Below are 72,089 nucleotides of genomic sequence, written 5' to 3'. Positions count from 1 at the left end.
ACCAAGGAGTAATTTCCCCAAAACAGTTCGGAGAATGGTGCTTTGAGCAAGGAGAAAGAAAATCACAGCCAAATGAGCAAGAACACGGGTTTGAGTTGCGGAACAATTTTTCTGGAGGTGGAAGAAGAGGCTGGGAGCTGGAATGAGTGGAGGGGGTCCCTGTGGGCCCCACAAGCTTGCCCTCCGCCACGAGGCGTGGCGGTGGCAGGGCTTGTGGCCCACTGGTCTGGGCCCCAGGCCAGCTCTCAGGCCCAGTAATTTTCAAAAATTCCAGAAAAAATCATACTAAATTTTCAGGACCATCGGAGAACTTTTATTTTCGAGGTATTTTTCTCCGGGATGCTAAAACAGAAAATAGGAAAAACTAAACTAAACCTATCATTTTCTTCTAAGCAAAAGAAAATGAAAGCTTAAAACAGAGGTATGTGACTCTTTGTTTCATCCATTTCATGGTCATCGAAAGAAATCCGTCAATGGGGTTGATCAAGTCCTCATGACAAAACCTAATCGCAAGAGAGAACGGAGAATTGTCGAATAGCCACTAAGTCACCTCAATGGGGATATGTATCTCCCCAACAAGCAAATCATACTTCATCTTGACACGAGGAATAGGGCATTCAAAGCTCCCAATAAGAATCGATGAAGTCTTTTCGATAGCATTGATGCAATGTACTTGATATCATTTCTTCGGAAAGTGCACCGTGTGCTCATTATCGTTGACATGGAAAGTGACATTGCCTTTGTTGCAATCTATAACAGCCCCTGCCGTGTTTAAAAAGGGTCTTCCGAGGATGACAGCCATGGCATCATCCTCGGGAATATCCAAGATAACAAAGTCTGTTAAGATAGTGGTGTTAGCAACCACAACAGGCACATCCTCGCAAATGCCGATAGGGAAAGCAGTTGATTTGTCGGCCATTTGTAGAGAAATTTCAGTGGGTGTCAGCTTATCCAATTCAAGTCTATGATAAAGAGAGAGCGGCATAACACTAACACCGGCTCCAAGGTCACATAAGGCAGTTCTTACGTAGTTTCCTTTAATGGAACAAGGTATAGTGGGCACTCCGGGATCACCAAGTTTCTTAGGAGTTCCACCTTTGAAAGTGTAATTGGCAAGCATGGTGGAGATCTCAAGATCTGGTATCTTTTGTTTATTATTCACGATATCTTTCATGTACTTGGCATACGGAGACATCTTGAGCATATCAGTTAACCGCATCTGCAGAAAGATGGGTCTTATCATCTCAATGAAGCGCTCAAAATCCTCATCATCCTTTTTCTTGGATGGCTTAAGAGGAAAGGGCATAGATCTATGAACCCATGGCTCCCTTTCTTTACCATGCTTCCTAGCAGTAAAGTCGTTCTTATCGTATCTCTTAGGTTGTGGGTTATCAGGATTGACCGTAGGTTCAATCTCCACATCCTCATCATTGCTAGGTTGAGCATTATTATGAACATCACTGTCCATATTGTCACCAGGTTCATGTTCATCACCAGATTGTGTTTCTACATCAGACGCAGAAATATCGTTAGGTTCTTCACGTGTGACCGTATTCGGTGAACTCGCATGTAGGTTTCTATCATCCTTCTTCTTCTCCTCAGGATGACTGGGTGTATCAGCATTGATTCCTTGGGAATCTTGATCATTTCTCTTAGGATGACCTTCAAGATACAAAGGTTCCTCAGTCATTTTGCCTCCTCTAGTAATGACTCTGGCAGAGTTGTCATTTAATTCATTGAGCAGGTCATTCTGAGCTTTAAGTACTTGTTCTACCTGAGTAGTAATCATAGAGGCATGTTTACTCAGAAGCTTCAGATCATTGACATTTCTGTCTACACAAGCACTTAAATGGCTAAGCATACGAGCACTTTGTTCCAAATGTCTGCTAACATAATCATTGAAACTTTGTTGTTTGGCAACAAAGTTGTCAAATTCATCAAAGCATAGGCTAGCAGGTTTGTCAAAAGGAATATCACTCTCATCAAACCTACGCAGAGAATTCGCTTCTACTACTTGTATCGGGTTATTGAGACCATGGATCTCTTCGACAGGTGGTAGATTTTTGACATCTTCAGATCTAATGCCTTTCTATGCATTGATTTCTTGGCTTCTTGCATATCTTCGGGACTGAGGAATAGAATACCTCTTTTCTTTGGAGTTGGCTTAGGAGGTGGTTCGGGAATAGTCCAAGCATTATAGTTGATCAAGATGTTATTCAGTAGGGTCTCAGCTTGTTCTACAGTTCGTTCCCTAAAAACACAACCGACACAACTATCTAGGTGGTTTCTAGAGGCATCGGTAAGTCCATTATAGAGGATATCAAGTATCTCGTTCTTCTTAAGAGGGTGGTCAGGCAAAGCATTATGTAGCTGGACGAGCCTCCCCCAAGCTTGTGGGAGACTCTCTTCTTGGAGTTGAGCAAAGTTGTATATTTCCTGCAAGGCAGCTTGCTTCTTATGGGCAGGGAAATATTTCTCACAGAAGTAATAGACCATATCCTGGGGACTACTCACACATCCAGGAGCAAGAGAGGTGAACCAGGCTTTAGCGTCATCCTTTAGAGAGAAAGGAAACAGCTTAAGGATATAGTAGTGGTGGATCTTCTCCTCATTACTGAAAAGGGTGGCTATATCGTGTAGTTTGGCAAGATGGGCTACGACCGTCTCAGACTCATAACCGTGAAAAGGATCAGATTCGACTAGAGAGATTATCTCAGGATCGACAAAGAATTCATAATCCTTATCGGTGATAAAGATAGGTGAAGTGGCAAACTTCGGGTCGTATTTCATCCTAGCTTGCATAGATTTTTCCTTCCACTTGAGAAGTAATTTCTCAGCGTCATAGGCATCCTTACACGCAAGAAAATCCTCAGCTATCTCTCCCTCCATAACGTAACCCTCAGTTATATCAGGCAATTCATATCTAGGAGAGCTAGATCTAACAGGAGCAAAAGCAGGTTCTATCTCAATAGTATCGGCAGTTTCAGAAGCATCACGAGCATTGGCAGTAACTCTAGCAATATGAGCATCAAGGAATACCCCTAGTGGAACATCAGGCAAAGTAGTATCTCTAGCAGTATCAAGCATGGTATCATCAGGCATAGCATCTCTAGCAGTATCAAGCATAGTATCATCAGGCATAGCATCTCTAGCAGTATCAAGCATATTATCTCTGGCAGTAGCAGGCATAGCATCAGGCATAGTATCAAGCATAGCATCATCAAGCACAGTATCAAGCATAGCATCTCTAGCAGTAGCATCATAAGCATCATCAAGCACAGGCGACATATCAAGATTTCTAGCAGGAGGTGATGTCGCAAACTTACTCATAACTGAAGGCGAATCTAGTGTAGAGCTAGATGGCAAATCCTTACCTCCCCTCGTAGTTGAGGGCAAAACTTTGGTTTTCGGATCCTTCAGATTCTTCATAGTGATGAGCAGATATAAATCCCAAGTAAATCAGAGAATATAGCAATACCTTCCCAGCAACGGTGCCAGAAAAATGCTCACTCGCACTCTCTGGCAATAGCTAGACGAATGCTGATTTTGTGACAACAAACCTTCCTAGTTGACATCACTATTTCTAGCAACTTGAGAGCAAGCAAACCACACATAAACATGCATTTCTATTGCAACCAAAATTACCAGGGGCTAGACTAAACACCAAAGAATAACTCCCTAGTTAACAACTCCCTCAAACGAAGCACGAAATAAATACTACGAAATAGACAAGAGGGCAACATAGCAAAATATTGCGCGAACTAACTTGCTCAAAAGCTAAAACTAATTGCACAGAAAAATCTTATACCCCGAAAACATATAAAACAAGTGGGGTTGCACAACAAAAATATTGCCACACGTAAATGCGAGATAACAACCTATACACGGAAAAATAAACTAGCGGCAAACCCTACACGCAAAAATACCAACGTCTACTCTAAAATACATGGCAAGAGGGTTTCTAGAACATGAACATTTCTACTACGGCATACGAGCAATCCGGACACGCATGAGAAATTATTACGGGACGTAACCTATAGAAACATCATGTTAATATATGCATTTGGCACGCTAAACCATGTCAAACAATTATGCAAGTTGTGAAATCGTATTCTACGCGCAAAACTACCCCAAAACCATATGCTACACACCTCGTTCCGACACACGGTTTAAAAGTTACGGGAATTTTATTATACGTCTAATTACTGGAATTTATATAATTCCGAAAAAAATAACCTAAACAGCTACGGGCCGAACAGTGGCGCAAAACAAAAAGGTGCACTGGGGGCGAGGGATGGATCACCTTGGGGAAAAGCCTATTGGGCCGGCGTGGCCGGGAGGAGGCCGAAGGTTCCTCGGGGGTTGACCGAGCTGGGGCACTGCGGGGGCGCCTGGCCTGGGCCGGCTCGGGGCCCAACCGAGGCGGTAGGTGGCGCTGGCCATGGGGCTTCGTCCCCCTCGATCAGGAAGGTGCTGGCGGCGGCTCCAGTTGGGGCGATGGCGCATGGCGGCGCGCGGGCTGGCGAGCAGGCGGGGCGGCGCGGGAGGACGTGATCTGACGCGGGCGACGGAGGACGAAGAGGTCGCGCGAGGCCGGCGGGGTTGCTCGGGGCTGGGATCCAAGGCGGCGGCGGCTGAGGGACTGGCACTCTCTGGCAATAGCTAGACGAATGCTGATTCTGTGACAACAAACCTTCCCCGGCAACGGCGCCAGAAAAATGCTGACTGGCACTCTCTGGCAATAGCTAGACGAATGTTGATTCTGTGACAACAAACCTTCCCCTGCAACGGCACCAGAAGAATGCTGCTAGCACTCCCCGGCAGCGAAGCTAGAAGAATGTTGTTGATGGCCCACCAGCGCGTGGGTTCACAGCAGTTTTCGAGGGTAGAGTATTCGACCCAAATTTGTTGATCACCAAACAGGAGGTGAGAGAATACTCTCAAGTATTAGCATCTGAATGTGTCAGATTCAACCACACCTGAAAGATTTGTATCTGCAAGCAAAGTAGTAACAACAAAGTAACGAGTAACGGCAGCGGCAAGGAACAGCAGTAGTGACAGCAGTAGCAAGTAGCAACAGTAGCAAGCGACAGTAGTAGCAACAGTAGCAGCAGAGCAAGACTAGTAACAGCAGCAATTGGACAAACTCGTAGGCAATGGGTCGGTGATTTCTTTGGATGATATTCATCATGCAACAGTTATAACACGGAGAGATATGTGGCTAGCTCCCGTTCGTCAATGTGATGTAGGCATGCATTCCGTGTGTCATCATACGTGCTTAGGGAAAAGAACTTGCAAGACATCTATTGTCCATCCATCCCATGGCAGCGGGGTCCAAAAGGAAACTATGGGATATTAAGGTTCTCCTTTTAATAAAGAACCGGACCAACGCATTAGCACTTGGTGAACACATGAACTCCTCAAACTATGGTCATCACCGGGAGTGGTTCCGGTTATTGTCACTCGGGGTTGCCGGATCATAACACATAGTAGGTAACTACAACTTGCAAGATCGGATCTAAAACACGCATATATTGGAGACAACATATAATTTCAGATCTGAAATCATGGCACTCGGGCCCTAGTGAGAAGCATTAAGCATGGCAAAGTAGTAGCAACATCAATCTCAGAACATAGTGGATACTAGGGATCAATCCCCATCAAAACTAACTCGATTACATGATAGATCTCATCCTACTCATCACCGTCCAGTGAGCCTACGAATAGATTACTCACGAATGATGTAGAGCTTCATGGAATTGGAGAGGGAAGAAGGTTGATGATGACGATGGCGACGATTTCCCCTCTCCGGAGCCCAAAACGGACTCCAGATCTGCCCTCTAGATGAAGAACAGGTTGTGGCGGCGCCTCCTTATCGCAAACGCGACGAAATCTTCTCTTTTTATTTTTTCTAGGACGAAAGTGAACTTATAGAGCTGAGATTGGGGGCGGCAGAGCCACGTGGGCCCCACAAGCTTGCCCACCGCCACCAGGGGGTGGCGGTGGTAGGGCTTGTGGCCCACTGGCCCACCCCCTCAAGTGGATCTTTGCGTAGGTATTTTTCATATTTTCCAAAAATGTTCCCCGTAAATTGTCAGGACGTTCTGAGAACTTTGATTTCTGCACAAAAATAACACCAAGGCAATTCTGCTGAAAACAGCGTCAGTCCAGGTTAGTTCCATTCAAATCATGCAAATTAGAGTCCAAAACAAGGGCAAAAGAGTTTGGAAAAGTAGATACGATGGAGACGTATCACTGAGCTGCTCCCGAGCATAGCTGCTGCGCTCCGGCGAGGAGCTGGGGACGGGGCGGTGCAGCCGGGCTGGGGCACCGGCCGTCGGTGGGGCTGGAGACCGGGAGGAGGCCGGCGGTGCAGGCTGGTCGCGGGGAGGAGCGGCGAGGCACGGGAGGCACTGGGAGGAGGCCTCGGGCACGAGCTCGGGAGGCAGATCGGGGGCGGCGGCGTCTCGGGCCCGAGCGGGCCTACGATGGGCTCGGCAGGCCCACGGTGGCTGGCAGAGAAGAGAGAGGGGGGGCTAGGGTTTCGGGCGCGGATCCCGAGGTAGAGGGTGGAGGCTATGTAAAATATGCACGGGGACTATATATAGACAAATGGGGGTAGGTTTAGCGAAATTACGCCCCGATTTCAACCGCGCGGTCGGATTCGACTAATTCTGAACGCGTGACGGATGAGTGGCTGTGTAGAGTAGATATCTAGAGACGAGAGGGAAAACGGGCGGCGCGGCAACGAGTTTTAAAACACCGACAACCGTCCGACGGTAGACCGAATACGGTGCCGCTACGGTCGACCGTTCGGGTACCAGACGGTCTCCAATCGCGACGAAATTCGACAGGCGGCCTAGCTATATCTAATTACGACCGCATGCCAAGTTTCACCCTGGTCAGAGAAAGTTTTCAACACACTTTTAAAACAAGGTTTCGACGATGCCGCGGGCGCGTGCGTGTGCGGTCGGGCTCAGAACGGACAACGACGAGAACCGGCAACTCACAACGGATGCAAGTTTTGAAAACTGGCGGCAACGGAGATGTCGATGCAATGCTGATGATGCGAATGATGCGATGATGATGATGCGACAAATAAAAATAACCACACGCCGAAACGGAATAAAGGGGGAATCTTCTGGGGCGTCGGTCAACGTGTCAACTTCTGGCGCTGTTGTCTGTGGGATAGCAGTTAACACTGGGGCCATTGCCATAGCCAGGGAGCCTAGGTTTCACCGGAAGACCAAGCGCATCAAACGCCACTATAACTCCATCCAAGACCATGTCCAGAGTGGAGTGATAGATATTTGTAAAGTACACACGGATCTGAATATTGCAGACCCGTTGACTAAACCTCTTCCTCGAGCAAAACTTGATCAACACCATAATGCTATGGGTGTTCGATACATCACAATGTAACTAGATTATTGACTCTAGTGCAAGTGGGAGACTGTTGGAAATATGCCCTAGAGGCAATAATAAAATGGTTATTATCTTATTTCCTTGTTCATGATAATCGTCTATTGTTCATGCTATAATTGTATTAACAGGAAACAGTAATACATGTGTGAATAAATAGATCACAATGTGTCCCTAGCAAGCCTCTAGTTGGCTAGCTCATTGATCAATAGATGATCATGGTTTCCTGATCATGGACATTAGATGTCATTAATAACGGGATCACATCATTGGGAGAATAATGTGATGGACAAGACCCAATCCTAAGCATAGCACTAGATCGTATTGTTCGTATGCTAAAGTTTTTCTAATGTCAAGTGTCTTTTCCTTCGACCGTGAGATTGTGCAACTCCCGGATACCGTAGGAGTGCTTTGGGTGTATCAAACGTCACAACGTAATTGGGTGACTATAAAGGTGCACTACGGGTACCTCTGAAAGTGTGTGTTGGGTTGGTACGAATTGAGATCGGGATTTGTCACTCCGTGTGACGGAGAGGTATTTCTGGGCCCACTCGGTAGAACATCATCATGAGCTCAATGTGACTAAGGAGTTAGTCACATGATGACGTGCTATGGAACGAGTAAAGAGACTTACCGGTAACGAGATTGAACAAGGTATAGGTATACCGACGATCGAATCTCGGGCAAGTTTTATACCGACAGACAAAGGGAATTGTATACGGGATTGATTGAATCCTTGACATCGTGGCTCATCCGATGAGATCATGGTGGAACGTGTGGGGCCACCATGGGTATCTAGATCCCACTGATGGTTATTGGCTGCAGAGCGTCTCGGTCATGTCTGCATGCTTCCCGAACCCGTAGGGTCTACACACTTAAGGTTCGATGCCGCTAGGATTATAGGGAAATGTTATACTAGGTTACCGAAAGTTGTTCGGAGTCCCGGATGAGATCCCGGACGTCACGAGGAGCTCCGAAATGGTCCGGAGATAAAGATTGATATATAGGATGGATGATTTTGGACACCGGAAATGTTTCGGGCATCACGGGTAGCGTACGGGACCACCGGAAATGGTCCCGGGGGTCCACCGGGAGGGGCCACCAGGCCCAAGAGGTAGCATGGGCCAAAAGAGGGATGGCAACCAGCCCAAAGTGGGCTGGTGCGCCTCCCAGAAGAGGCCCAAGGCCCAGGAGGGAGAGAAGGGGGAAACCCTGGCGCTGGTGGGCCTAAGGCCCACCTAAGGGGTGCGCCACCCCCTCCCCCTGCCCTAGCCGCCACACCTCCCATCTGGGGGGGCTGCCGCACCACCTAGGGGGGAAACCCTAGGGGTGGCACCCCCCTCCCCTCCTCCTATAAATAGAGAGGGGTTTGGGGCTATTTCGCACACGGTTTCTTCTCCTCTCGGCGCAGCCCTGCTCCCCTCCTTCCTCCTCCTCCCATGGTGCTTGGCGAAGCCCTACCGGGAGACCTCGTCTCTCCATCGACACCACACCGTAGTGCTGCCGGAGAGCTTTCCCAACCTCTCCCTCCTCCTTGCTGGATCAAGGTGCAGGAGACATCATCGGGCTGCACGTGTGTTGAACGCGGAGGTGCCGCGGTTCGGCACTAGATCGGAACCACACCGCGATCTAAATCGCCGCGAGTATGACTCCATCAACCGCGTTCTAGCAACGCTTCCGCTTAGCGATCTTCAAAGGTATGAAGATGCACTCACCCCTCTCTCGTTGCTGGTCTCTCCATAGGAAGATCTGAATATGCGTAGGAAAAATTTTGAATTTATGCTACGTTAACCAACACCATGATGAAGACCACGCCTCTGACATTGCTCACCGTTGTCATTGTTGCGAAAGAAGCCCCCCTACGCGTCGAGTCGTAGGAAGCACCAGAGGGATCAAAGTCTTCAAGACGGCACCCCAAAGAGGGGAACGACATTGAAGATGATGCCATCACGTGACCCTACAGCAGGATCTGGGCTTTCACCCGAAGAAATTGATCCAGGAGAAAAGGTTGTGAAATTCCCGACGATGCCTCCAAGAAGGATCAACGACGCCCACGGATGCCGTCATCGTCGGCTGGCCAGCATCAGCCAGGCTTTCACTCGGGGCAGACACTCCTAAGTAGCAGGCCGAGGTCGACCCGTGCCTCCACTAGGCCGCACACACCCCGCACAATAAGCATGACAACGCTCTACAAGGCCACCAGCTAGCCTCCTCTACGACGAGCCAGTAGAGACCAGAACAGGTCTTGCACCCCGCATCCAACTGCGGCAAGAGCCTCCCTGCTCCACCAAACGGCATCCGGGCACCACCAACCGCCTAGCCGTCACGCTACGCCCATCACAGCGACCGTCTTCGCCCTGCCATCGCCGTTCATGCCCGCGAGCCGGCCACAAGCACCATGTGTCGCCCTCCGCCAGACCCGCATAGCCCTCCGCTTGCCGCACTTCCCCAAGCCGGATCCGTCGCCGACCGCAGCATCCAGCCACCAGCTTGCCAGATCCAGCCCACCAACGCCAAGTGTGCTCGCTGCACGAGCGAGCCACCTGTGCTCGCTCTGTCACACACCTCCCCTCTGCCTCACGCTCTGGCAACTGCATCAGATCTACACAACCCCGCGTCGTCCGCTCCCGCCCGTGCCGGATCCACGCAGAACCGTAGTGCTGCGCAGCCCAGCAGCAGAACAGGCGGAACCTCCCCGTGGACTGTTGCTGGCGCACCAAGCCGTCGACCGCCGACGAGCATCTTTCGCACCCACCCCGCGGCCAGCCTCATCCGAGCAGCCGAGATTTGGGTGGAATGCCCCCACAGCCCGAGCCACCTCCACCAGAGCGCCATCACGGCCAACCGTGCGCCAACTCCGACACCAACGAGCTACAGCCCTGCCGCCATTGACCCACGCCATCGTGCAGGCCCTATCCTCTGCGTGAGAATAGCATCCCGCCATGCCAACCCCTGGCTCGGGACCGATGAAAATGGCCCCGCCACCGCTGACGTCGTGCGGGCTTTGCCCGACAACGCCATCTGAAGATGGCGAGGGAAGGGGGAGGGGAGACTGGCGGCGGTGGCTAGGGTTTCCTCTCGGGCACGACACGGGAGCGAGGGAGGAAAAATTGAAAAAAATGACCCCTACGCTGAAAGAAGTCACAATGTGAACCCGCGGCGAAAAAATTTCACTGAGCTGACCCTTTCGTGTGGCGCCCGACACCTAGGCGCCACACTACACTATGTGACGCCTAAGACATTGGCGCCACACTACACTATGTGACGCCTAAGACATTGGCGCCACACGCCCGGCCACCTGGCACAGCTAGCCCCACCCCCAGGCAGTGCGACGCCTAAGCCTTAGGCGTTGCACACTCTGCAGTGTGGCGCCGAGCGCTTAGGCGCCACACTGTGACTTATGCAGCCACGGGCCAGCCCCATCCCCCACCCTCTCCTCATTCCCCTCCCATTCGTTTTTCAAACCGGCGGCTAGCTCTTCTCCTCATCTCAATCCCCTCTTCTAAATGCTTCGGATCTGGTGATTTCTTCCATGGATTTATCCCCCAAACTTGTCTACGAGGTAATCTCTTTCGTTTCCCATCTATCTATCCAAATAGTATTGCATATTTTTCAGATTTGGGTTAGTTAGGTTGAGAGCCATATTTTGATTGGATTTGAAATGTAGATGAGGAGTTAGTCCTATTTTATTAATCCTAGATGAGTAGTTGTGTTCTATGACTATTCCTATGAGTAGATGGCGTGGATTTTATGAGGATATGAGTAATATGAGAATTGTTTTTTAAGATGAGTAGATTCATATGAGTATTTTTGTTAGTAATATGTAGATGAGTACATTAGTAGATGAGTGGATGAGTAGATGAGTGGATTAGTAGATGAGTAGATTCATATGAGTATTTTTTTTAAGATGAGTAGATTCATAAGTTTATTTTTTTGTGATATGTAGGATGGTGTGGCTTTTGAATGATGCCTATGACGTTGAACACCGGGCCTATTTGATGTCGGAGAAGGAAATGGTAAGTAGATCATATGTTAAAAAATCATGTATTTATTTAATAAGATGAAACTGTAATAATATCACTCCTATCTGTTTGCAGGAGCTTATGCCCTTGAAGATTCGGACTCATGGGGCATCGATTGTAATGCAGTACGATGAGCGGTACACACCATATATCGAGATGACATGACTCCTTCCATTCATTCAGCTTGTGAGTCGGTCAACGCCCAACCTGAATGTTGCGGCAATCACTGCACTTATTGATCGGTGGAGGCCGGAGACCCATAGTTTTCACCTCCGGATCGGAGAGATGACAGTGACTCTTCAAGATGTTTCCATGATCACTGCACTTCCGATCGAGGGGAAGCCTCTTTGTATGAGCACTGATTCTGAGGGATGGCGGCACCAAATGGATGCCCTTATTGGTATGTCACCTCCAGAGCTGGAGGAAGAAGATGGAGGGAAGAAAGATAGAGTCTCGGCTGGCGCTTCTTTCACTTGGATTGCCGCCAACTTTGCTCATTGTCCTGAGGACGCAAATGACGAGGTGATCCAGACTTATGCTCGTGTGTACATGTGGTATGTGATCTCTGGGACTATATTCGTTGACGGCACTAGCAAGAATGCTCCATGGATGTGGCTGAAGGCATTGACTATTTTCGACAACAAGTTCAGTTGGGGCTCGGCCGCACTGGCCTACTTGTACCGGCAGGTACTAAATTGTTAATAGTAAGTTCGGTTTTATACTTTTCTGCTAAACTGATCCATGTTTGTTGTTACTCGTAGTTGGACGATGCTTGTCGCAGGTCCACAAAGGAAGGTGGAGTTGGTGGTTGTATGCTCCTACTTTCGGTATGTAGCTAGGAACGCCTTCCTGTTGGACGCCTTAAAGCCGCAATGTGGAAGACCTAGGATGACCACGGCAACCCTGTACGGCTTCCTGCCTGGGCTTACAAGTGGGACGTGGCATCGAAGGTGGCGGGCGATGTGAATCTATTGTACAAGCAATACACCAACGAGATGGATTCGCTTACCACCGAGCAGGTAAACATCTCAGAGTTGACTCCCATCTTTTGTTGTGAGGAAAATGAATTGTGCCTTTTATGTTGTGTTGTAGGTGGAATGGCAGCCATATGGTGTCGGGCCAAGCTTTGGTGATGCGCACACGTTCCAGCTCAAGCCAATATGCCTCCAGGAAAACATCTTTGGCTAATGCGTTGTTCACTTAAATGCAATTGGGCGGTTGAGTTTCATCTCCCGCATCGTGTGATGCATCAATTTAGGTTGTTTCAGCCACACCCGCCGGAGTGGGTGGACACCGACACACAGCTTCACAGGTAACAAAGCATGCACAATAAAGAACTATATTTTAGTTTAGTGTTGAGCGAGCTAATAATGAGTTTTGTAAAAAGCAGGTTGGATAGGAGGAGGCAGCGAAAGATCAAGGATTGGCACAAGCATCATAAGAACTATGTCATCATGTTCGAGCAAAGTGTGCAGGCAGCTACGAGTTAGTGGCGGCAATAGCTCCCAAATGCCCAAAATGCACGGCCAAATACGCGGACCCTCTTTCCATTGTGAATCCTTGTTTTCTCCCCATACGGCTCGACCACATGAACCATGCCCGGGTTAGTGGCGGCAATAGCTCCCAACAACCTAGGTAGTCGGTTGTATGCTTGCTCCCAATCACCATACAACATCTTGAATGCGGCTCGCTTCACTTTCCATGCCTTCCCGTATTTCACCTTGTAGTGAAAGAGGGCTTTCACAAGCTCTTGTACGCCTTTTATGCTCATTGTAGGAAGAGAGGAGATGGAGTTGGAAAGCCTATAAGCAATGAACTCGGAGGTGAGTTGTCTATGGTTTTGTGACGAAAGCTTGCCATCAACCCTCTTGCCTCGACACGTGTGAGGCATACAACTGACAATGTTCCATCCTGGCCCTCCTTTCCATGGTCACGGACAATCCAAGGACACCATGAATCCTCACATGCAACCGTGTAACGCAGCTTCATGTTTGAATGAACAACTTTGTGTGGCCTATAATGCGTAACAGAATGTTCATCCAACCACATCTTCAGTTCAAGGAATATTTGGAACTTTGGCCCCAGCAAAATAATATTCTTCCCATGTTTGTCCCGGTGAGAAGGTGGCTTAACTCCAAACAATATGTTGTGACGCCCTCAGTTTAATCGTACGCTAATCATACACGCAAATGCGTATGATCAAACTCAAGGACTCACGGGAAGATATCACAACACAACTCTAGACACAAATAAAACAACATCAGCTTCATATTACAAGTCAGGGGCCTCAAGGGCTAGAATACGAAAGCTCGAAAAACACACGAGTCAGCGGAAGCAACAATATCTAGTACAGACATAAAACATGGGGTGCCTTAGAGAAGGCTAGCACAAAAGTTACAACGATCGAACGAGGCGAGGCCTCCTGCCTGGGAACCTCCTAACTACTCCTGGTCATCAGCGGCCTCCACGTAGTAGTAGGCACCGTCGGGTAGCAGTCGTCGTCGGCAGGGACCTCCATCTCTTGGGCTCCATCATCTGGTCGCAGCAACGGATCAAGGAGACAAAGGGGGAGCAAAGCAGCGGTGAGTACTCATCCAAAGTACTCGCAAGTCTTACATCAGAACTATTCTAAGTATGCATCAGTATCAAATAAGGGAGGTTGTTATATGTGGACTGACTGCAGCAATGCGAGAATAGAGAGAGAAGGCCTAGTCCTTTCGAATACTAGCATCTTCAGGGTCTTGCAGCAATAGACGAGAGTAGAACAAGGGTAACACAAATAATAGTCATATTGTTGCAGCAGTATTAAAGTGAGGTCAGGCCCAGAGATCCTCCCTCGACTCCCTCCGAGGAAGCAATCCCAAGGCAACTAATTCCAGTTAAGTAACAATTGTAGTTGTATAAGATCAGGGCACAACTCCAAGTCGTCTTGTAACCGTGGACACGGCTATTCGAATAGTTAATTTTCATCCCTGCAGGGGTGCACCACATGTCCCGTCACGCTCGATAACACTCTGGCCGGACACACTTTTCTGGGTCCTGCCTGGCCTCGGAATATCGACACGTCGCAGCCCCACCTAAGACTCAACAAAGAGGCCAGCCCGCTGGTCTAAATCCTAAGCACAAAGAGTTTGTGGGCCCAGTTCCCCTTCGCGCTCCTGCATGATGTGTGGGCGGCCGATGTCAGTCCTAGCATCCCTTAATCACAAGCGCGATGCATCTCGGGACCACTCGGGCGCGCGTCGCTGTGTTGCTGACATCTGAAAAGCTTCGGCTGATACCGCGACGCCGAGTACCCATAATTCTTCTCGCGTAGCCGGTTAGTGCGAAAAGGTCTCCAACCAACCCAGATCAAATACCCAAATCCATTAACATTTTAATTAGGCCATCAACACAATCTCGCGGGAATCCACCCGACTAACATCTAATCACCAATGATCCCAGAAACATGGTCGAGTAACTGTGTTGTTGTAACATCAGGGGGAATCCGAGGTATCACCATCGTTGGATTCCGAATGATGTATCCGTCAAGGTGGGCTTAGAGGAATCACCCTCGAGGGTCCCACACTTGAGGGGTTGCACGATAGAGGCATCGTCGAGAATGGTGAAAGAGGAATCACCCTCGATAACCACGACCGACTAGCTATACTACAGAGATATCATCAGGAGTACTTAGCGAGGTGTCACCCTCAGTACACGATAGTATCTGTGTAGCGTCGTACAACTAAGGGGGGTGTATGTGTTGTGTCGGGTCTGGCTCATCGATCAGGGATCGAGATTTGAAAGCAAGCGGGGCAACTGGACTACGGGGTCAGAGGGGATGACTGTTCCACCTATACTAAGCATATTTAAAGTACAGTGCTGAAAGTAGCAATTCATCAAAAATAGGCTATGCATCGGATATAGGAGCTATCTACAAAAGTAGCAAAATACTAATGCAAGTAGTAGGGACAAAGACATATGCGATATAGGAATGATCAAGGGGGGTTTGCTTGCCTTGCTGCTATGTGGCAAAGGACTGATCGGCAGGGTCATAGATGTACCCGACAGCAGCGTCAGTCTCGGGGTCTACCGGTAAGAAGAGGGGGAAGAAACAATAAATAATAGCAACAGTGCAACATGATGCATGACATGGCAATATGCAGGCTAGGCATGAGCTAACGCAGGAAACATCCGTCATAGACGGGTCGGAAGAATATCTGACGATATTTTCTAGGTCTCGGGCTACTACCGATCGGATGGAAAACGATGGAAAAGTTCCATGTTTGCTATGCTAGGGACGCATGACAGACGAATGGACCATGTATCCGGGTTCGTCTCGTTCTGCTGATCAACTTTCATGTTGAAAATATTTTGATCTGACTTACGGATTATTTTATATTAATTTTTTAAGTTTCATTAATTATTTAGGAACTAAAACAGATTTAATTAAAATGATTAAAAGCAATTATGACATCAGCATGATGTCATGCTAACATCAGCAGTTCACTGGTCAACTGACCACTCGGTCCTACGTGTCATTGAGACAATTTATTAATTAAAGTTAAATATTAATTAATCAGATTAATTTAGTGGGGGACCCACATTAAATACTCTAATTATTCTAATTACCCAATTAATTTAATAATATATCTATTTATTTATTTAATAAAAACATAATTTTATTTTTATATTTTAGTTTTCACTTTTCTTAAAAGAGGGTGTGGGGCCTCCTTGTCATAAACAGCGGGGTGGTTTGGCCCCACCGGTAAGTGGCTTAGGCCACATACACATTTTACCTACATACACATATTCATACAATTAACATATTCCTCCATATACCTACATACATAAATACATACATACGTGCATCTCATACATACAAAATACATATGCCATACATCATTTTATCTTTATTTCTTTTTCTCATCTCATCTCCTAACTCTTTGTGTTAACAACTGAGACTCTCAAACTCCCAACCAGAGAGAGACAGGGACATCTCCAACATCACCTACTCGAACCTAACGGCGTCAGAACGGAGCGCCGTTTGCCGGAATGGAACCGGGACGGCGCGGGGGAGGAGACGGTGGGAGGAGCCCGAAAAGGGGCTCACAGACGTTGACGAGAGGGCCCGGTGAAGCCGGAGTTCTCGGGAGGCGGAGAAGGCGGCATGGAGGTGGACGAGGCGGTGGCAGTGGTGCAGTTTCGGTGAGGATGGTGCCGGCGAGGGTCGCCGGAGGGCCACGGCCGGCCGAGGTGAGGCAGGGCCGCCAGATCCGGCCCGGAGGAGGGCCGGCGCCCGATTGGGGCCGCCGGGAGAGCCCCAGCCGGCGTGGGGCTACAAAGGGGTAAGGTGAAGGGTCGCTGGAGGGGATGGGGCTTGGCAGGTGTGGGGGCCGACGGGAGATGGGGGGTTGAGCTCGATGGGGTGGGAGGCTGACGGGAGTGAGGGTAGGCCGACGGGATCGGGGGGAAGATCTGGGGCGAGGGAGAGACCGAGAGAAACTCTCGTGGGTTGGTGGGGGTCTCGGTGGGGGTGGTGGTCTCGTGGGGTGGGAGGGAGTTGTCGGTGGGGGTTCCTGGGGATGGGGGCCTCGTGGTAGTTGACCGAGAGAGAGAGGGAGGGTGGGGCCGCCACGGTAGGTGGGAGGGGGGCCGCGTTGGGTGGTGGGTGCGGGAGAGGGAGAGGCCGAGGGGAGATGGCCTCGCGGTAGGTGGCGAACTCGCGAGCGGGAGTGGGGGGGTGGCGGCGGCCAGGGGAATTGGGGCTAGGGTTTGCCTGCCTTCTGGGGTTTTATACCCGTGGTGGGTGGGCCGGGTAGGGATGGCCTCGCTGGGCCATTTTTGGCCTAGTTGGGCCACGGGTCTTTTCCCTTTTTAAAAAAAATACTTTCTCTTTATTTATTATTATTATTATTTTATTATTTAATTTTATTTACTTTCTTTCATTTATTTATTTTTCATAAAGCTCCTGTTTTAAACATATAGAGATTTCCAATAATTCCAAAAGTGCCCGATTCACTTTTATACTTCGTTAGCCTTTATCTTTAAGTTTCGAATTTTGATTCGGTTCCGACTAACACGATATCATTGATACAATCCACGGTAGCGTGGCATCATTAGCGCAGGATCACTGTCGCTTAATTACATGCATTACTATAGCAAAGCCGAGGATGTCATGCCACGTCAACAAAAGTCGTTCCCCGGCACTGGTGCCTGAGATCCTTCTGTCGTCTCTTGAGCTTGCGTTGGTTTTTCCCTTGAAGAGGGAAGGGTGATGCAGAACAGGAGCAGTAAGTATTTCCCTCCGTTTGAGAACCAAGGTATCGATCCAGTAGGAGGATCTCGTCAAGTCCAGAGTACATGTGCAAACACAAATGAGCTTGCACCCAACGCTTCAAAGGGGTTGTCAATCCCTTCAAGATTGTTTGCAAAGTGAGATCTGAAGGCAGAAAGTGCAACGAAGTAAAAAGTGTAAGGTTGAAAATATGGTGTGGAGTAGACCCCGCGGACATAGTGTTCACTAGAGGCTTCTCTCAAAATAGCACATATCACGGTGGGTAAACAAATTACTGTAGAGCAATTGATAGAACCACGCAAAGTCATGACGATATCTAAAGCAATGATCGTACATATAGGCATCACGTCTGAGACAAGTAGACCGATACTTTGTGCATCTACTACTATTACTCCACACATCGACATCTATCCAGCATGCATCTAGTGTATTGAGTTCATGACGAACAGAGTAACACCTTAAGCAAGATGACATGATGTAGAGGGATAATCTCAAACCAAAGATGAAAACCCCATTTTTTACCCTTGATGGCAACAACATGATGTGTGCCTCACTACCCCTTCTGTCACTGGGTGAGGTCACCGCACGGTATGAACCCAAAATCAAGCACTTCTCCCATTGCAAGAATCATAGATCTAGTTGGCCAAACAAAACCCAGAACTCGAAGAGAATTACAAGGATATGAAATCATGCATAAGAGAGATCAGAAGAAACTCAAATAAGATTCATAGATAATCTGATCATAAATCCACAATTCATCGGATCTCGACAAACACATCATAAAAGAAGATTACATCGGATAGATCTCCATGAAGATCATGGAGAACTTTGTATTGAAGATCCAAGAGAGAGAAGAAGCCATCTAGTTACTAGCTATGGACCCGTAGGTCTATGGTGAACTACTCACGCATCATCGGAGAGGTCATGGTGTTGATGAAGAAGCCCTCCGTATCCGAATCCCCCCTCCGGCAGGGCACCAGAACGTGCCCCAGATGGGATCTTGCGGAGACAAAAGCTTGCGGCGGTGGAAAAGTACTTTCGATGATCTCCTGATTTTTTGTGGAATTTTTGGGGATATATAGACGCAAAACCTAGGGCAAAGGGTGTCCAGGGGGGCCACAAGCCTGAGGGTCGCGGCCTCCCCCCCTGGCCGCGGGGTGGGGGCTTGTGGGGCCCCTGGGGCCCCCTGCCTTGGCTTTCAAGTCTCCTGATCTTCTTCCGTTACGGAAAAAATATTTTCGGGGATTTTATTCCGTTTGGATTCCATTTCAAAATCTCCTCTCAAAGGGGTCAAAAACATGGAAAAAACAGGAACTGGCACTTGGCACTGAGTTAATAAGTTAGTCCCAAAAATATATAAAAGGCATGCAAAACATCCAAAGTTTGACAAGATAATAGATGAAACCATAAAAAATTATAGATACGTTGGAGACGTATCATGTCACAATTCTCCCCTGCTAACAAGAATTGTCATCCCGAGAATTAAGAGGTGGAAGGAAAGAGCTCGGGGTATTCATCACGAAGATGATCCTCGCGTTCCCAAGTGGCTTCATCTTCAGAATGATTTGACCAGTGCACTTTAAGGAACTTGGTGGCTTTGCGATGAGTTTTACGCTCATATTGGTCGAGAATGCGGACCGGATGCTCTTTATAAGAGAGGTCTTGTTGCAGCTCCAGCATATCATGATCCACTGCTCGAATAGGATCCTTGAAGCAGCGACGGAGCTGAGAAACATGGAAGACATCGTGAACCTGAGAAAGGTTCGCCGGCAGTTCCAATTGATAAGCTACTCTTCCAGGCCTTTCGAGAACAGTGAAAGGACCAATATAGCGAGGAGCTAACTTGCCCTTGATTCCAAAACGATGTGCACCTCTCATTGGTGTGACACGAACATAAGCCTTTTTGCCAGGTTGATAGACCATATCTTGATGATGACGGTCATACTGACTCTTCTGACGAGACTGACCAGCCTTCAGATTCTCATGAATAATGCGGACTTGATCTTCGGCATGTTGAATAATATTCGGACCGAAGAGTGATTGTTCCCCAGTTTCTAACCAATTGAGAGGAGTTCGACACCTTCGTCCATACAATACTTCGAAAGGGGCCATCTTCAAACTAGCTTGATAGCTATTGTTGTAAGAGAACTCGGCATACGGGAGAGATTCCTCCCATTTCCTACTGAAAGAAGTGACACAAGCTCGAAGCATGTCCTCGAGAATTTGGTTGACTCTTTCAACTTGTCCCTGGGATTGAGGATGAAATGCAGTGCTGAAGGACATATGAGCCCCCATAGCCTTCTGAAAACTTTCCCAGAATTTTGAAGTGAACAAGCTACCACGGTCCGAGCTGGTTACCAATGGAATACCGTGAAGTGAAACAACTCTTGACATATAAAGATCTGCCAGCTGACTAGCATTAATTGTTTCTTTGACGGCCAGGAAATGTGCAACTTTGGACAGTCGATCAATGACGACAAGAATAGCATCATTACCTTTATGAGATTTGGGAAAACCAGTGACAAATTCCATTTCAACATGGTCCCATTTCCACTCAGGAATAGAGATAGGTTGCAGAGTTCCAGCAGGCTTTTGATGTTCTGCTTTGATACGCCGGCATATATCACATTCTGCCACATAGCATGCAATGTCTTGTTTCATATTGGGAAACCAAAATCTTTGTTGGATGTCTTGGTACATCTTGGTACTACCCGGGTGAATAGACAATGGTGTGTCGTGAGCTTCTTTCATCACCTTTCCGGTCATCCTGAGATTTTCCTTCTTATTTGGGACGAATAGGCGACCCTTGAAGTATAAGGCGCCATCTTCAGCAACAGTGAAAAAGGAGGGTTTACCCTTCACAATATAGCTCTTAATCCTGTCGACATCATCGTCAAAGCCTTGCAGATTCTTTATGGAGCCCACAAGATCTCGTTCAACAACTAGGTTACTGAGAGAACCCTGATTAACAACACGAAGGTTCATCTTTTGACACTCTTCAGGAGGGGGAACAAGGTAACCCTGAGGGACAATATGGAGGTTCATCTTGCGGAATTCCTCTTGCAGACGATTGTGAACCTTATGAACCTGGAGGTGGTTGCAGTATGACTTGCGACTCAAGGCATCAGCCATTATGTTAGCCTTGCCAGGGGTATATGATATACTACAGTCAAAATTTGCTATACGCTCCATCCATCTTTGTTGACGTAGATTCAGCTCAGGCTGAGTGAACAAGTACTTCAGACTTTGATGGTTGGTGTAGATTTCACAGCGATTACCGACAAGGTATTGTCGCCATTCTTTTAGTGCATGAATAACTACGGCAAGCTCGAGATCATGAACTGGGTAGTTCTCTTCATGAGCACGCAGTTGACGTGAAGCATAAGCAATCACCTTGCGATCCTGCATCAGGACACAACCTATTCCTTGACGAGAAGCGTCACAATATATGACGAAATCCCTTTTCGTATCCGGAGGAACAAGTACTAGAGCAGATGTCAGTTTTTCCTTGAGCGCATGGAAACTTTCCTGACATTTGTCAGTCCACTCATACTTAACACCTTTGTGAAACAGGTTGGTTAAGGGCTTCGCAATCTTAGAGAAGTTCTCAACGAATCGACGGCAATAGCTGGCGAGTCCGAGAAAACTTCTGACTTGCTTGACATTCTTCGGGGAGTCCAGTCAAGAATAGCTTGAATTCGTTCGGGGTTGACTGCAATACCATCCTTGGAAATCACAAGACCAAGGTAAGTCACTTCATCTAGCCAGAATTCACATTTGGAATACTTCGCATAGAGTTTATGCTCCCGAAGCTTATCCAGTACAAGACAAAGATGTTTGGAATGTTCCTCTTTATTCTTCGAAAATACCAGAATATCATCCAGATATACCACGACGAACTTGTCGAGGTAGTACATGAATATATAGTTCATCAATTGAGAGAAGGTTGCTTGTGCATTGGCTAAGCCGAAGGACATGACGGTGTACTCGTATGATCCATAACGAGTAACAAAGGCGGTCTTCGGAATATCCTCTTTGCGAACACGGATCTGGTGGTATCCCAACCTCAAGTCGAGCTTAGAGAGGACGGTGGAACTAGCAAGTTGATCATACAAATCATTTATCCGAGGGAGAGGATATTTATTTTGAATAGTGGCCTGGTTGATAGGACGATAGTCTTGAACCAATCGATTTGTCCCATCCTTCTTCTTAACAAAGAGAGAAGGTGCTCCCCAAGCAGAGGAACTCGGACGAATGAAACCCAAACGAAGCGACTTGTCAATTTCTTGCTTAAGTTCAAGAAGTTCATATGGCGGCATTTTATAAGGACGCTTGGCAATAGAAGTGGTACCGGGTACAAAGTCAATGACAAACTCGACAGCTCGAGCAGGGGGAATCCCCGGAAGTTCTTCTGGAAAGACATCTTGGAATTCTTGGACCACTGGAATGTTTTCAATCCCTTCAAGAGGCGACGCATTTAATGCATTCAAAGCATATAGTTGTGCCTCAGCATTTCGGACGAGATGAGCATGGTAGCTTATTAATTCATCTGAAGGGTGTAGGAGGTGGACGGTCTTGGTGGCACAAACGACCGATGTCGTATGAGCTTTCAACCAGTCCATCCCCAGTATGAGATCAATGTTGGAAGAACTCAATAACATGGGAGTGGCAAGGAATTCCAATCCTTCAATTTCAATGGAGACATTGGGACAGACCATGGAGGGTCGGCATTGGCCCGAGGGGGTGCTTACCACTATTGGGACATCCATCTCTTCGTACTTAATGCCATGCATGAATGCAAAATTTTCTGACATAAAGGAATGTGATGCTCCTGTATCAAACAATACAGAAGCAGGTACTGAGTTAATGAGAAGTGTACCCATCACGGTAGCAGGCTGGTCTTGAGCTTGACCCATATCAATGTTGTTGGCCTGACCACGAACATAAGCATGCTTAGCGTTGAAGTTGTGGTTCTGGTTGTTGCCACTGCCAGTTGAGGGAAGCGTCAGCTGATTCGAATTCTGCCTGCAGTCTCTAGCACGGTGACCTGGACGGCCACACTTGAAGCACAGCCCGTCCTCAGGACGGGGAGGAGGAACTCGAGGTGGTGGAGCTGAAAGCCTCGACTGCCTAGGTGGTGGAGTAGGCAGGCGAGGTGCAGTATAGGACGGCCTCGGAGCAGGAGCAGGTGCATGGTACATGTTGTTGGGAATCCAGATCTTCCGCTTCTGTGCAGATGAGCCCGAAGATGAGGCCATGTCACGGTTGCACTTGCTGTTATCCTTGTATTCCTGCAGACCAGTCTCAACCTGAATAGCCTTGTTCACCAGGGTGGCGAAATCAGCATAGTCCTGAACGAGGAATGTCAGCTTGATATCAGGGTGGAGGCCTTCACGGAACTTCTCCTGTCTGCGTGCATCAGTTGCAATGTCTTCTTCAGCATAGCGAGATAAGTCCAGAAATTCCCGTTGATAAGCATCCACAGTCTTGTTGCCCTGGACCAAGTTGCGGAACTCACGCTTCTTCCGGTCCATGATTCCCTGAGGAATGTAGCGAGCACGGAAAGCAGCCTTGAACTCTAGCCCAAGTGATGACAGTTCCATCGGGCTGAGAGCGCCTGTGGCTGTCCCACCATTGAGCAGCGGGACCCTTCAGGAAGTAGGCGGCAAAGTAGACATAGCTCGCGCGGGGCACATTGGCAGACTCCAGCTCGTAAGCAATGTCACGGAGCCAGTCATCAGCATCAAGAGGCTGAGTTGAGCTGCGGTAGATCGCAGGGTTGAGGCGGCAGAAGTCTTGCAGTGTCACGCCTTGCTGTTGGTTCATGTTCGGCCTTTGGACCTGATCCATGAGCCCTTGCATAAACTGGCAGTTCAGTTCAAACTGTTGGATCATCCCCTCCATATACTCAGGAGGCGGGGGTGGTGCATCGCTGGCAGGGCCACGCGGGCGGCCAGATGGTCTAACCATCCTGTTAAATATTTAATAGGGGTAGTTTAGCTTAAAGTAATTGCAAAGGCATCGCATGCATTCATGAAGTAATCAAGCATGATGAAAGGGAAATGCGATATATACTTCATAGTAGTTGAGTTCGACATACAGACCCATACATAAGTTCGATTACAGACTAACGATTACAAATTTGAAATTTGGCGATAGCCTGGACGCATTAGACGATACCCTTGACTCACTAGGCGGCACGCAGGCACGCAGTGGAAGAGTACTACAACGAGATATAGCGATAAGTCTACATCAACGTCGGAGAGGACGAACGAATCCTGGTAGCTGGCGGTGATAGAAGGTAGGAACAGGACCCTGTGTCCCGTTGTGACTTTGGTGAGGGTACCGCATCCACTCGAGGAGCTGAGGTCCAAGTGCAGGGGTTCTACCCCCAACATCAGTCCACTCGAGACCTAATGGTAGCTCTGTCTTGCTCGGCTCGCAGATGTGCATAGGGGGAACCCTCGGGCAGTGTGATGGTTGCAGTTGTGTCAACGCATCGTAAAGACGAGCGCACGTAGCATACAACTCCACAGTTAGAGCTCAAAAAGCACGATCCAGTGCCTCGGTGTACTGCACCAGAACCCGCGCGTCGTAGCAACGCATCACGTAGGGGGCGCAGACAACGGCGTAGGATCAGTCACTGCGCTCCCGAACGATAGCAGTGTAGGCAGTGAGATCAGACCCAGTCTCTTCCCCAGCAGGAGCATGCGGGATGTATCTGAAAGGGCTCTCCTCCAGGTGAGGGTACGCTCCACGGAGACGGGTGATAGCGATGTAGGCCGCATAATGGACGGCCATCTCGACCGACACTCCAATACCACAGAAGACGTGGCGCTCGAGGATCTCGCCGCCCATCTGGTTGAAGATGCAAACCTCAGCCTAGTACTGGTACTGGTTGTACTCGCGGAAGTGCTCGTACACAGTGTACTCGGGGTACCAGCGATATCCCAGCCTGGTCAGGAGGTCGATCAAAATGGTCGGGAACCTAGTCGTCTCAGTGGCCTGTGTCAGGCGCACGTGCTGTCTTGCGGGACGTATCTAAAAATAAGATTGACGGATGTCAAATGACAGTGTGTGTAATATATATTCCGGAGAAAAGGAGTAGATAGTCCAGCGCTCCGGTTCGATGTGATTACGAGAACCTAATGTTAGAGTTAGTAAAATCTTTGACCCGAAAGAGAAGAGAGAGTAGAGCCCAGAGTATAGGAAAGGAGTAAAAGATACTAATACCACCCAATTGAGATCTGGGCCCGTAAGCCACAACATGAGTGTTAGTAAAGTTTTTCAAACACTAGACTCAACTTCGGCCAAGGAGTTGGAAAGGGGGGTACCTACAGGCAGTCGGCTCTGATACCAACTTGTGACGCCCTCGGTTTAATCATACGCTAATCATACAGGCAAATGCGTACGACCAAACTCAAGGACTCACGGGAAGATATCACAACACAACTCTAGACACAAATAAAACAACATCAGCTTCATATTACAAGCCAGGGGCCTCAAGGGCTAGAATACGAAAGCTCGAAAAACACACGAGTCAGCGGAAGCAACAATATCTGAGTACAGACATAAAACATGGGGTGCCTTAGAGAAGGCTAGCACAAAAGATACAACGATCGAACTAGGCGAGGCCTCCTGCCTGGGAACCTCCTAACTACTCCTGGTCATCAGCGGCCTCCACGTAGTAGTAGGCACCGTCAGGGTAGCTGTCGTCGTCAGCGGGGACCTCCATCTCCTCGGCTCCATCATCTGGTCGCAGCAATGGATCAAGGGGACAAAGGGGGAGCAAAGCAGCGGTGAGTACTCATCCAAAGTACTCGCAAGTCTTACATCATAACTATTCTAAGTATGCATCAGTATCAAAGAAGGGAGGTGGTTATATGTGGACTGACTGCAGCAATGCGAGAATAGAGAAAGAAGGCCTAGTCCTATCGGAGACTAGCATCTTCAGGGTCTTGCAGCAATAGACAAGAGTAGAACAGGGGTAACACAAATAATAGTCATATTGTTGCAGCAGTATTAAAGTGAGGTCACGTCCAGAGATCCTCCCTCGACTCCCTGCGAGGAAGCAATCCCGAGGCAACTAATTCCAGTTAAGTAACAATTGTAGTTGTATAAGATCAGGGCACAACTCCAAGTCGTCCTGTAACCGTGGACACGGCTATTCGAATAGTTAATTTTCATCCCTGCAGGGGTGCACCACATGTCCCGTCATGCTCGATACCACTTTGGCCGGACACACTTTTCTGGGTCCTATCCGACCTTGGAATATCGACACGTCGCAGCCCCACCTAAGACTCAACAAAGAGGCCAGCCCGTCGGTCTAAATCCTAAGCACAAAGAGTTCGTGGGCCCAGTTCCCCTTCACGCTCCTGCATGATGCGTGGGCGGTTGACGTGAGTCCTAGCATCCCTTAATCACAAGTGCGATGCATCTCAGCACCACTTGGACGCGCGCCGCTACATTGCTGACATCTGAAAAACTTCGGCTGATACCGCGACGCCGAGTACCCATAATTCTTCCAGCGTAGCCGGTTAGTGCGAAAAGGTCTCCAACGAACCCAGATCAAATACCCAAATCCATTAACATTTTAATTAGGCCATCAACACAATCTCGCGGGAATCCACCCGACTAACATCTAATCACCAATGATCCCAGTAACATGGTCGAGTAACTGTGTGGTTGTAACATCGGGGGGTATCCGAGGTATCACCCTCGTTGGATTCCAAACGATGTATCCATCAAGGTGGGCTTAGAGGAATCACCCTCGGTGGTCCCACACTTGAGGGGTTGCATGACGGAGGCATCGTCGGAAATGGTGAAAGAGGAATCACCCTCGATAACCATGATTGACTAGCTATACTACACAGATATCATCAGGAGTACTTAGCGAGGTGTCACCCTCGGTATCCGATAGTATCTCTGTAGCGCCGTACAACTAAGGGGGGTGTATGTGCTGTGTCGGGTCTGGCTCGTCGATCAGGGATCGAGATTTGAAAGCAAGCGGGGCAACTGGACTACGGGGTCAGAGGGGATCACTGCTCCACCTATACTAAGCAGATTTAAAGTATAGTGCTGAAAGTAGCAGTTCATCAAAAATAGGCTATGCATCAGATATAGGAGCTAACTACAACAGTAGCAAAATACTAATGCAAGCAGTAGGGACAAAGACATAGGCGATATAGGAATGATCAAGGGGGGTTTGCTTGCCTTGTTGCTCTGCGGCAAAGGACTGATCGGCAGGGTCATAGATGTACGCGGCAGCAGCGTCAGTCTCGGGGTTTACCGGTAAGAAGAGGGGGAAGAAACAATAAATAATAGCAACAGTGCAACATGATGCATGACATGGCAATATGCAGGCTAGGCATGAGCTAACGCAGGAAACATCCGTCATAGACGGGTCATAAGAATATCTGACGATATTTTCCGGGTCTCGGGCTACTACCTGTCGGATGGAGAACGATGGAAAAGTTCCATGCTTGCTACGCTGGGGACGCGTGACAGACGAATGGACCGTGTATCCGGGTTCGTCGCGTTCTGCTGATCAATTTTCATGTTGAAAATATTTTGATCTGACTTACGGATTATTTTATATTAATTTTTAAAGTTTTATTAATTATTTAGGAATTAAAACAGCTTTAATTAAAATGATTAAAAGCAATTATGACATCAGCATGATGTCATGCTAACATCAGCAGTTGTCTGGTCAACTGACCAGTGGGTCCTACGTGTCATTGAGACAATTTATTAATTAAAGTTAAATATTAATTAATTAGATTAATTTAGTGGGGGACCCACGTTAAATACTCTAATTATTCTAATTACCCAATTAATTAAATAACTAATTAATTAAATTATTTATTTATTTATTTATTTAATAAAAACATATTTTTATTTTTATATTTTCACTTTTCACTTTTCTTAAAAGAGGGTGTGGGGCCTCCTTGTCATAGACAGCGGGGTGGTTTGGCCCCAGAGGTAAGTGGCTTAGGCCACATACACATTTTACCTACATACACATATTCATACAATTAACGTATTCCTCCATATACCTACATACATAAATACATACATATGTGCATCTCATACATACAAAATACATACGCAATACATCATTTTATCTTTATTTCTTTTTCTCATCTCATCTCCTAACTCTCTTTGTTAACAACACAGGCTCTAAAACTCCCAACCACATAGAGAGAGAGGGACATCTCCAACATCACCTACTCGAACCTAACGGCGTCGAACGGAGCGTCGTTTGCCAGAATGGAACCGGGACGGTGCGAGGGAGGAGACGGTGGGAGGAGCCCGAAAAGGGGCTCACCGACGTTGACGAGAGGGCCCGGTTTAGCCAGAGTTCTCGGGAGGCGGAAAAGGCGACGTGGAGGCAGACGAGGCGGTGGCAGTGGCGCGGTTCCGGTGAGGATGGTGCCAACGAGGGTCGCCGGAGGGCCACGGCAGGCGGAGGTGAGGCAGGGCAGCCGAATCCGGCCCGGAGGAGGGCCGGCGCCCGGAGGAGGGCCGGCGCCCGGATGGGGCCTTCGGGGGAGCTCCGGTCGGCACGGGGCTACAGAGCGGCGAGGTGAAGGGTCGCCGGCGGGGATGGGGCTTGGCCGGTGTGGGGGGCGACGGGAGATGGGGGTGATCTCGATGGGGTGGGAGGCCGACGGGAGTGAGAGTAGGCTGACGGGATCGGGGGGAAGATCTGGGGCGAGGGAGAGACCGAGAGAAACTCTCGTGGGTTGGTGGGGGTCTCGGTGGGGTGGTGGTGTCGTGGGGTGGGAGGGAGTTGTCGGTGGGGGTTCCTGTGGATGGGGGTCTCGTGGTGGTTGACCGAGAGAGAGAGGGAGGGTGGGGCCGCCGCGGTAGGTGGGAGGGGGGGCGCGTCGGGTGGTGAGTGCGGTGGAGGAAGAGGCCGAGGGGAGATGGCCTCGCGGTAGGTGGCGAGCTGGCGAGCGGGAGTGGGGGGTGGCGGCGGCCAGGGGAATTGGGGCTAGGGTTTGCCTGCCGTGTGGGGTTTTATACCCGAGGTGGGTGGGTCGGGTAGGGATGGCTTGGCTCGGCCATTTTTGGCCCAGTTGGGCCAGGGGTCTTTTTCCCTTTTTTTAAATACTTTCTTTTATTATTATTATTATTATATTATTATTTAAATGTATTTACTTTCTTTCATTTATTTATTTTTCATAAAGCTCGTGTTTTAAGCATATAGAGATTTCCAATAATTCCAAAAGTGCCTGATTCACTTTTATACTTCGTTAGGTATTCTTTGTAACTCCCTAGACATTTTTATTTCAATAACCGAAATATTTTCTCGTTCGCCTTTATCTTTAAGTTTCAAATTTTGATTCGGTTTCAACTAACACGAGATCATCGATATAATCCACGGTGACGTGGCATCTTTGCACGGGATCACTATCGCTTAATTACATGCATTATTGTAGCAAAAGACGAGGATGTCACATATGCCTTCGCCTCCGTCAACCACGGCTTCATCCGCAAGGCTAAGATCCTCAAACAATGGTGTCCGGTGATCCCGCCCTAATACCTTCGTGAAAGCTTCATCCTCCTTTGTCGTGAACCCTTCCTCATCAACTTATTCATCGGGACCCTCATCGTCCGACTCGGATGCATAGCCACGTGAGTACAGAATAGAATGGTCCATTGTCTATTGCAAATTATATTTGTCCAAATCACCAAGGCTTTTGTCATGAAGAACACTACCATCATTCTCATCATCATTGTGCTCATCATTATCCTCTAGCAATGGTTCATGTTGGATACAAGATTGTTGTGCTGAAAGAGGTTCAATGTTGGCCTATTCGTTGATGCGTGGAGGACTAGCTTCAACAATCGGAGAGGCAACCCGGTTCAAATCCAACTGCAAGTTAGGAACATTTGTTTTGATGGCAAATAACTCTAGAGTCGTGTCTAGTGATTCGGCCACCGTATCCTTGTATGCAAGCCAAGGTTGCTCGGAGTTGAGACGCATGGTCTTCCAACGAATGTGCATTCCGAATCCCACATTATGCCTACCATCAAACTCAACTACATCACTAGGGTCCATCCAATTCAAATCCTTTCGGACTTGTTCCAACAATTCAGCATAGATAGGACAGAAATCGAACACCATGTCAAGCTCATCCGGGTCCGGATCAATATTGCCTTTTAAAAAGGCATCCTTGTCCACGTGATGAACATAAACACATGTTCTTCCCATCCCTAAACAACACAAATACAATATTTTCTATAAGCAATCATCCAAATACTACAATATCTCCTTAATAAAAATAAAGCCTATTCCTAAATAACCCTAACCCTAACCTAACCCTAACACAACCATAATGCAAACATCCAAACAACCCTAATCCTAACCCTAGCCTAACCCTAAAACAACCATAATGCAAACATCCAAACAACCCTAATCCTAACCCCATCATACCCCTTATCCTAGCATACAAACAAATACAACAATATCATATACATCCTACATTTCATGAAAAACTAGGGTTTCCTCAAATTTGCAACAAAGTGACCAAAAAAGATTTTTGTTTGGATGATTACCTTAGGGGAGGGATTGGACAACAAATGCCCGGTCCAAACCTTCAGATCTGCTGATTTGAAGAGGGATTTGAGGAAGGGGAAGACTAGAACACAAGCTGTGAAGTGAAGTGAAGGGAGGGGAATGAGGAGGGAGTGGGGAGGGGGCTGGCCCGTGGCTGGATAAGTCGGCGCCACACTTTAGAGGGTGCGACGCCTAAGGCTTAGACGTCGCACTGCCTGCGCATGGGGCCAGCTGCGCCAGCATGGCCAGGCGTGTGGCGCTGACGTCTTAGACGTCATGCAGTGTAGTGTGGCGCCTAGGTGTCGGACGCCACATGAAAGAGTGAGTCGGGTAAAAAAAATTGTTCTGGTTCACTTCGTGAGTTTTTTCGTTCGAGAGGTCATTTTTGTCAATTTTGCCAGCAAGGGAGAGAAAAAATTCGTAACAACGACTAACACTAATTGCTCTAAACCAATGAATGTTTTTGTTAAACAATACAGTAAGATGCAACGCAATTTGCACAAGAAAACAACGAGGCAACCAATACGTTACACACGTTGGACGAGAACAGTTCTCCCAATCCATCTAAAATAACATTTTCCGCCATTATCTTAGCAAAGTGTCCCCAGCGATCTTCTCATCTTTGGTCAAACGTAGCCATCCAACAGCCAGCCCCCCCGCCCCCCCCTTCCCAAAAAACAAAGGCAAAAACAAAAACCCCGGGCCCCAGCCACAACCCATGGCCCACCGTCAGCCAAAGGGCCGCAGCCAACGACCCGGCCCGTTACCCGCCGCGTGACCTCACCTCCCCCGGTGTAAACCCGACCGTTAGGTCCGTTACCGCATTGGTTCAAAAACCGCCAACCGGACGCCGCCACGTGGACGACGCGCCCTGGCCGGTCACCGCTCGCGGGTGAGCGGACCGCGCCCCGGCTGCTGCTTTGCGTGCGCTAGTGGGGGAGCGGTGCGCGTCGAGGGAGCCGACAACGCCCCGAGAACGAGAACTCCTGTGCTGCCCATCTCCCCCTCTCTCTCTCCACTGAGCCCTCCTGTGCTGCCCCCGCTGACCTGCGGCCACCGACGGCGTGTGGAGGCTGAGGGCGGGTTTCCGTCGCGACCGCCTTGCCGCGGGCTCCCCGGCCGCGACTCGGCAGGCTTCGCGCGAGCTGGTGCTGATTTGAGGGAGATTCGGGGCCGGAGCCAGCGCGACCTCGGGGGATGGGGTGGCTTTCCTGCTGCAAGCGGTCCAACGGGTGAGTGGCAACGGGATGATTTAGCTTAGGATTATTTCCCTGCCGTTTTGGGGAAGTTGGGTACAAGGGTGGGGTTTCTGCCTTTTGGGGGAACTCGTACTACAAGATTGTTCCAGTTTTTATCTGCTGTTGGCTTGTGTGGGAGGTTGAACGTTGAATTGGAGCCATTAGCATACGAATTCTCCCTTTATCAGGTTATTATGTGCTGTTGATTAGCTTGAGTAGCAATTGATTTTGATTCTGAGGAAATACTGAGGTTGGGGTTCATAAATCTGTGAGCTTCATTTCTGATTTGCTCAGAAATCAAATTAGTACACAAATATTACTGTTGTTATTATCGTGAATATTGCTGTTAAATTGCAGCGGTCAGCTAACGAGCTGTAGATAGAATGGAGTGCAGATTTTTATGCATAAGTAGTTTGTTCAGAAAAAAGATGCTGTGAAAGAAATTTTTCAAACTTGTGGGGGAATACTTGGATAGAGTGATAACATTGCGGCCTTACATAGTGTACCCAACAAGTACTTGAATCTGCTGAAGAAGTTCTAATAATCTGGTGTGCTCCTAGGGCCCAACCCGGCAGGAAGAAGAAGAAGAAGGACACGGCATGGCGGATCTTCTCACTCAAGGAGCTTCAGTTGGCGACCAACAATTTCAACTACGATAACAAGCTTGGTGAAGGTGGATTCGGCAGTGTCTACTGGGGCCAGCTCTGGGACGGATCACAGGTGCAGTCCCGCTCTTAAAAAATTAGAAATGCAATATGCTGCAACTTGTGTTATGCTATGTGCACACTCATTTGTTTTATCTGTCGTTTCTAGCGCCTTTTCTTATTACTGCTACAAACAGGACAATGAAGTGGAGTCCTGCGGTTGTTGGTGCTTCTGGTTTAGCTGAATTTAGTTTCGTCTCGTGATTTATTTCTGGTTTGTAGTGGCATTGAAAATTTAAAGTGGTTGTAGTTTTCAAAGCTCGTGAATATTCTTTGAGAATGAACGGCAACCCAAACTGGACCCACCCTCTCTGAACGTGCAAAGAACAAACTTTCTGGTCTAGTGGAAAACTGACTTTCTCTCGCCTTCAACTATTGGTTTACTTTTCAAGTCAAAGAAAACTGTTGCTTTACTTTTTTATGCATTCACTTTACCAAGGATGTAGCCAGAGAAGGTTTCATGATCACAGGCTAGATAGGACCAGAATTGTGAAGTGTGAAAGGTCTCATGATCACAAGCTAGATAGGACCATAATTGTGAAGTGTGAATACAGCTGAGGAGGTATAGAAAATTACAAAGCATATGTGGCCTGGATAGATGCAATCATACTGTCTTCACAAAGCCAGACAATCACTATACGTTTGTTCTGAGTATCTGCTTGTACTAGGAGTAGAAATGTACTCCCTCCGTTCCTAAATATAAGCCTTTTAAGATATTTCACTAGGAGTCTACATACAGAGCAAAATGAGTGAATCTACACTCTAAAGTATGTCTATATACATTCGTATGTAGTCCACTAGTGAAACCTCTTTAAAGACTTATATTTAGGAACGGAGGGAGTAAATGACATCTTGATAGACTTATAAGGATATATTTAAATGAAGGATGAGGCAAGAGGTTGACTAGGGAAGAACTTAATAAGTAAAGAATTAAGGGAAGTTCGATCAAAATGCCACGTCTTAGTTTTCCTCTTGATAAAAGATGCCCCATCATGTGTCACTGACAGGTGGCCCTGGACCCCAAATGTCAGTGACGCATGCTATGATCACTGAACTGGATAGAGTTAGGCCATATTTCTACCTGCTAGTTTGTTGTGCAGTGGCATAAGTGCATAACTGAAAACTCCTAGAAGCCTACAACTTGGTAGCTTGTATTTTCTAGAATCCTATGAGCATATTAAAGGGAGTTGAAACGGAATAGCTATATAGAAGTTTATCTTCAGAAGTTGTTTATAAATGACACAGTTAAAACTGCCCAACTTAATCTCCTTTGCAGATAATTTTCTGCACTTATTTGGATGTTGTAACGAATGAGCATTTTGTTGTGAGATAGTGAGCTATCTGATCCTTGTTGGCTAGCTTTTTAGTATGTTTGTTATTGACATTATTATTAATGTTACATTTCATGAGAAGTTTGTGGTTGTTTCATTTTGCTGGAAGCTTTAAGTTGTTACATTTCAATGGAAGTGTCATGTGGTGACTATCAGAGTATGCACCTTGCATTAATTCCATGTAAAGTCAAGAAATTGCATTTCAATTCCTCCCATCCTAGTTAACACCTCAACTGCTCATTCCATGTAACAGATTGCTGTGAAAAGGCTCAAGAGTTGGAGCAACAAGGCTGAAAAGGAGTTTGCTGTCGAGGTCGAGGTTTTGGCACGAGTGCGGCATAAGAGCCTCTTGAGCTTACGTGGGTATTGCGCTGAAGGCCAGGAGCGTTTGATTGTCTACGACTATATGCAGAATCTGAGCTTGCACTCTCACCTGCACGGACAGCATGCAGCTGAATGTCATCTTGGTTGGGAGCGAAGAATGAATATCGCCATTGATTCAGCTGAGGGCATCGCGTAAGCCTCTCAACATCAATTTATAATATTCAATCATAATGAAACAGCCTAATAAACACTTATACATCTCTGCGTCCTGCAGTTATCTTCATCACCATGCGATCCCACATATCATCCATAGAGATGTCAAGGCAAGCAATGTCCTCTTGGACGGTAATTTCCAAGCACGGGTCGCCGATTTCGGGTTTGCGAAACTCATACCAGATGGTGCGACCCATGTCACCACAAAGGTGAAAGGCACACTCGGCTACCTCGCACCGGAGTATGCAATGCTTGGCAAGGCCAAAGAAAGCTGCGACGTCTACAGCTTCGGAGTGCTGCTGCTAGAGCTTGCCAGCGGAAAGAAGCCAGTCGAGAAGATAAACCCTACGACAAAGCTAACCATCACCGAGTGGGCGCTCCCACTCGCTCGCGAGCAGAAGTTCAAGGAGATGGCTGACCCAAAGCTCGGAGATAGCTTTGCCGAAGCCGAGGTGAAGCGGATGGTGCTCGTCGGGCTTGCTTGCACTCAGACCAAGCCAGAACAGAGGCCGGTGATGTCTGAGGTTGTGGAGATGCTCAAGGGGGAATCTGCCGAGAAGTTCTCCGTCTTGGAGAATGACGATCTGTTCAAGCCTCAACAGACGACCAGCTCCATCCAGGGCACCTCTGGCCCCTGCAGCTCGGACGCTATCACCGAAGAGAAGGAATCGAAGGAGGATACGATCGAGGAGGCGACTGATTCGAGCGAGACGGTGCCCTCAGCTAGGTAGCTAGTGTGATGATGCACAAATGTGTGTGTATCCCTTCCTGGGAAGTGTGGTTTGTGTCTGTGTGTGCGTATGGTTGTTTCTTGTTGTTGGCAGGTTGCTTGGGCCATTTACCAGTCCAGAGATGTAGTCGTTTGGGTTACATGTATGGTTGATTTCTTCTGGCAATGGTTGCTATATGGCTTGTAAGATTCTTATTGGACTGGTTGCGACAATAACAAGTTGTCCCATGTATTCCTGTACTAGCTCAATTTAACTCATAATTTCTCTGGTGTGCAAAACCTACGGCTAGCGGCTTATGCCTGTGCAAAAGATATTTTCAATCGGCAGATTTTATCATGATTTCGTCAGTTAATGGGAAACAGAAATTGTCCAAGCACACAAAGAGAACATAATTTCGTTAAAAATGACACCATCTTTACGTTATATTCTTGACAAGTACTCCCTCCGTCCCAAAATAACTGTCTCAAGCTTAGTACAACTTTATACTAGAGCTAGTACAAAGTTAAGACACTTATTTTAGGACGGAGGGAGTATAAGAGTTTGTCACATGCTACGGATAGAATATCTGAATAGGCACGTTTAATACAAACAACAGAAACATTTTAGTAGTATATATCAAATTTACCATATCATTAATTTTGCACTGCTGCATTACATTTTTCTGCTTTTAGTACTATCAAATTTGTTCAGAGATTTTGTCCATAGCATATCAGACCCTTGTAGTATTTATCAAGAATAATATAACATAGAAGTTCAGCATATATATATATATAGTACTCCCTCTGTTACAGTTTAGAAGGCATGCACGTGTACCTAGATCGTCAATTTAATTTATATAAAATATATTATTTAATATAAAAATTATATCATTAGAAAATAGAACATCTAAAGTTTTTAATGATATATTTTTTTGCTATATATGCTTCTCATTAAGTTGATCAAATTAACGATCTAGGTACATGTGTCGGACTTGTAAACTGAGACGGAGGGAGTATTATATTCACTACAAGTAATTAATTTCACACTAGTGCTTTAAATATCAAGAAGAATAACGAGCTTAGCAGAAAACATAAAATCTCATTTCCAAAGGAATATGAATTGGCAAACACAGAAAGCACATGCTTCACAGTAATGCCGGACCATGGAGAAGTGTTAACATTATGCGCATTCAGCTCACACATCACAGGTGTCTAACGAGGATGAACATTATACATCATCACCCCCATACGACACTGCAAATCACAAGCATATATGTTTGTTCAACACATAAAAACAATTGATATCTCAACCTGTCAACCATAATAGTCTTCCAAACGAGCCTCGACACAGAATTCAGAAACTGCCTCAGCCTACCACTCAAGCCGTGAAATTAGGTTTATTAAAGAGACGCATGGCACTACGATTCTTCAAAACTGCATTGGATCTTGGCACCTGGTTTTTCCTGTGATTCAGAAATTCGAGGGCTTTTTTTATGTGCTCCGTTGATCGAACATCTTTCAGCAGAATTGTTTCAGGTCTGATAAAATATTAGGAACCATTAGAGCAACAGTTTAAAAGAAAATCATACGAGATGACAGGACCGTGAAAATTACCCAGTAATTGTAGTTTTCAATCTTTTCTTCTTCTTCTGGACCTTTTGGCTTACATTTTCTTCCTCAGAATCCGATGTGAAGGTTTGCCTGAAAGAAATATGAAGACAGGGTAAGCAATAATGTCCAAAAAGTTTAAAAAGGATTTAAATGTCTGGCAGTTTAAAGGCGGTAAAAACATACTTCTCACGTGCTGCAAGCATTTCAATTACGCTCTTGGGGAGTGTCCCGGGCATAGCACGTGTCTCCTCATCCACTTCTGTATCTTTATCTTCTACTTTCAGAGGTTTCTTTTTTTTCGGGTTTGAGGATGTTTTGCGTTGGGCCCAGCGTTTCCTCCGGTCTTTCTCCTCCTGGGTTGCTCTACAGGATTACACGTTGTGAGGTCAAAGAGGGTACCATCAGCAGGAAAAGTGACATCAAGTTTGTGACTAACATAAGTCAATAGTGTATAAAGTCAGTTCGGATGGATGTTCCCGAAAAAACAGAACCAAAATGCTTTTGGCAACAGATTTCAAGAAATGGGGGTAAGCCTATTTGCAACTACAGATTTGCCACTGAAAATGCACTACTCATATGTTAAAGTCAGTTAGAGGGTCCAAGAAGAGATCATGGCAAATGTGTAAACCCAAAATGCAATATTGACATTTGTTCAGTACGCAGGACTAGAAATTGAAGACTTAAAGTATGCACAGAAGGCTCGACATTTAGGCTACTCACAGTGGGAAGTATCATGTGATACTAGTATATGATACTACCTTCATAATGCATAGTATCATAGAGTAGTATCATATATGCTTTTATTTTATTTCCATGCAAGACACAAAGTAGCATAGCATTTAACATGATACAGTATCAACCTATGTTACTCTAACCTTCTCTTTCTTCTTTAATTCTCTGCCACATCAACATGTTTGCTATTACATGTTACCAGCTAAGATACCACCACTATTCACTTTGACGACTGCTTGCTATGGCTCCCCCCTCTCCGCCCCGCTCCCCTCCCTGCTCCCCAACCGCCTAGCCTAGCCAAGCCCACCGCCGCCGACGCCCTCCGCCGGTGACCCTCCTGCCTACCCCTCCCTCCGCGGCCCTCGCCCTCCCCGGAGTCATGGCCCCCGCTGACGCTGGCTGTGGCACGAGCCGCCACCACCGCGAGGATCGCTGGAGAGACTCGGACAGCTCCTCGTCGGACTCGCGCTCCTACCGTGACGTGGTGCGCACTCCTCCGCCTCCACCGCCGGCGCGCCAGCCTCCGGCCACCCCCGCGCGCCCTGCGTCGACCCGCCTGGGGCCCTGCTCGGAGGTCCACCGCGTGGCTGATGCGGCCGTGGACGCGGCAGACGCCGGCGGTGCCTGGGAGCTGCCGAGGAGCAAGCGCCACCGCCGCTCCCGCCGCGCGGACGCCCCCGCGCCGCGCCTCCGTCGCAGCCCCACGCCGGAGGAGGCCGCCGGCCTCTGCTTCCGTTGCCTCGACCCCAACCACACCGTCCGCAAGTGCACGAACCAGGTCCGGTGCCGACGCTGCCTCCTCAACGGCCACGAGTCTAGAAAATGCACGCCGGAGCGTCGGGCCAGGGACCGCGCTCTGCTGCCGGCGACCACTCCGCCCCAGCAGCGCGAAACCCCGCCGCGGCCCAGCCAGCCCCCGTGCGCCACGGCGCCCGCCGTCGGCCCTGTGGTGCAGCCGCGTGTCTTCATCCCGCGCTCCGTCGAGATCGAGGAGGCGGAGGCGGTGCTGCAGCGCGGGATGGTGGCCACCATCACTGGGTCCAGGCCGCCAGTTACAGCCGACGAGGTCGCGGACACGCTCTTCGCCAACCTCGAGCTGCACCCCGGCGACTTCTCAGTCCACATCCACCACCCGGAAGACTTCCTCATCATCTGCGCCTCCCAGGCCACCAAGGACCGCATCTACGACGACCACCACATAGAAGGCCCCTCCTCCACGCTGTCCCTCCGCCCCTCGAGCAAGCTCGCCCACGCCGGCTGCGAGAGCCTGGATCACCGCGTGGAGCTCAAGCTCCGCGGCATCCCTGCGCACGCCTGGAACCTGGACACCGTGGAGCGCATCCTTGGCGACTCCTGTTGGATCGAGCGCCTCCATCCAGGGACGCGTTCCCGGACGGACCTCGCCACCTTCCGGCTCTCCGGGCACGCCCGCGACCCGGCGTCCATCCGCCGCCATGCCACCCTCGAGATCGTGGAGACCATCCCAGCACGCGTCCCCTCCCAGGCGCCCGCGGTGCGCACTCTCACGTACCGGATCTCCATCCGGGTGGTGCAGGCCGAGCTCGACAGGCCGGCGCCCCCGCCGGACGACCATGCTGGCGGCCGCGGTGGCGCCGGTGGGGCACCCCCTCCTGGGCGCACCGATGGCCGCGGCCCGGATCGTTGCCGCGGGCGCAAGCGTCGCCGCCCTCGACGCCCTGACCTGGTCGGCCGCAGGGGGCTCGCGTCGGGCCGACGGGGTCGCCATGGAGACTGACTGGCGCACCGTCGTTTCCCGCTCTCGTACGGCGCCGCCGCCACTCCAAACCGGGCCCGCCACCAACGCGAGGAGGATGTCACCATGGCCTGGCCAAGCCGGGGCCCACCGTCCTCGTCGTCGAGCCAAAAGAGGAAAGTGGGTCTGGCAAAAGAAAGCCCGACAGCCTGATCCTGCAGATGCGGACCCCCCCACGGTCCAAGCTGCGACCGAACCACCTCTGGCCGGGACAGCTGGTGCCTCCCAGTCCACAAGCCGCCCCACCACGCCAGCTTCGGGGCCCGCAACTCCTGTGCACCGTTTGTCGCCTCCCTCGCACGACCAGGAGTTGACCTGCGCCTCGCCAGGAACGCCTGTCTCGTGGACCCGCTCGCCACCAGATCCCACGATTGGCAGCTGCGACATGGTCCCGGATTCGCAACCAGACAACGGAGGGCCCACTGGCTTGCAGCCCCTGCCGCCCACGGTCCCCAAAGACGATACTTTGTCGGGACAAAGCGATACTTTGGCGGCGTCATCCGCTGCACCCGAGGAAGATCCCACGTCGGGGCCATGCGACGCTATGGCGGCGTCACCCACTGGCGCAATGCAAAGTCCCGCGGCCCCGCCTGCCAGCGCTACTGGCCAGCCAGCCCGCGACCACGCCCCCGCGGATTCAAATCGTGCCAGCAACGGGCCGGGCCCCGAGGCGAGCCCACAGCAAATGCCCTCGGTTGGGTTGGGCCGTGACGCCACCGCCGAGCCTTGCTCGGCCCCCTCCCTGCGGAAACGGCCCGCCCCACCCCTGACCGTTTTGCCTCGCCACCGATCACGATGAGGAGATCGCGCCGGAGACCAGAGTCGCACCCAGCTCCCTGGACGCTGGGAGACTTCCTCACGGCGACCACCGGACAGCTTCGGGTCGCCCTGCCTACACCCGGGAAACGCCCGCGCCGCCAATCCCCCAACTTTGCGCCGCGGCCGTTCTGCAACGACGAAGAAGGCGGCCTCGGCACCCCCCACCGCGGAGCGGCGTGCTCGCGTGCAGGTCCTGCGCACCCTGGGGATCGTCGGTGCCGACCAGGCCATCACGGCCGAAGCTATGAAGGCCTACGACGGGGTCTTCGCGACCGAAATCTCGGCTGAGGTGATCGCGGCCATTGCCAAGCTGGTCGACCGCGAGCCACCGGCGAGCCTGGCCGCGAGTCCACGTACGCCTGTACCTGCTGGCTGCCTCGTGGAGGTCTAGCCTGTAGTTGTTTCCCATCGTCGAACATGTTAGTTTATGGCTTACAACCTAAAGTTCGTGATTTGGAACGTCCGTGGCCTCAACGCGCGCGCGCGACGCCTAGCGATCCGCTCCCTTATCGCTACGTCCGACGCCTCGGTCGTCTGCCTACAAGAGACCAAGATGGAACTTATTAGTTCCTCCGTCGTCCTAGAGGTGCTCAGGCCGGAGTTCGACGGCTACTTATACCTGCCCGCGGAAGATACACGAAGAGGAATCCTCCTGGCGTGGAAGAGCCTGGTCGTGACCATCTCCGACCCAATGCTCACCACCAACATCCTTACCGCCAGGGTCGCTGCGCCTGAGTGTACTCCGTGGTGGATCTCCATGGTCTATGGCCCCCAGGATGACAACGACAAGATCGCGTTCCTCCATGAGATCCGGGAGGTGCGTCGTGACTGCCCGGGCCCGTGGATGATCTGCGGTGACTTCAACCTGATCCTGCACGACGAGGACAAGAATAACGGGCTCTTAGATAGGCGGATGATGGGCCGTTTCCGGCGCTGCGTCAACGACCTCGCTCTGAAAGAGGTGTACCTCCACGGCCGCCGCTACACATGGTCTAACGCTCAATCCCCGCCCACACTGGTCCACCTCAACCGCGTGCTCTGCACGTTGGACTGGGAGGATGCCGTCGGCATAGGCCACCTGCACTGCCTCGCATCTGTGGTTTCCGACCATAGCCCCCTCTTGCTGGACTGCTCCCCCACGCCTCTCACCCATCGTCGTTTCCGTTTCGAGGAGTTCTGGCTGCGTCTCGACGGATTCCAGCAGACTGTGGCGCACGCTTGGGCGTCAGTGGACGATGCTGATCCTTTCCGGCGCCTCCTGCTGCGCCTGCAGGCCACCGCGAAGGCGCTCACCAGCTGGTCTGCGCGGTCGGTGGGCAGCGTAAAGCACAAGCTCGCGCTATGCAGGGTGCTCATTCTCAGCTTCGACAAGGCCCAAGAGGAGCGTACGCTATCGCCGCTGGAAGTGTGGCTGCACAAAGACCTGAAGCTGGCCTACCTGGGCTTCGCCTCGCTGGAGCGGACCATCGCACGGCAGCGGGCGCGCATCGCCTCGCTGCGAGATGGGGACCCCAACACAATGTTCTTTCACCAGCAGTGCTCCTACCGCCGGCAAAAGAACACGATCTTCAGCCTTGCCACTGCAGACCGGCTCCTCACCGAGCAGAGCGAGATGTCCGAGGCCGCGTTCACACACTTTGACGCCCTCATCGGCACCGCCACCGCCCGCGAGTGCACGCTAAACCTGGAGCACATGATCGACCCTGCCGATGATCTCCGACGCTCCATTCACGGAGGAGGAGATATGGGACACCATCAAGCGCTTGCCCGCGCGCAAAGCACCGGGGCCAGACGGCTTCACCGCGGAATTTCTCCGCGCCTGCTGGGGCTGCATCAAGCACGACATCGTCGCCGTATTCCATCAGCTCTTCCAGCTACGGAGCAGAGGATTCCACCGCCTCAACCAGGCCATGCTCGCGCTCTTGCCAAAGCGCCCAGATGCCCAGGCCATTGGCGACTATAGACCCATCAGCCTCACCCACCTGGTCGCCAAGATATTCGCCAAAACGCTGTCCCTACACTTGGCACCAAAGTTGGACAGGTTGGTCAGCAGGAATCAGAACGCCTTCATCGCCGGCCGCTCCCTTCACGACAACTTTGTCCTCGTCCGGCAGTCGACGCGTCTCCTACACCGATTGCGCGCGCCCCGGGTCAGCAGGAATCAGAACGCCTTCATCGCCGGCCGCTCCCTTCACGACAACTTTGTCCTCGTCCGGCAGTCGACGCCTCTCCTACACCGATTGCGCGCGCCCCGGGTCTTGCTCAAGCTCGACCTCGCGCGCGCCTTCGACACTGTCTCGTGGCCCTTCCTGTTCGAGGTACTCCGTCAGTACGGCTTTGGAGGCCGATTCCTCGACTGGCTGGCCCTCCTGCTGTCGTCTGCGCGCACGCGAGTACTGATCAACGGCGAGCCAGGCCCCCCTATTTGGCATCGCTGAGGGCTGCGGCAGGGTGACCCGTTGTCACCTCAACTGTTCGTCCTTGTCGTGGACACACTGGGACGTCTCATTAAGCGGGCCGTGTCGCTGGGCATCTTGGAGCAGCTGCACCCGCACCGCCCGGTCCCGGAGATCTCGCTCTACGCTGACGACGTGGTACTCTTCTGCCACCCATCCCGGAGTGACATTGCGGCGATCCTGGAGCTGTTCGGTCAAGCCTCGGGGATGCGCGTCAACTACAACAAAAGCTCCGCCACCATGCTGAACTGCGATCCGGGAGATACAGACCTGACCACGGAGCTCCTTGGGTGCAAGATCGCGACCCTACCGCTCACATATCTCGGGATCCCCCTCACCATCAGGCGACCCTCCAGCGCCCAACTGCAGCCATTGGTCGACAAGGTGGGGGGCATGCTCCCCGGCTGGAAATCTCGGCTCATGAACAAATCGGGCCGCCTCGCCCTCGTCAAGTCAGTTCTCTGCGCTATCCCCATCCACCAGCTCCTCGTCTTCGCCCCTCCGAAGAAGACCACCAAGCTCATTGAAAAAATTGAGAGAGGATTCCTCTGGGAGGGCCGCGCCGCCGCAAACGGTGGCAGCTGCCACGTCAACTGGCGACGCATCTGCCGGCCGCTTTCCCTCGGCGGCCTAGGCGTCCAGGACATGGAGCGCGCGGGGCTCGCCCTACGACTACGGTGGCTCTGGTTCAGCCGTATCGATGAGGGCCGAGCTTGGCGCGGCCTCGATCTCCAATTCTCCAAGGACGAGCAGGCCCTGTTCTTCGCCTACACCGCACTGGCCGTGGGGGATGGCAGAACGGGGAGATTCTGGGAGGATCGCTGGATCGGTGGCCGCTCCGTCAGCGAGGTCGCGCCAATGCTATACGCTTGCATCCCCAAGCGACGGCGCAAGCAGCGCACCATTGCAGAAGGCCTCCTCAACCACACCTGGGCTAGAGACATCCACGACCACCTAGGCATCCATGAAATAGGCCAATACTTGCTGCTGTGGCGCGAAACCGAAGGCTTTGTTCTAACCGAGGGACCGGACCAGCTAATCTGGAGGTGGACTTCAAACGGCTGCTACTCTGCACGCAGTGCGTACCTCGTCACCTTCCAGGGCTCCACTAGCTGCGATGCATGGAAGCTGACCTGGAAAAGCTGGGCGCCACCCCGCGTCAAGTTCTTCCAATGGCTTGCCAATCTAGACAGGTGCTGGACAGCGGACCGTCTGCGCCGGCGCGGCCTTCAACACCATCCACGCTGTGTCCTTTGCGACCAAGAGCATGAAACGATGCACCACTTGCTAGTCACCTGCCCCTTCTCGCGGCAGGTGTGGCATGACACGCTCTCCTGGCTGCGTTTGACATGCCGGCCGCCAGACCAAGAGGCCTCCCTAAACGACTGGTGGATGCAAACCAAGCTGGACACGCCTAAAGCTATGCGCAAGGGCCTCGCCACGGCAACCCTCCTCACAGCATGGATGCTTTGGAAGCACCGCAACTCATGTGTGTTCGACGGCGAACGGCCCTCCACTGCCGTGCTTTCGGCAAAGATCAGAGAGGAAGCCTCCCTTTGGGTTCGGGCTGGGGCCACCGGCCTTGGGACGATTGTGCCGCCTACCTGGGATGTGCACTAGTCTTGTGCAGGCCTTTCTTTCCTTTTCCTTTTCTTTTCTTTCTTTTGAGCCCCTGTAGCCTCCTTCTCGAAGGCATGTACTGTACATATTCTCTCCCTTTTCAATGAAAAGAAACGCAAGCCTTTGCGTTTTCCCGAAAAGAAAAAAAGATACCACCACTATGGCCAGCCTTAGGGTCAAAGGGGTGGTAATGTGCCACATTCCCCGCAAGGCCGCAACCCATGATGAATTACCATATTAGGGGAAGGGAATGAAAAGTAATCATCCCTGCAGCCAAACCCTGGATGGGTATACCGACCTTAAATGGTGTTGCAGATACCTCCCCCATCAACGATCACCTGGCCACAAGTATAAGTTCTTATATATGCCCAAGTTGCCACATCTGCAAGTCTAGAGCATGATCATTTGGTCTCTACGCTTATACATTTCTGCATAACCTTATACGGTTCATTTATTAGTATTCCATCATCTTGTGAACTAATAAAACTACATGTTTATACTTACAATTGTATAATAAACATATAAAATGAACTCAACATCACTCAACTTTAGGTATTTATTGGAAAATGCTCCTCCAAAATCCCTAGTGGGGATGAGGGACAGCAGAAAAGGTGCCACAATAGCTAAACGTGCATATGAATGGTAGGCTATTATCCCTCAGGAGGAATGACCTGTGGCCATCCTGCTGCTGAAGTAGTCTAAACCTATACAGACAAGAAAATCATTTATACTACACTAATCTAGCATGCCATGTTTTTGGCTTCAGGTAATTTTGTTATGAGACCCGCAAAATCTACAATGGAAATTACATGATGCGAGAGCAACAAAACAAATGATGATGAGCGTAACCTCTCAAAGTCATCTCCATGTGTCCACTCAAACAGTATCAAGTGGAAGAAGCAAACCTGACAGCACTGTCCTTCTCTACTTTGCTGATTTCTTCATGTTTCTCGACACCCTACAAGACATCAACAGCAGGAAACAACACTCAGCCAATGTTACAAATATCGGCGAATTAACTGATTTAACTGCCAGTTAATCGCTTCTCACGGGTAGACTGATACGAATATGTGCTATTCGTCGCATTAACTAGAGCAGACGACTAATTTCTCTAACAAACCCATTAATCAGGTGTCAGATCAAGTAATCGTGTATCTCCAATTAACTGAGCGATGCTGGGGTCCATAAAGCCCCAAAAATTAGCCTGTGACCCTCTCCCAGCAGTCCTGCGCCTAGGGCTGGGGGATTTGGGCGTGCTACCGCTCCTACTGCCTCTCCCGCTCGATCCTGCTCCTTGTGCTCCCTTTCGCACTCGATCCCCCTGGCCTCCCAAAGCAGCAAGGTATGAGCTCCTCCTTCTTCATAGTAATGGTTCTATGTTAATGTTGCTGTTTCTCCTCCTTACACTGCTCGCCATTTTGCTGAACCTACCGATAAATTCAGTTAATTGGCCAATTCACCGATTTATCCCTACTGAGCACCAGATCGATGTGGTACCAGTTACTGATATCCTGAACATTGGCATCATCTCAGACACTCTCATAGGAACTAGATATAAGAATGGAGAAAGCTAAACAAGAAGTTGTCTTCATCCTGTCAATGAGCACAAGTCTTCCTATTGTTTTAGGCTGCTCATGATTTTCTGCTTCTTATGTAAAGCTGGCATCCCCAGCAGTATTGGTTTGCACAAGTGTGTTGTTCACTCTTGGCCAGTTGAGGATCATTTCGAACCTTATTTTACGTCTAAAAACAACAACAAATCCATGATCCCCGGGCACAGTGATCGAAATTGGTGGGTCGTGGAAGCACTCTTACCGACGCTGAATACTTGCTGTTTCCTGCTATCGCATAGTACAACGAGCGCAGCACACGGACTCCTCGCACACCCCAACGCCACCTAGGTTTACTAGCGCGAGCTCTCCTGCCATGGGATGGGGGACTGGCCAAGGACGTACCTGGACGGCAGTGAGCTCCTCAGGGGCGCCGTCGGACTCGCTTCCGCTGTCCATTTGTGAGCTGCGACGTCGCTGGTGGGAGCTCCTCTCTGTGTGGTGGTTGCCGCCGCCGCCGCCGCCGTGGAGCGGGTGCTTGCGAGGGTTTTAAGCGGGGTGTGGATGAGAAGGAACAGCCGTAGCCGGTGCGTGAGCCGGGCTTTTCACCTTTATCACGTCCCCTCTCTGGGCCGCTGACTTGGGCCTACTAGGTTTATCCTAAGAGCAAGTATAATAAGGTACAATCAGCAAGCTCTAAGGATTAAAATACTACTCATATTTTTACTGAGTTGGATGAAAGAGAAGAGAAGCGGATTCTTCGTGAAGAGTCAGCTCTAGCACGTGCTTTGTGAGGACAAAAGATGAACCATATATAACAAAAGTAGTACTCTTTTATAGCTAACTATTATACAAGCTAGCTATAAGACGGACTATAAGACTGCTTATAGCCAGCGGTTGGCTATACTATTAACCATGCTCTAATGCGATCGAGTTGGTGGAGGTGGATCCGGACACCAAATCTCCTCTACAAATTCAAAGGCGGAACTCAAAAAAGGAAAGGACGGAACTCAAAAAAGAAAAGGGTAAAGGAAACGGAAGGCCCACGACTATTAGAGCATCACTAGTAGTATCCTCAAACCTTCAAACCAGTTTTAAGAGTTGAGAATTTACATTTTTGACACTTTAAAGGGTTGAAAAATAGGAGCAAAGACTAGAACCCTCAAATCCAACCCATATAACATAAACAGGGGCAAAAACAGGAGAGCTCGGGGCGGCGCGACTGCCTCTGGCCCGCCTCGCCTCTGGCACGGCGGCGAGGAGAGCTCGAGGAGGCCTCGGGCCGCCCTGCCTCTAGCTGCGGGAGGCGGCGGGCGGCCTGGTGCGGGAGGCGGCGGGCGGGCGGGGGGCGCGGCGCGGCGCGGCGGCTGGGGGAGGTCGAGGAGGTGGAGGAGAGGTTGAGGAGGCGGGGCAGCCGGACGGCGAGGAGAAAGCTCGGGGCGGCGGCGACGGTCGCACGGCTCGTCCGGAATGGCGATGGGCGGCCGGAATGGCGGCGGCAGTTGGGGACGGGGAAAAGTCCTTCCCGCACGATGATGGAACGGTTTGAGGGTTGAGGTAGTTTTCGTTCCCCAACCCTCACTTCTACAGGTTCGGTGGGGGTTTGAGGGTTGGATCCTCAAAATTTTTTAGGGTTTGGGGATTAAGGAATTCTAATCTACGCGTTTTTTTCTCGCAAACTGTAAAAAAACTGTTATTTTTGAAGATTTAAGGATTTAAGAATACTACTAGTGATTCTTAGAGGCGAGAACAGAGGGACGCGGCCGGAGCAGCATCCTGGCGGCGACGATGAGCGTGTCGAGGCGCTGCGGAGCACCGCCGAGGAGCTTGTCGGCGAGGACGAGTTGCTCCCGCTGCTGCACGGCAACCCCAGCTCGGTCTGGAGAGCCCTCAGCATGAGCTCGGACGGGGTGGAGTTCCTCTCGTGTTCCGAGGAGACGAGCAGGCGCGCGCACGAGTACTGGCCGCTCGTGATGGGCATTTCCCGGAACCACTACTTCGGATGGTTAGCGAGGTACTCCTTCCGTTCCTAAATATAAAACCTTTTATATTGCATTATGAACTCTATACGGATGTACATAGACATATTTTAAAATATAGATTAATTCATTTTGTTTCGTATGTAGTCTCCTAGTGTAATCTCTAAAGGTCTTATATTTTAAAACGGAGGGAGTAGTACGTATTTACACGCACGATTCCGTCTTCTATGATAAAACTTTCTTCCAACAATTTCAGCATAATTTTGGATCGGTCCATCACTTCCTTTGACATAAACATCTCTATTATTAAAGGAGGATCTGTCGTCTGTCGTGATGGTTCGACCGACAGATTGCCCCTCGCTAGCAGTGTCATCGCTAGCAGTTCCACCGATTTTTCCCATCCCTTCATAAACCAATCGATTAAATATAGAAAAAACCGGTTTACACGGTCGTGATGATTCGACATCCCATGGTGTGACCCCGCGCAAGACCATCGCTACTCCCGCCTGCCTCTTACGATCTCACGCGAAAGAAACGTCACCCCACGATCCCCTCCTCCCCGTCCCTCACAACCTTCGTTATCCTTAAAAAAACTGAAGCTGAAAAAACAGTCGTATCCCACGTCCCCTTCTTCCCCCAAACTACTTGCTCCCGATCACCTCCCCGGTCTATGCCCACCCACAATATCCTCCCTTCTCTCCGCGCAAGTCCCACGACGCAGAGGCATGTCCCCTGAGACGCTGCTCCTTGCCCACGACCGCCATGAGGCACGAGCCCGCATTCTTCGAACCACACGCCACCGTCTCAGAGCCATGCGCATCCGCCGCTCTGCGATTGTCAAGGCGATACGAGCCACAACTGCCGGCCTCCGCCCATACACCGTCCGCATCACCGCCATAGACGGCTACGGCGACAATCTCCTCATCGAACCAACCCATGAGGTCGGCCTCCGGTATCCCAATCTTCCACCATCCGTGTCGGTTTGCTTTGCCCCCATCAAATTTACTTGATTTTGCTCGCAAGTGATGGAGGCGCGACCACTGTCGCGCCAACTTCGGGTACTAGAGAGCCACGAGCCCGCAACCTTGCATTCGAACCTGTCGATCAAGATGAAGTCCCCAAGGCGCTCTTCCTATGCGGCCTCGAGCAGCGATCGCCGCCAATATCCCCGCACTCCACCAGGCCTTGTGCGAGCTCATGGAGCGCAAGCCGTGTCTTCGGTTGTCCGCTACCACAACACCAGTGTCCTGCTACAGTTCCCCGGCCGGATCTCGTCGTTCCGGTTCTCTGCTAGAGTAAGACGACGACCACCATCTTCCTTGTGCACGCGGACAGGAAGCTTTTCGGTGACGACGTCAGGCTTCACTTCGGCGGCTCCCGCGACAACAGGGAGTGCAGCGTCATCTGTCCACCGGGTCTGTACGGTTGTACTCCCTCCGTTCCTAAATATAAGACCTTTTAGAGATTGTACTATAAACTACATACGGATGTACATAGACATATTTTAGAGTATAGATTCACCCATTTTGCTCCGTATGTAGTCTTCTAGTGAAATCCCTAAAAAGTCTTATATTTTGGAACGGAGGTAGTAGTGTTTTTTTTCTTTTGATTTCTTTTTTGATCGGTCTTTGGTTGCAATTTTTGTTGGCAGTGCCCAGCAGTACCATGACAAATTTTTGGTACGTTGTGGCAAAACTCTGGGTTATGGAGGTTGTGTTGAACACCAGTAGTACACAGAATATATCCAAATTAATAAGGTACAGTAAAGAACTGAAGCCCCTTGAGTTTTTTAATTATTTAAAAAAACATCACATGCCTGAACCGAACTATTGGCTGCTGAATTCTACCATTGCAGCGTGGGACTTGTGTTTCAAAAATGAGAAAAGGACACTTTAACTCTTTCTCGATTGAGCGGGAAACTATACAAAAAAAAAAATCACGGTTAACAATAGTTCTATTCGTTAGAAGAAGTTGAGGCAATTGAAGAGTGCTCATTAGTGTGTAAACAATTATATGTGCATCGGAATCCCTAGAAGTGCCGAGTGACGAACACTATTGGGGAATCAACACTGATCCAATTATGTTTCAATCAGCAAATGTAGAATTAAGAGGAGTTAATTTAATTCACCACAAGAACTAGCTCATCTTCTTGTAAATGTTTTGCCCACAAAAAAAAATTCCTGGAATGAATAGACTAAAGTGTCATAATTTCATAATAAAGCAGTGTCACGTGAAGTTTCCCCGTTTGTTTAGGTATGAACTCCAATTACATTCTTCAGATATGGTGTGCAGCTATTTGGAGTGAATAAAAATGAGACGTCCGCTCAGGAGCTGTATATTTTAGTTGTTCTTTGTATGACACCATACATCTGTATTATTTTTCATAGTTGGCATGGAATAGGGGATTACTGTTAATGACCAAAAGATAATGTAATCTACGGAGGTGTTGTTCCTCTCATAGATAGTTCCATGTATTTTACAATTTATTGGTCTCTTGTATGTGTAGTGGTCTCTCGGTTCGTTGTGAATATTTTACAGATTTTGGGGCTCTTGATTTATTCTTTTATAACTTCTTTATGCAATGTTGATGACCAAAAAATATTACACTTTAGGATTTTAGTATTCATCTCATAGATGGTTTTCTACAGTTTTTTGGTCTTTTACCCTTGCGGAAAGGTATTCAGTCCATGTATTGTGATGTTCCCGTTCATCGTGAATATTTTGCAGTTTCTGAGTCGCTTGATTTTCTTATTTGGCATCTGTATGCAACTGCATTGGGTATCATCCCAAATAGTTCAAGGTTCACTCTCTAGAGCTGGAAAAATATATGCATAGAACTGTTGATGCACACTCTAGGTTGTAGATGAAATTCTGGGCAGATCTAGAGGGGTTAGACTTACATAGCAGATTTTCTATTTCAGTTTGCCTATGCTCTAGAAAATTGAAATGTTGTACCCCATGAACCTTTAAAAAATGGTTCTACTGAGCAGCTTTTATGAGTTTTGAAAGCTGTGCATTTAACCTATATACAATCTTGTGATGCTTCCTACACTGCTTGGAGGGATAACACAAGTTTGTTCTCCATTCACTCATGTCAATCCATCTTATTGTTTTTAGGACACATTGCTCATCCCTTAATAATACTTATCCTTTTTTGTGATTTATGTGCATGTTATGCAGCCAATTCTAGCAGTTCTGTTTGGCTAATAAAGTAGAGAGTCGTGCTACATAACAATACAAAGAAGGTACTGAAGAAGGTTTTGCAAGTGCTTCCAGTTTAAGTATGCATCTTCTTGAATCCATGTGCTGGAACATTCATCTTTACCTTGAGGTATGGTCTGCTTTCAACAACATTTATTTAGTTAATGTGTCATTGAAGTGTTGAACCTCAAACTAAATATTTTTATTGATTATGGTATCAACTATTTTAGGTTGTGATCTTGCCTTCATCAAGTTATAATTTACCTCATAAATTTTCATTATTGACGCGCTGCAAGTATTAATGAAAAATTTGTGTCCGGGTGAAAATTTTAAATCATCATTTTTGTTGAAACTTCATTTTGTGTGTTTTTGTGCCCACGAATGATACTATTATCTCTTTGTAGTTTTATCGTCCATGCACTCTATCGTTATCAGTAGAGGAGCACATTAGTTTTTTTGGTGTCATTCTCTGAGTTTTCATTATTTCATATTACATTTAACCATGGAAGCGGGTTGTAGGCATCGTTGTGTTCTCGATCAGGTATGTGGATTTTCTATGAGTTTTCCTTTTGTAAGATGGATATTTGTTCTTAAGAACTAATTATAATAATTTATTCTTGCCATCTTGTACATAGAGAGAACCGGAAGTTTATGGTTCCTCATATTGAAGTGAGGTTTTTATTGCATGGAAATTACAACATCGAAACTCTTACCAAAGCTGAGAAGGGTTGCAAGGAGGAAGAGAAGATGTTTGGTCAAAATGAATTTTGTAAATGAAAAAATAAAGCGTATGGTCTGGCTACTAATTTATTCAGTAATATATGTGTCATGTGGCATACAATTATACCATAGAAAACATGAATACAGATGTGGAAGTTTTTTTTGGAACAATCCATGTATAGGTGATGAAATTGATGGCCAAACTATTTTGAAATGAGTGTGAACTATGTAAATTAGGGTGGAGATTATATTTTTTATTTATCCAATTCGGGTGGAGAAGATATATGTCAAAGTTGGATGGCGAAGAGGCCCTATCTTCGCCCTCATTCATTGTATAACACAAAGCAATGGCAAGAAGGTAGACTTTTGAAGTTGAGTCATGATGATTTGAATGGAGTCACATGGGTTTTGTTGCATTAATAAGTATAAGATGATATTTTTCCCAGCACATTCATAAGTCACATATGCACGGTTGTCAACTACCATGATTTTTGATTAACCCGTGGCAACGCACGGGCATTCGACTAGTATATATCTTCCTAATAATAAAGCACCGATGGCTTCTGTCGTCCGCCGTCGCGATCACAGGCTGTTTTGCAGAAAGGCCCCTAAGGTTTTAGGTATTCAACATGCGGTCCCTCTTTAAGTGGTATATGAGAAAACATTTCAGTTTTGCAAATTAACTCCTGCATCTTGTGAGAATTCGATCTGCACTCCTTTGTTCTATCTTCTCCAGTGGTAGAGAAGGTGGAAGGGGAATAACTTCAGCTCGGCTCGTCGGCGAGCGTGTTGCAGGAGGCTTCACGACAAGGAGGCCAGTGGGCGTTGTGCGCTTACAGGGGAGCGGGTAGGCCGAAGGCAGAGAGCTTAGAGGGGGCTCGTGCAGGAGAGACCTAGAGGGCCGGAGGTGGAGGGAATGGGCGGAGGCTGAGGACAGGGGAGAGAGAGGCCGAGAGAGTCGGCCCGAGGGAGGGGGACTGAGAGAGAGAGAGGGAATGTGTGTGTGAGCCGGAGAGGGGCGGTCGCTAGAGCCGGACCTCCAGAACAACGACGCGGCAATCTGGATGGCACAGCGGCTTTGACCCTGGAGAACGGCGATTGATGGCTGCCAACAGACGGATCCGGGCGAAGGAGGCTCTGAGAGGCGCATGGAAGGCTGTCAAGGTTGGGGGCGCCAGATCCAGAGTTCGCGATGGTGGGAGATGGGGAGAGGGTAGAATCTTGCCAGTATGATACGAGTTAGAGAAGCGGCAACGCGTGCGGAATAGAGCATGAAGGCTGCTCCTTTTGAGGAGGCGACGATGGACGACAGAGCTCACGGCTGCAACCTTCTCGGCTCCTGCCGGCGTGGTCGCTCAATTCGCTCCGCGGCGCGATGGCCCATTGCCGGCAAGGCAGCGTTCTGCAACGCACCAGCCTGCAATGGAGGGGGCGCCCATGGTGCAGTCGTGGGCTTCAGCGCACACCGCGGGGGGAGTGCTACCGGACACCGGCTTGGCCCCGATGCTGCTCCTCCGAGACGGTGGTACCCATGGCCTGGCCCACTAGCCGCCGACCGAGCTCCCAGCAGAGGCGCACATCGATGGAGGCTTCGAGCAGGCCGCCCCGCCATGGTTGTGCAGTGGGGGTCTGCCCGCGTGCTGGGGTGGGGATGCATGGAGGGACAGATCCTGGAAGTGGCTGCCACCGTGGCTGGGCACTAACTACTGGAGTGCTTCGTGGGTGCAGCACGGGCAGTTGTTGTGAGGAGCACAGCCAGGCATCAACGTTGGTCTCCTCTTCTCTGTAGCAGCAGGAGGAATGGTGATGTTTTGGATAAGGGTCACGTAGTGCGCAGCTCGGTGGAGATTTAGTGCCTATTGCTATTTTTTGATCAATAGTTGTTGGTAGATGTACACGGACTTGAAGCTGCTGGATACTTCAGTGCTCATCCCCGTTAGATTTATATGCGATTGTTTGTGACGTTCCAACAAATTTTTATTTGCTAGATGGTCCTTTTCACATTAGTTCATTATAATTATTTGATTGTATCGCCTTATAGAGCATCTACAACCGGACTTAACAAATCTTACCTCTCAAACGTCCATGGAAACGTCCGGACGCATCTGCGGACGTTGATCAATTAAGCCTCAAATAACGAATTCTACAACCGGATACTTTAAATTAAAAACCTCAAATCTATATTATTACATGCAACATAAATCTAATATTAAACGGGCCTCGTTCGGGTCTGCCGTGTCCATGTCGGACGGCTAGATATACCCTTCATAGTGTCCGTCCGATCGTGAGCAAGGTAGAGTAGGACATGAGACACTAGCCGGTTCATGGAAGTCGAGCTTCCGCCGTCTTTCATGCTCGACTCATCCTTAAATTTATCACTTAGTGATACTACAGAACAATCCAACCGTCAACTGCAAAGTTACTATACGGAACTACATGATCATCTTCTAAGAAGCATGTCTACGTGCTCCAACACTAGCGCATTCATGAATATTTGTTTATAATTTGTACAAAAACTTATTCGAACTTATTTAAAATTGTAAACATTCTGATGATCCTATTTTATAATGTTTGTATAAGTAAAATCGAGTTTCATGGCTAAAAGAAATACTCAGTGCAACCTTACTTCTAAAGCTTGCAAAAATTAGATTAAAATAATATTGCACAATGACACAGAAAGAAAATTATATTTAACATTTCGGGCGGTGCAACGGCACGGGCATTTGTACTAATCTTTATCTTTATCTTTACCTACTAATAAAGCAAATAGTGCTTCTTCCGTACGTCATCCAAATTGCCCTTAAAGTTGACTAAAATTACCCACCAATGCCACATATAAGTCATAAAAAACGTTCAAACAGGAAAATCTCCGGACTGGGCCGGCCCATGTAGGCACCTCCTATATTACGCTCTCGGCGTTGGAAAAAGATGCAGCACACCTGTTTGGGCCGGCCCATGTGTGGGCTCCTGTTTTTTTAGTTTAGTTTTTTTATTTTTCTTTTCATTTCCATTTTGTTTTTCTACTTTAAATAATTTAGAAATTCAAACAACTTTTCTCAAATTTAAAAAACTGAGAATTTTGAAATAAAATATTCAAAAAACATATTTTTTTGTGAATTCAAAAACTACTCAAGAGTTTTGAAAAATGTTTGCATATAAAAAAATGTTTAAACTTTCAGAAAATGTCTATAAAATAAAAAAGTCAACAATTTTAAACAAAAGTCCGTGTAAAAATCTTTAAAACAGTTCGTGTCTCTGTTTTCAGTCTCATTTTTTATTTTCATTTTTCTGTTCCATTTTTTAGTTTAGAACTTTGAAAAACTTTTGCAATTTATAAAACTGGGAATTTTGAAATAAAAGTTTGAAGAAAATATAAAATGTTTGTGAATTCAAAAAAATGCTCAGGATTTTTGTAAAAATATTCGCATATTCAGAGAAATGTTCATAATTTTGAGAACAATGTTGGTGAAAACAATAAAAATCCATGATTTTGAAAAAAATTGTGTGTTATTTTTTGAGTGCAATTGAAAAAAAATGTTTGGTAATTCAAAAAATGTTCATGCATTTCAAGAAATGTCCTAAAATTTTAAAGACATAATATGATCAGCACCATTGGAAATTATAATTGTTTTTCTCCCGTTGCAACGCATGGGTCCTTTTGCTAGTACTATATTAAAGAAGGATTTGTCGTCTATCATGATGGTTCAACCTTCTTGCCACCTCCCTTCGTACGACATCACTCTATGGGCCAGCCAGTTCGATTCCCCCTCCCTTCGTAAGCATGGGCCATCCCACTTACCACAACCATCGACCTCCCCCTCATACCCCCTAGCAAAAGATCCCACCAGAACCCGCACGTTCTCCACCTTGTTCGTCGATCTGTCAATCTCCAACTCCCGATGCCCCAAATTTCTCCCACGAGCACCCGGCGCCGCCCTGTCCCGCAACCACCTGGTGCCTCCCACTCCACCGGACGACATCCTCTCCCGCGAGCTCACATGCGCCTCCAGGTACCCCCATCAATTATGTGCTGCCCCAACCATGCACCTTACGCCATACCAACTAGGCGGGACGACAATGGTTGGGACCGACACCACACCTGGATGAGGTGGAATGACCACGACCCACTGCAACGGCAGGGTGGGGGTTCGTGGTGTTTTGAGTGAGGCGTTGGAGGAGAGTAGAGAGCTCATCGGTCATCGTTCATCAGCAGCAGTGACCAGCAGTTGCCATTAGGAAGATTGGCCCTACAACCATTCACTACGGGTACTCGACGGAGACCAGGGAGGAGGAGGGGTTGGTATGACCATGAACAACTGCGACGGTGGGGAGGGGCTTCGTGGTGGTCCGAGGAAGGCGTTGGAGGCGTCAATGAAGACCCAGGAGGAGGAGGAGGAAAGGCGTGCGAGCTGCAGCGGTTGAGGCGACGGAGGAGGTCGAGGAGGAGAGGTACGCCCTCGGTAGCGTGTGCAGGGTGCTCGCCGGAATGCCCATTCCGATGGGGTGCTACCGCGCTCACTGGTGCCGGATCTCAAGGTTGAGTAGAGTTCAGCTTTAGCTTCTCATGTGCCCTTTTTTTCTACGATTTGAGTTCTATGTAGAATGGAGAGACCGAAGAGGTTTCCTTTGATTCACCGATAGAACGGACGAGACATGCTGACAGTCTTCGTCGAGGGCGAGCTACAGGTAAATTGTTTTGCACCTCATGCTAAACTGATGATATGGCAGCTTTTGTTTCTGAATTAATATGTAGAAGCTTGCTCGCTCCGCGTTTTCTATTGCAAGGGTATACTTCAGATGCCGAATCTATCAGCGTATTCTGCACTACAATGCCCGAGACAATCATAATTAGAAAGTAGCACAAGTGGGGACAAGGCCTATAGTCCCGGCCCGTAAGGGGCTTTAGTCCCGGTTCACCAACCGGGACCAAAGGGGCGGGACTAAAGGCCTAACCTTTAGTCCCGACCCTATTCCAAGAGGGGACCAAAGGTGCTCCACGTGGGCGCCTCGGAGCGCCCTCAGGGGCGGGCCCTTTAGTCCCGGGTCTTAACACGGACCGGGACTAAAGAGTTTCTGCATATTTTGTTTATTTTAGGATTTTAGGGTTTTAGGGTTTAGGTGTTCGGGAGATTAACGTGATGCCTCGTTTGGTGTTCGTGAATTAGTTTTCATATAATTCTAAATAGAAATAATTATGCATATATATATATATATATAAGATTAACTTATCTTACAAGTGATCATATATATACAATTATATGGAGATATGAATTATCGGGACTAGAGCCCGTCTATTCGATTACATGGACCAACATCAATAATGGCCCCTAGCTACACTAAATCGTCCTTTGTCATCTATAGCTTCCGTCCTCAGAAAGGTCGCAAGCTCCTCTGCAACAGCAATTGCACGTTGCTCTGGTAGGGACTTCTCCCTCATGGTCGTGTACTATATAAGAAGAGGAGATGAATATGAATATCAATCATGATAACAAAGAATGACGGGTAAAAATAGAGGTGTGAATGTTCATTGCTTACGCCGTATCTGTGATCCTTGTGCTGAGAGGTAAACGTGCGAATGGTCTCGCAAACATAGTATCCGCATAGATGCGTCCCCCGTGGCTGCTGGTCGCACTTTACGAGAATAGAATATATATAATCAAAATAATAATCTAGCATCATAAATGTATTGAAAATAGAAGTATATCATACTACTACTTACCTGAGCCGCTCTAAAGGTCATCTTCTCAGGCTCGATACTGGGAGTCACGCACTTGAACCGCTTCCAAACCCTGCCCGACAAGGAAAATGATTTGCTAAGTTTTTCATTAATTGATATATCAGAAAATCATGGAAAGAGACCGATAGAGCGCAAGAATGATTGAAATTACCCTTGGAGCATGTCCTGCAGGCTTTGGAACTGTTCCAAGGGTCTCGATAATGGGTCGAAGGCATCAACACTTCCCTTATCAATTTGAATGTCCAACAGAATCCAATGGAAGCTGCACATGTATATATATATGTGTGTGTGTGTGTGTGTCAGTAACTTATCAATTACACTTATAAGTGAATGGACACAACATAGTAAAGACCCTCACCTGAAGTTGTATGGAAACACTATGTGGTCAGAGAAATTTTGATTTGTTAGAAACCTTAGAAGGTTTTCCTCCGTCTCCTTGGGTTTATTAGTTAGCGTCGCTATATGTATTTTATCTGGGTCAATAAACCCAATATTTAGGATGTTCCTACTTTTACATTCCAGAATCTCCATTCTGCATAATAGAGTACAAGTTATATGTAGACAATGAATTGAAATAACTAAACAAGTTATATGTAGACAACGAATTGAAAAACTTACAAACAATAGCAACTCATAAGCGATTTGTTGAGGGCGTCGGCATTGTACATCTGGAAGAGTTCATCAAAGTCGATATGGATTTCTTCGGGGCGGCCGTAGTACTCCCGTGGGACACTCACCACGATCATCGTTCTCCCATTCTTTGATTCACTTAAGTACCATGTATGCAAGTAACGCATATTTGTTGGGAGATCATCTTTGCTGACCAAAGGCGCTCCCATGACAAACTGTGGCTTAGGGGCTACCACAGCCTTGGGTAATCTGTCGTCTTGGGAAGCCAGAACGTCTTCAACCGGGATACCCCATTCATCCGCCCACTTCTTTGCTAATTCCAAATCTTGCCCCTGCACCAGAGGGGGGACATTCTCGGGTAACACCCTGAGGGGTGGGATCGACCGTTTGGCCTGTTGTCCAAGCTGAGGAACGTCTGATCTTTTTTTGCTTGTAGTTGAACTTGATTTGCTCCCACTTGCACTTGCACGTGATGTGCTCTTTTTCACTTCCTTCTGCAATGTGCGTGTATAGTCATCAGGCTTATGGTGTAAGTCATACTGTGATGGAAGGTTCGTGAAGTATTTTGCATATGCTATTTGCTTCTCTGTGTATTCCGGGCGGGGCTCGGGTTCCTTCTTTTTCATCTGCGCATCATGATGTTCCTTTGCTATCCTGGCGTTTTCCTCGGCGATACGATCATAAGGCCTGATAGGAAGATTAGCATGAGGTACCTTTGGGAGGGTCGACAGTTTGCGCTTTGGGGAGCTCCGTCGCTTAGAAATCATCGACGGAGCGTTCGTGCTGGCACGCTTCCGCTTAGTATCCGGAGCGGGCGGCGTCGGAGACGGACGACCCAAGTCCGGCGGCGGTGATCGAGATGGACTCATGTTGTGCTGGTCGTCGTCATGTGGAGGGCTTGGAGGTGATGGAGGTGTAGGTGACCTGCGACGACTCGGAGGCGGTGTTGTCCTTGGGGCCGAGCCTGGAAGCTTGATGTAGTTCTTGTCCCATAGGATGACTCCACCCAGTACTTCTTCGAGTGTCCTCTCATCTTCGGGTCCAGCTATGTCGAGCTCCATATCATGAAACCCCGCCATGATTTCATCCACCCCGACTTTAGCAAAGCCAGCTGGAATCTCACGGCCATGCGAGCGTGCATCACGGCCAGAAGGTAAAGCTTGTCCGACGGCCACCTTCATGGATATGTTCTTGAATTTCTGATGGAGTTCACATGATGTTGACTCCTTGATTCCATCCACGGGGTAGCCGGGACCGCCCTCTATCATTCTTCGTGCATCGTCGGGCGGGGCCTCAGATTCAGCCACGCTGCTTTTCCGCTTAGATGGGGCGCCGGTAATATCGAGTGCAGGATCTTCCTGGCGCGCTACTCCTCTAAGCTCATCAATCTGCTTCTGTTGCTCGTTAATCCTGGCAAGCAACTGGTTGAACTTGTCATTCTCCTCATCCTGCTGTCGCTTCTTTGCTCTCGCTCGGCTTCTGTAAGTGTCTTGGTCTCTGGCAAACCCAAGCCACCACGGGTAAGAAGGACTGAAGCCTCGCATTCGTCCTCCATGTTCGTCATTGCCGAGGACCAGTGTGAGCAAATCTTTCTCTCTATCTGCAGTGAACTGTCTTTTTCCCTCCTTAATTTCTTTCACTATCTTTCTCCAATTCTCCATGGGTATCCTAAGACCGTCACTGCAGATGAGGTCCCCTATTTCTTTGTCGTACGAACCACCATGCGCAAGGAACCAATTTCTTGCTCTCAATTCCCACTCATCACGGAGTGGTTCAGGTATGATGCCTTTAGCTAGCAGATCTTGCTCTTTCTTATCCCACTTTGGGATGGCAGTCTCATAGCCCCCTGGCCCCAGCTTGTGGTGATATTTCTTCTTGTCGGCATTTTTCTTGTTCTTTTCTGATAATGCCTGGGCATCTTCTGACTCCTTGTACTCTTGAAATGCCTTCCAGTGATTCGCCTAATTGGCTAGATACCCCTCGAATACTGGCACTTTCTTTGTCTTCAGATAGTTTTTCCATAGCTTCTTCTTCCAGCTATGGAACAGTTCGAACTTCATATGTATACCTCGCCGGACTTTATTATTTCTCCACCGGCTTCTCCATCACTGGAGCTATCACCTTCTCCGTCATTGGACCTATCTCCTGCCCCATCGGCTTCATCTTCCTGTCGGTCGACCTCCATTCCATATCCGGAGGGGTTTAGATATGACGACGGAGATTCAGCTGCTTCAACGTCGTGGCCGTCTTTGATTATATCTTCGAGAACTTCTTCCTCTTCGAGGTTCCTGATATGTGGATCCATAGTTCTGCAAAAAACGGACATTTGATTAACTAATAAACTAACAAACTATATAAGAGGGGTTGGAAACTTCGAAGTGTCGTTTTATATAGGAGGACCTTTAGTCCCGGGTCTTGGCTAGAACCTAAACTCTAAAATATGTCTAACGGATTCTCTTAACCTTTAAGGATTTAACAAAATGGCGACATTCTAGATGTGTAGAAAATGATCCTATTTTTCCCGATCTCATCTACCCTTCTATATGTCACATTGTCTAGTGTCAAAGGACTTTGTTGAACTTTGTACCAAAAAAGAATTATTCTATCAGGAACTCCGTTCCAAAACAACTTTAGTCCCGGGTCGTGGCTCCACCCGGGACTCCTAGATTTCTGCATAGTATTTAAAGTAGGAGTACTTTTCCAATTTGAGCATTCAATAAGCAAAACCAAATCGTAAAATAAAGTAGTATTCAAATTAGCATGCATTCAATTATAAGCAAAACTACATCATCTCTTTTGTCCGTACATCGTCGAACATTATCACTAATACTCCTCGAATACTATCATACATATAACATCACTGATACAGCTAGAACCGTAGCGCCCGACGGGTATCGTCGCGGGCGGTGGACACCCAAAGAGAAGGAACCATCACAGGATCATAGCTCCAGAGAGATCCCTGAAGAACCTGCCAGGTATGCTCGAACCTGCCCTCCAACGCAACCATGTAGCGACGGACGTGCTCATCCTCCTCACTGACACAGTGACGTACCACCTCCGCGGTGTCCGGAAGCCTCGGCACCGTCACTGGCCCACGCGACCGCCACCAAACAAGGATCGGGTCAACAACGGGATGGCTCCTCACCAACCTACGCCCCCCGGAAGGTAGCACCTCCCAATACCAGTCGGGCGGAGCCCAGTCCCGGGACGTGGCCCCTCTGATCAAGCAGGTGTCCTCCGCCGAGTCGACGACGAGGATGCGGGATAGGTATCGTAAAATGAACTAAAAAAATAAACTAGTTCTATTAATTTTCTTGCTAAAAATAAACTAATTGTATATATAATAAAATAAACTATTAACACTTAAGCATATACAATAGCAAAATTAAGCAATAATCTAAGAAACACTAATTAAGCATCTATATACGTAGAAATGTCTTCTTCTTCTTCTTCTTCTTCTTTCTTATTTTCTTCTCCGCTTCTTCTTCAACTTCTCTTCTTCTACTTCTCTTCTTCTACTTCTCCTCTTCTTCTATTTTTCCTCTTCTTCTCCTCTCCTCCTCTTCTTATTCTCCTTTTTCTTCTTTTCTTCTCCTCCTCTTCTTATTTTCCTTTTTCCTAATCTTATTTTCTTATTTTTGTTCATCTTTCTTCTTCTTGTAACCCTAACCTAATTCTAAATATTACTAACCCTAATAATCTAGCACAAACCTAATAACAATAGGAATTAAATGACAAAAAATCTTTTCTTCTTTTCTTCTCCTTTTTCTTCTTTTCTTCTCCTTTTTCTTATTTTCTTCTCCTTTTTCTTCTTTTCTTCTTTTCTTCTCCTTTTTCTTCTTTTCTTCTCCTTTTTCTTCTTTCCTTCTCCTTTTTCTTCTTTTCTTCTCCTTTTTCTTCTTTCCTTCTCCTTTTTCTTCTTTTCTTCTCCTTTTTCTTCTTTTCTTCTCCTTTTTCTTATTTTCTTCTCCTCCTCACCGGCCGGCACGACGGCGGCGGTGGCGTCACCGCCGGCGGGCGCCGGCGGCTCGTCCTTCGTACGTGGGGAGGAGGAGGGGGCGGGGGGCTTACCGGAGGAGGGGACGGCAGCGCGAGGAGGACGGCGAGGAAGACGGCAGGGCGACGAGGAGGCCAGCGAGGACGACGACGAGGAGGTCGGCGAGGAGGAAGGCAGGGCGACGGCGACGGCGGGCAGCCTGACGGCGTCGATGCGGGCAGTCCGTTGCCGCGCAGGGCAGGAGATGCGAGCGAGAGGAAGAAGAGAACAAAATGGATTTTCGTCCGCGCCGTATATATAGTAGGATCTTTAGTCCCGGTTCGGGGCTCGAACCGGGACTAAAGACACCCTTTAGTCCCGGGTGGAGCCACGATCCGAGACTAAAGACCCTTTTTTGGTAGACCAAAATGCGGGAAGCAGGGGCCTTTAGTCCCGGGTCGGGGCTCGAGCCGGGACTAAAGACACCCTTTAATCCCGGGTGGAGCCATGACCCGGGACTAAAGGCCCGTGCTCGGCAGGCGGCACGCGAGGGGCTTTAGTCCCGGGTCGTGGCTCCGCCCGGGACTAAAGCCCCTCCACTGACTGCACGATAAGTTTAGTCCCACCTCGCCCAGCGAGGGGCACTCACACTAGTTTATAAGCCCATTCGCAGCATCTCCATCGAGCTCCTCTCTAAAGCAGGCTTACGGCCTAAACAGACTGTAAATTTAAAAATTGAAACTATATTTGAAATTATGGAGAAAAATTAAACCTCAATTCAAAGTGAGGTCACTTTGAATTTAGATTTAAGTTTCTCTATAAATTCTCATATAGTTTCAATTTTTTTCTATTTTCAAAATAAATTATTTTCTTATTTTCAATTGAAAACTATGTTTATTAAAATTCTTTTTGTATATTTGAGAATTTGACAAAACTATGATAATGAAAAGTGTTTGAAATTGAATAAATAATTCAAAACTATTTTCTATTTTCAAAATTAATTATTTTGACTATCCAAACTATTAACTATTTTGTTATTTTCAATTAAAAACTATGTTTATTAAAATTCTTTTTGCATATTTGAGAATTTGACAAAACTATGATAATGAAAAGTGTTTGAAGTTGAATAAATAATTCAAAACTATTTTCTATTTTCAAAATTAATTATTTTGACTATACAAACTATTAACTATTTTGTTATTTTCAATTAAAAACTATGTTTATTAAAATTCTTTTTGAATATTTGAGAATTTGACAAAACTATGATAATGAAAAGTGTTTGAAATTGAATAAATAATTCAAAACTATTTTTATATTTTCAAAATTAATTATTTTGACTATACAAACTATTAACTATTTTGTTATTTTCAATTAAAAACTATTTATGAAATTCTTTTTGCATATTTGAGAATTTAACAAAACTATGATAATGAAAAGTGTTTGAAATTGAATAAATAATTCAAAACTATTTTCTATTTTCAGAATTAATTATTTTGACTATCCAAACTATTAACTATTTTGTTATTTTCAATTAAAAACTATGTTTATTAAAATTCTTTTTGCATATTTGAGAATTTGACAAAACTATGATAATGAAAAGTGTTTGAAATTGAATAAATAATTCAAAATTATTTTCTATTTTCAAATTTAATTATTTTGACTATCCAAACTATTAACTATTTTGTTATTTTCAATGAAAAACTATGTTTATTAAAATTCTTTTTGCATATTTCAGAATTTGACAAAACTATGATAATGAAAAGTGTTCGAAATTGAATAGATAATTCAAAACTATTTTTATATTTTCAAAATTAATTATTTTGACTATGCAAACTATTAACTATTTTGTTATTTTCAATTAAAAACTATGTTTATTAAAATTCTTTTTGCATATTTGAGAATTTGACAAAACTATAATAATAAAAAGTGTTTGAAATTGAATAAATAATTCAAAACTATTTTCTATTTTCAAAATTAATTATTTTGACTATCCAAACTATTATTGAAGTATGGATAATCATGACCCTTATTTGAAATTCCGTGGTATCATGACCCTTATTTTTTTTGAGCTAGTTGACCCTAAAATTGAAAAGCATTACAAATGAACTCTGAAAATGTTGAAAGTTGGCATTCTATCATCATTTCACCCACATAGCATGTGTTAAAAAGTTGAGAGGGCTACGACAAAAACTGGATGCACTTCGTGTACAAAACGGACAATCTCTCTCGAAGTATCAGCGTTTTGAACGAGAACTCATCTCTTACAAAGGGATTTCATTTTTTTGAACTTATTTGAACTCCATACTTTTTGTGTGTTCAAAATGCACCATTCAAAGGCACATCACAAAATTTCAATAATTTCTGACTTCATTTGGTATTTTTCGTGCATTTACTTTTTTTTGAGCTAGTTGACCCTAAAATTGAAAAGCACTATAAATGAACTCTGAAAATGTTGAAAGTTGGCATGGTATCATCATTTCACCCACATAGCATGTGCTAAAAAGTGGAGAGGGTTACGACAAAAACTGGATGCACTTCGTGTACAAAAGAGACAATCTCTCTCGAAGTATGAGGGTTTCGAACGAGAACTCATCTACTACAAAGGGATTTCATTTTTTGAACTTATTTGAACTCCGTACTTTTTGTGTGTTTCAAATGCACCATTCAAAGGTACATCACAAATTTTCAACAATTTCTGACTTAATTTGGTATTCTTCGTGCATTTAATTTTGTTTTTTGGGCTAGTTGACCCTAAAACTGAAAAGCACTACAAATGAACTCTGAAAATGTTGAAAGTTGGCATGCTATCATCATTTCACCCACATAGCATGTGTTAAAAAGTTGAGAGGGCTGCGACAAAAACTGGATGCACTTCGTGTACAAAACGGACAATCTCTCTCGAAGTATGAGGGTTTAGTACATTCCATACATGCATTACGTAAAAGGTTTAATACATTATTACATTATTGCACCAATATTCCTATCTATTATTTCTCTTTTCTTCTGGGTCGTAGCCATGGAGAATCTTCATCATTCAGTAGGATGCTTGGGTCAGTTTTCACTTTGAAGGGCGGAATTTCATGAAACTTATTATAATCTACTGACATGTCTGTCTTGTCATCTACTCCCACGATGTTTCTTTTCCCTGAAAGAACTATGTGGAGTTTTGGCTCATCGGACGATATCTTCTTTTGCTGATTTCTTTTTCTCATTTTTTGTAGACATGTCCTTCACATAGAAAACCTGAGCGACATCATTGGCTAGGACAAATGGTTCGTCCATGTACGCAAGATTGTTGAGATCCACTGTTGTCATGCTGTACTTTTGGTATACAACTACCCTGCCTCCTGTCAGCTTCACCCATTTGCACCGAAACAAAGGGATCTTAAAAGTAGGTCCATAGTCAAGTTCCCATATCTCCTCTATGTACCCGTAATATGTTTCCAAACAGTGCCCATTCTCGTCTGTTGCATCAAAGCGGACACCACTATTTTGGTTGGTGCTCTTTTTATCTTGGGCAACCGTGTAAAATGTATTCCCATTTATCTCATACCCTTGGAAAGTACATATAGTCGAAGATGGTGGCCTGGCCAAACAGTACAACTGATCTACAACGGTGTCGTCATTCATGAGATGTGTCTGCAACCAACTGCCGAAAGTATTCTCGTGTTCCCCTTTAATCCAAGTGTCAGCCTTCCCCGGGTTTTCGGAGCGTAGAATATTCTTGTGTCTCACGATATACGAAGCCACCACGGTGGAATTGTGTAGAACTGTGTAGTGTGCTTGAGAGAAAGAATGCCCGTCCATGCATACTTTTGCTTTCCTTCCTAGTGTGTCTTTTCCTGTCAGCCTACCCTCATACCGAGATTCAGGAACACCAATCGGCTTAAGGTCAGGAAGAAAGTCCACACAAAACTAAATGACCTCCTCTGTTCCATAGCCCTTGGAGATGCTTCCTTCTGGCCTAGCACGGTTACGGACATATTTATTTAAGACTCCCATGAACCTCTCGAAGGGGAACATATTGTGTAGAAACACAGGACCGAGAATTCTAATCTCTTCGACTAGGTGAACTAGGAGGTGTGTCATTATATTGAAGAAGGATGGCGGGAACAACAACTCAAAGCTGGCCAGACATTGGACCACATCAATCTGTAACCCTGATAGACTTTCTCGATCGATTACCTTCTGAGAAATTGCATTGAGGAATGCACATACCTTCACAATTGCCAGGCGAACATTTTCCGGTAGAATTCCCCTCAATGCAACTAGAAGCAATTGCGTCATAAGCACGTGGCAGTCATGAGACTTTAGGTTTTGGAATTTTTTGTCTTTCATATTTACGATTCCCTTTATATTCGACGAGAAGCCAGTCGGGACCTTGATACTGAAAAGGACTTCAAAGAAGATTTCCTTCTCTTCCTTAGTAAGAACATAGCTGGCACGCCCTTGAAAATTCCCTGGATGCATGCCATCTATTCCTTTATGACATTCCTGGTCCTCCCGTGCTTCCGGTGTATCTTTTGACTTCCCATACAAGCCCAGGAAGCCTAGAACATTCACGCAGAGATTCTTCGTCAGGTGCATCACGTCGATTGCCGAGCGGACCTCATGGACTTCCCAGTAGGGTAGCTCCCAAAATATAGATTTCTTCTTCCACATGGGTACGCGCTTATCAGGGCCGTTAGGAATAGGTTGGCTGCCAGGACCCTTTCCAAAGATTACTTTTAAATCTTTGACCATATCAAATACTTCAGCACCAGTACGGATGACAAGCTTCCCTCGGGGTTCTGCCTTGCCATTGAAATGCTTGCCTTTTTTCTTTAAGGGATGCTTGGGCGGAAGAAAACGACGATAGTACGGGTACACATTCTTCCTACATTTGTCCAGATATATACTTTCTGTCTGATCCAAACAGTGTGTGCATGCATTGTATCCCTTGTTTGACTGTCCTCAAATGTTACTAAGAGCAGGCCAATCATTGATGGTTACGAAAAGAAACGCTCGAAGGTCAAATTCCTCTTGTTTGTGCTCGTCCCACACACGTACACCTGGTTCGGCCCATAGCTGTAAAAGTTCATCAACTAATGGCCTTAGGTACACATCAATATCGTTGTCGGGTTGCTTTGGACCTTGGATAAGCACTGGCATCATAATGGACTTCCGCTTCATGCACAACCAAGGAGGAAGGTTGTAGGTACATAGAGTAATGGGCCAGGTGCTGTGACTGCAACTCTGCTCCCCAAAAGGATCCATGCCATCTGTACTCAGACCTAACCATAAGTTCCTTGCGTCAGCTGCAAATCTCGGGAACTCTCTCTCGATTTTTCTCCACTGCCGACCATCAGGGTGTGCCTCAACTTATCGTCTTTCATACAATCTTCCATGTGCCATCGCAACAACTTCGCATGATCTTTATTTCTAAACAGACGTTTCAACCGTGGTATTATAGGAGCATACCACATCACCTTGGCAGGAACCCTCTTCCTGGGTGGCTCGCCCTCAATATCACCAGGGTCATCTTTTCTGATCTTATACCGCAATGCAGTGCATACCGGGCATTTATCCATATTCTCGTACTTCTCATCGAGGTAGAGGATGCAGTCATTGTTGGAAATATGCCCTAGAGGCAATAATAAAATGGTTATTATCATATTTCCTCGTTCATGATAATCGTCTATTGTTCATGCTATAATTGTATTAACAGGAAACAATAATACATGTGTGAATAAATAGATCACAATGTGTCCCTAGCAAGCCTCTAGTTGGCTAGCTCGTTAGTCAATAGACGATCATGGTTTCCTGATCATGGGCATTAGATGTCATTGATAACGGGATCACATCATTGGAAGAATGATGTGATGGACAAGACCCAATCCTAAGCATAGCACTAGATCGTATTGTTCGTATGCTAAAGCTTTTCTAATGTCAAGTGTCTTTTCCTTCGACCGTGAGATTGTGCAACTCCCGGATACCGTAGGAGTGCTTTGGGTGTATCAAACATCACAACGTAACTGGGTGACTATAAAGGTGCACTACGGGTACCTCCGAAAGTGTCTGTTGGGTTGGTACGAATCGAGATCGGGATTTGTCACTCTGTGTGACGGAGAGGTATCTCTAGGCCCACTCGGTAGAACATCATCATGAGCTCAATGTGACTAAGGGGTTAGTCACACGATGACGTGCTACAGAACGAGTAAAGAGACTTACCGGTAATGAGATTGAACAAGGTATTGGTATACCGACGATCGAATCTCGGGCAAGTTCTATACCGACAAACAAAGGGAATCGTATACGGGATCGATGGAATCCTTGACATCGTGGTTCATCCGATGAGATCATCGTGGAGAAAGTGGGAGCCACCATGGGTATCCAGACCCCGCTGATGGTAATTGGCCAGAGAGGTGTCTCGGTCATGTCTGCCTATCTCCTGAACCCGTAGGGTCTACACACTTAAGGTTCGATGATGCTAGGGTTATAGGGAATTGTTGTACGAGATTACCGAAAGTTGTTCGGAGTCCCGGATGAGATCCCGGACGTCACGAGGAGCTCCAGAATGGTCCGGAGGTAAAGATTGATATATAGGACGGATGGTTTCAGATACCGGAAGTGTTTCGGGCATCACCGGTAACGTACCGGGACCACCGGGACCACCAGAGGTGGCCCCGGGGGACCACCGAAGGGGGGCAACGACCCCGGGAGGTAAGGTGGGCCAAGTGGGGGTGGGAACCAGCCCCTAGGTGGGCTGGTGCGCCTCCCCACTCAGCCCAATGCGCACGGGAGAGAAAAGGGGGGGGGCAAACCCTAAGCCAGGTGGGCCTAAGGCCCACTAGTTGGTGCGCCACCCCCTCCTCCCCCATCTGGCCGCCGCACCTCCAATCTGGGGGGGCTGCCGCACCACCTAGGGTGGGAACCCTAGGGGTGTCACCCCCTCTTCCCTTCCCCTATATATAGTGGGCACTTTTGGCCATTGGGGATCAGACTTTTGCCTCTCCCTCGGCGCAGCCCTGCCCTTCTTCCTCCTCCTCTTTGCCGGTGCTTGGCGAAGCCCTGTCGGGAGACCTCGTCTCTCCATTGACACCACGCCGTCGTGCTGCTGGAGTTCTTCCCAACCTCTCCCTCCTCCTTGCTGGATCAAGGTGCGGGAGACGTCACCGGGCTGCACGTGTGTTGAACGCGGAGGTGCCGTAGTTCGGCACTAGATCGGAATCGCTGCGAGTTCGACTCCATCAACCGCGTTCTAGCAACGCTTCCGCTTAGAAATCTTCAAAGGTATGAAGATGCTCTTACCCCTCTCTCGTTGCTGGTCTCTCCATAGGAAGATCTGAATATGCGTAGGAAAATTTTGAATTTATGCTACGTTACCCAACAGTGGCATCCGAGCCAGGTTTTCTATGCGTAGATTCTATGCGCGAGTAGAACACAAAAGTTGTGGGCGATGATTTGTCAATTTGCTTGCCGCTACTAGTCTTATTCTTTTCCGGCGGTATTGTGGGATGAAGCGGCCCGGACCGACTTTACACGTACGCTTATGTGAGACTGGTTCCACCGACAGACATGCACACCGTGCATAAAGGTGGCTAGCGGGTGTTTGTCTCTCCTACTCTTGTCGGATTGGATTTGATGAAAAGGGTCCTTATGAAGGGTAAATAGCTTTGGCATATCATCGTTGTGGCTGTCACATAGGTAAGAAGGCGTTCTTGCTAGAAACCCAAATCAGCCACGTAAAACTTGCAACAACAATTAGAGGACGTCTAACTTGTTTTTGCAGGGTTTGACATGTGATGTGATATGGCCAAAGTTGTGATGTTGCATGTATGATGTATGAGATGATCATGTTATTGTAATAGGTTTCACGACTTGCATGTCGATGAGTATGACAACCGGCAGGAGCCATAGGAGTTGTCTTAATTTATTGTATGAGATGCAACGCCATGTGCTTACTACTTTTACTTCATTGCTAACGGTTAGCTATAGTAGTAGTGATAGTAGTAGTTGGCGTGACGACTTCACGGAGACACGGTGATGGAGATCATGATGATGGAGACCATGGTGTCACGCCGGTGACGATGATGATCATGCGATGCCTGAAGATGGAGATCGAAAGAGCAAAGATGATAATGGCCATATCATGTCACTATATGATTGCATTGTGATGTTTATCATGTTTTACATCTTATTGCTTAGAACGACGGTAGCATAATAAGATGATCCCTCTTAAAATTTCGAGAACGTATTCCCCTAAGTGTGCACCGTTGCGAAGGTTCGTTGTCTCGAAGCACCACGTGATGATCGGGTGTGATAGATTCTAACGTTCGCATACAACGGGTGTAAGCCAGATTTACACACGCGAAACACCTAGGTTGACTCGACGAGCTTAGCATGTACTGACATGACCTCGAATACAAGAGACCGAAAGGTCGAACATGAGTCGTATGGTTGAATACGATCAGCATGAAGTTGCTCACCATGGTGACTAGTCCGTCTCACGTGATGATCGGACACGGGTTAGTCAACATGGATCATGTATCACTTAGATGACTAGAGGGATGTCGATTTAAGTGGGAGTTCGTACTTAATTTGATTAAATGAACTTAATTGTCATGAACTTAGTGTAAAAGTTGTCTTTATAAATATTGTAGATGGCCAACGTCAACCTCAATTTCAACGCATTCCTAGAGAAAAACAAGCTGAAAGATGATGGTAGCAACTATGCGGACTGGGTTCGCAACTTGAAGCTCATCCTTGAAGCAGCTAAAAAGGCTTATGTCCTTGATGCGCCGCTAGGTGACCCTCCCGCTCCCGCAGCAGCCCAGGACATTCTGAACGTCTGGCAAACGCGGAGTGATGACTACTCTCTGGTTAGGTGTGGCATGTTATACAGTTTAGAAACGGGGCTCCAAAGGCGTTTTGAGCAACACGGAGCATATGAGATGTTCCAGGAGCGGAAGCTAGTTTTTAAAGCTCATGCCCGTGTCGAGAGATATGAAGTCTCCGACAAGTTCTTTAGCTGTAAGATGGAGGAGAACAGTTCTGTCAGTGAGCACATACTCAAAATGTCTGGGTTACACGGTCGTCTGACTTCACTTGGAGTCGAACTTCCTGATGATGTTATAATTGAGAGAATCCTCCAATCTCTCCCACCAAGCTACAAAGGCTTTGTGCTTAACTACAACATGCAAGGGATGGAGAAGACCATTCCCGAGTTGTACTCGATGCTCAAGTCTGCAGAAGTAGAAATCAAGAAAGAGCATCAAGTGTTGATGGTCAACAAGACCACTAGTTTCAAGAAAGGCAAGGGTAAGAAGAACTTCAAGAAAGACGGCAAAGCTGTTGCCGCGCCCGGTAAGCCAGATGCCGGGAAGAAGAAAAAGAACGGACCCAAGCCTGAGACTGAGTGCTTCTGTTGCAAGGGAAAGGGTCACTGGAAGCGGAACTGCCCCACATACTTAGCAGACAAGAAGGCCGGCAATGTTAAAGGTATATGTGATATACATGTTATTGATGTGTACCTTACCAGCGCTCGTAGTAGCTCCTGGGTATTTGATACCGGTGCTGTTGCTCACATTTGCAACTCAAAGCAGGAACTGCGGAATAAGCGGAGACTGGCCAAGGACGAGGTGACGATGCGCGCTGGGAATGGTTCAAAGGTCGATGTGATCGCCGTCGGCACGCTACCTCTACATCTACCATCGGGATTAGTTTTAAACCTTAATAATTGTTATTTAGTACCAGCTTTAAGCATGAACATTGTATCAGGGTCTTGCTTAATGCGAGACGGCTACTCATTTAAGTCAGAGAATAATGGTTGTTCTATTTATATGAGTGATATGTTTTATGGTCATGATCCGCTGGTGAATGGTTTATTCTTGATGAATCTCGATCGTGATGTTACACATATTCATAGTGTGAGTACCAAAAGATGTAAAGTTGATAATGATAGTCCCACATACTTGTGGCACTGCCGCCTTGGTCATATCGGCATTAAGCGCATGAAGAAGCTCCATACTGATGGACTATTAGAGTCTCTTGACTTTGAATCATTTGACACATGCGAACCGTGCCTCATGGGCAAGATGACTAAGACTCCATTCTCAGGAATAATGGAGAGAGCAACCGACTTATTGGAAATAATACATACTGATGTGTGTGGTCCAATGAACGTTGAAGCTCGCGGTGGTTATCGTTATGTTCTCACTCTCACCGATGATTTGAGTAGGTATGGATATATCTACTTGATGAAGCACAAATTTGAGACGTTTGAAAAGTTCAAGGAATTTCAGAGTGAGGTTGAGAATCAACGTGACAGAAAAATTAAATGTCTACGATCTGATCGTGGAGGAGAATATTTGAGTCACGAGTTTGGCACACACCTAAGGAAGTGTGGAATCGTTTCACAACTGACGCCGCCTGGCACACCGCAACGCAACGGAGTGTCTGAATGTCGTAATCGCACTTTATTAGATATAGTACGATCTA

General features: G+C 47.7%; 2 protein-coding genes across 2 annotated transcripts; one reads left to right on the top strand and one right to left on the bottom strand.

The window, feature by feature from the left end:
- The first annotated feature begins 31,232 nt into the window (after positions 1-31,232).
- Positions 31,233-35,066, top strand: LOC123401829 (PTI1-like tyrosine-protein kinase At3g15890). The gene is made up of 4 exons (XM_045095683.1): positions 31,233-31,518; positions 32,085-32,244; positions 33,813-34,075; positions 34,158-35,066. The coding sequence occupies exons 1-4, from the start codon at positions 31,484-31,486 to the stop codon at positions 34,825-34,827; spliced, it is 1,128 nt and encodes a 375-aa protein (XP_044951618.1). The 5' UTR covers positions 31,233-31,483; the 3' UTR covers positions 34,828-35,066.
- An 818-nt stretch (positions 35,067-35,884) lies between these two features.
- On the bottom strand, positions 35,885-45,957 carry LOC123402096. The gene is made up of 5 exons (XM_045095973.1): positions 45,773-45,957; positions 44,723-44,775; positions 36,600-36,779; positions 36,420-36,506; positions 35,885-36,343 (listed from the first exon to the last, which is right to left on the bottom strand). The coding sequence occupies exons 1-5, from the start codon at positions 45,824-45,826 to the stop codon at positions 36,184-36,186; spliced, it is 534 nt and encodes a 177-aa protein (XP_044951908.1). The 5' UTR covers positions 45,827-45,957; the 3' UTR covers positions 35,885-36,183.
- Between the last annotated feature and the right edge of the window lie 26,132 nt (positions 45,958-72,089).

The sequence above is a fragment of the Hordeum vulgare genome, chromosome 6H (assembly GCF_904849725.1).
Source record: "Hordeum vulgare subsp. vulgare chromosome 6H, MorexV3_pseudomolecules_assembly, whole genome shotgun sequence".
Taxonomy (NCBI): domain Eukaryota; kingdom Viridiplantae; phylum Streptophyta; class Magnoliopsida; order Poales; family Poaceae; genus Hordeum; species Hordeum vulgare.
This window is presented reverse-complemented; position numbering and strand designations above follow the sequence as displayed.

What these genes read in the sequence shown, in the direction of transcription:
- LOC123401829 (XM_045095683.1), top strand. Translation starts at nt 31,484, where the DNA reads ATGGGGTGGCTTTCCTGCTGCAAGCGGTCCAACGG. An exon ending in TGCTGCAAGCGGTCCAACGG is followed by an intron (nt 31,519 to 32,084) that starts GTGAGTGGCAAC and finishes GTGTGCTCCTAG; the next exon opens with GGCCCAACCCGGCAGGAAGA. An exon ending in AGCTCTGGGACGGATCACAG is followed by an intron (nt 32,245 to 33,812) that starts GTGCAGTCCCGC and finishes TCCATGTAACAG; the next exon opens with ATTGCTGTGAAAAGGCTCAA.
- LOC123402096 (XM_045095973.1), bottom strand. Translation starts at nt 45,826, where the DNA reads ATGGACAGCGGAAGCGAGTCCGACGGCGCCCCTGAGGAGCTCACTGCC. An exon ending in AGGAGCTCACTGCCGTCCAG is followed by an intron (nt 44,776 to 45,772) that starts GTACGTCCTTGG and finishes GATGTCTTGTAG; the next exon opens with GGTGTCGAGAAACATGAAGA. An exon ending in TTGAAAACTACAATTACTGG is followed by an intron (nt 36,344 to 36,419) that starts GTAATTTTCACG and finishes ATATTTTATCAG; the next exon opens with ACCTGAAACAATTCTGCTGA.